General features: G+C 44.4%; 1 protein-coding gene and 3 pseudogenes across 3 annotated transcripts; 2 read left to right on the forward strand and 2 right to left on the reverse strand.

Moving 5' to 3' along the window:
* Positions 1-8,928: 8,928 nt before the first annotated feature.
* Positions 8,929-23,982, forward strand: LOC136154578 (PAX-interacting protein 1-like; annotated as a pseudogene).
* Positions 23,637-41,206, reverse strand: LOC136154033 (uncharacterized). Of its 3 annotated transcripts, XM_065916248.1 has the most exons (3): positions 41,090-41,206; positions 40,017-40,084; positions 23,637-30,544 (listed from the first exon to the last, which is right to left on the reverse strand). In XM_065916248.1, the coding sequence occupies exon 3, from the start codon at positions 27,684-27,686 to the stop codon at positions 26,667-26,669; it is 1,020 nt and encodes a 339-aa protein (XP_065772320.1). In that variant the 5' UTR covers positions 27,687-30,544; positions 40,017-40,084; positions 41,090-41,206; the 3' UTR covers positions 23,637-26,666. The 3 variants fall into 3 exon arrangements, with proteins under 3 accessions (XP_065772320.1, XP_065772321.1, XP_065772322.1); XM_065916249.1 differs by lacking the exon at positions 40,017-40,084 and having other exon boundaries at positions 41,090-41,201; XM_065916250.1 differs by lacking the exons at positions 40,017-40,084; positions 41,090-41,206 and adding an exon at positions 34,327-34,456.
* On the forward strand, positions 29,307-41,224 carry LOC136154579 (PI-PLC X domain-containing protein 1-like; annotated as a pseudogene).
* Positions 41,225-43,388: 2,164 nt separating this feature from the next.
* Positions 43,389-44,483, reverse strand: LOC136153505 (cyclin-dependent kinase 2-associated protein 1 pseudogene; annotated as a pseudogene).
* Positions 44,484-72,089: the final 27,606 nt, after the last annotated feature.

The following is a 72,089-nucleotide window of genomic DNA, read 5'->3' on the forward strand; positions in this document are numbered from 1 at the left end:
TCCATTGAGTTAGTGATGCCATCCAACCATCTCATCCTCTGTTGTCCCCTTCTTCTCCTGCTCTCAATCTTTCCCATGATCAGGGTCTTTACAAAGTAGTCAGCTCTTTGCAACAAGTGGTCAAAGTGTTGGCGTTTCGCCTTCAACATCAGTCCTTCTAATGAACACCCAGGACTGATCTCCCTTAGGATGGACTGGTTGGATCTCCTTGCAGTACAAGGGACTCTCAAGAGTCTTCTCCAACACCACAGTTCAAAAGCATCAATTCTTCAGCACTCAACTTTCTTTATAGTCCAACTCTCCCATCCATACATGACTACTGGAAAAACCATAGCCTTGACTTGATGGACCTTTGTTAACAAAGTAATGTCTCTGCTTTTTAATGTGCTGTCTAGGTTGGTCATAACCTTTCTTCCAAGGAGTAAGCGTCTTTTAATTTCATGTAGTGACCATCTGCAGTGATTTTGGAGTCCCCAAAAAATAAAGTCAGCCACTGTTTCTCCATCTATTTGCCATAAAGTGATGGGACCGGATGCTATGATCTTAGTTTTCTAAATGTTGAGCTTTAAGCCAACTTTTCACTGTCCTTTTTCACTTTCATCAAGAGGCTCTTTAGCTCTTCTTCACTTTCTGCCATAAGGGTGGTGTTATCTGCGTATCTGTGTTTATTGATATTTCTCCTAGCAGTCACGATTCCAGACTGCACTCCTTCTAGCCCAGCGTTTCTCATGATGTACTCTGCATATAAGTAAAACAAGCAGGGTGACAATGTACAGCCTTGATATACTCCTTTCCTGTTTTGCAACCAGTCTGTTGTTCCATGTCCAGTTCTAACGGTTGCTTTTTGAACTTGCATACAAGTTTCTCAAGAGGCAGGTCAGGTGGTCTGGTATTCTCATCTTCTTCAGAATTTTCCACAGTTTATTGTGATCCACATAGTCAAAGGCCTTGACATAGTCAATAAAGCAGAAATAGATGTTTCTCTGGACTCTCTTGCTTTTTTGATGATCCAGTGGGTGTTGGCAATTTGATCTCTGGTTCCTCTGCCTTTTCTAAAACCAGCTTGAACGTCTGGAAGTTCACAGTTCACATATTGGTGAAGCCTGACTTGGAGAATTTTGAGCATTACTTTACTAACATGTGAGATGAGTGTAATTGTGCAGTAGTTTAAGCATTCTTTGGCATTGCCTTTCTTTGGGATTGGAATGAAAACTGACCTTTTCCAGTCCTCTGGTCACTGCTGAGTTTTCTCAATTTGCTGACATATTGAGTGAAGTACTTTCACAGCATCATCTTTTAGGATTTGAAATAGCTCAAGTGGAATTCCATCACCCCCACTAGCTTTGTTCACAGTGATGCTTCCTAAGGCCCGCTTGATTTCAGATTCCAAGATGTCTGGCTCTAGGATAGTGATCACACCATCGTGATTATCTGGGTTGTGTAGAGCTTGATTGTAGATTTCTTCTGTGTATTCTTGCCATCTCTTCTTAATATCTTCTGCTTTTGTTAGGTTCATACCATTTCTGTCCTTTATTGACCCCATTTTGCATGAAATATTCCCTTGGTATCTCTCATTTTCTTGAAGAGATCTCTACTCTTTCCCATTGTATTGTTTTCCTCTGTTTCTTTGCCTTGATCACTGAGGAAGGCTTTCTTATCTCTCCTTGCTATTATTTGGAACTCTACATTCAAATGGGTATATATTTCATTTTCTCCTTTGCTTTTAGCTTCTCTTCTTTTCACAGCTATTTGTAAATCCTCCTGAGGAGCCATTTTGCTTTTTTTGCAGTTCTTTTTCTTGGGGATGGTGTTGCTCCCTGCCTCTTGTACAATGTCAGAAACCTCCATCCATAGTTCATCAGGCACTCTGTCTATCAGATCTAGTCCCTTAAATCTATTTCTCATTTCCACTGTATAATCATAAAGGATTTGATTTAGGTCATACCTGAATGATCTAGTGGTGTTCCCCACTTTCTTCAATTTAAGTCTGAATTTGGCAATAAGGAGTTCCCTAGTGTTCATCACATTATTGACTGTGATCTGAGTCAAAGTCAGCTCTCAGTGATGTTTTTGCTGATTGTATAGAGCTTCTCTATATTTGGCTGCAAAGAACACAATCAGTCTGATTTCAGTGTTGATCATATGATGATGTTTATGTGTAGAGTCTTCTCTTGTGTTGTTGGAAGAGGGTGTTTGCGTGACCAGTGTGTTCTCTTGGGAAAACTCTAATAGCCTTTGCCCTGCTTCTTTCTGTACTCCAAGGCCAAATCTCCCTGTTACTCCAGGTGTTTCTTGACTTCCTACTGTTGCATTCCAGTCTCCTATCATGAAAAGGATATCTGTTTAGGGTGTTTGTTCTCAAAGGTCTTGTAGTTCTTCATAGTACCATTCAAATTCAGCTTCTTCAGTGTTACTTGTCAGGGCATAGGCTTGAATTACTGTGATATTAAATTGTTTGCCTTGAAAACAAAGAAAGATCATTCTGTCGTTTTTGAGATTGCATCCAAGTACTGCATTTCGGGCTCTTTTGTTGACTATGATGGCTACTCCATTTCTTCTAAGGGATTCTTGCCCACAGTAGTAGATTTAATGGTCATCTCATTTAAATTCACCCATTCTGGTCCATCTGTGTTCGCTGATTCCTAGAATGTCGACGTTCACTCTTGCCATCTCCTGTTTGACCACTTCCAAACTGCCTTGATTCATGGACCTAACATTCCAGGTTGCTATGCAATATTTTTCTTTACAGCACCGAACTTTGCTTCTATTACCAGTCGCATCCACACCTGTGTGTTGTTTTTGCTTTAGCTACATCCCTTCATTCTTTCTGGAGTTATTTCTCCACTGATCTCCAGTAGTATATCAGGCACCTACTGACCTGGGGAGTTCATCTTTCAGTGTCGTATATTTTTCCATTTTCATACTGTTTATGAGGTGCTCAACGCAAGAATACTGAAGTGGTTTGCCATTTCCTTTCTGCTTTAAGCAAAGTGATTCAGTTATACACATGCTGCTGCTGCTGCTAGGTCACTTCAGTCATGTCTGACTCTGTTCGATCCCACCCCTGGGATTCTCGAGGCATGTGTATATATACATTGTGTGTGTATGTATGTATATATATATATATGTGTGTGTGTGTGTATATATACATATACATACATTCTTTTATTTCATCTTTACTTTTTTTTTTCCTTTGACTACACTTTTAATCATGTGGGATTAGTTCCCTGACCAGGGATTGAACATGCATGCCCTGCAGTGGAAGTGTGGAGTCGTAACCACTGAACTGCCAGGGATGTCCCATATATATTCTTTTCCATCATGATTTATCATAGGATACTGAATATCTGTTCCTCTGTCCTCGACAGTAGGAACTTGTCAATCCATTCCATATACTCTAGTTTATATCTCTTAACCCCAATCTCATACTCCATTGCTCCCCCAATTCTCTCAGCCTTGGAAACCACAAGTCTGTTCTCTATGTCCACGAGTATGTTTCTGTTTCATACATGTGCTCATTTGTGTTATATCTTAGATTTCACATTTAAGTGATATCATTTGTTGTTTGTCTTTCTCTGTATGCCTCACTTCAGTTAGTATGATCGTCTCTTGGTTCATGCATGTTGACTCAAATGGCCTTATTGTTGTAGCTGTACAGATTCTTGTCCCCTGTAACCATACATAGAGGTATTCATCTGTGGTTATTTTCCTGGATATATTATGAAAACTTGTGTATTACACCACTCTTGGAATAGCACGTCCATTTTGAAGTTGTATTAGTATTTTATATGTTTGTGTCAGTCAGTTCAGTTCAGTTGGTCAGTCGTGTCTGACTCTTTGTGACCCCATGGATTGTAGGACACCAGGCTTCCCTATCCATCACCAACTCCTGGAGCCTGCTCAAACTCATGTCCATCGAGTGGGTGATGCCATCCAAACATCTCATCCTCTGTCTTTCCCCTCACCTCCTGCCTTCAGTCTTTCCTAGCATTAGGGACTTTTCCAGTGAGTCAGTTCTTCCCATCAGTTGGCCAAATTATTGGAATTTCAGCTTGAGCATCAGTCCTTTCAATGAATATTCAGGACTGATTTCCTTTAGGATGGACTTGTTTGATTTCCTTACAGTCAAAGGGACTCTCAAGAGTCTTCTCCAGCACAATTCAAAAGCATCAATTTTTCAGCACTCAGCTTTCTTCACAGTCCAACTGTCACACCCATACATGCCCCTGCAGAAATGATAGCCCTGACTAGACAGACCTTTGCTGGCAAAGTAATGTCTCTGCTTTGTAATATGCTATCTAGGTTGGTCATAACTTTCCTTCCAAGGAGTAAGTGTCTTTTAATTTCATGGCTGCAATCACCATCTGCAGTGATTTTGGAGCACCCCAAAATAAAGTCTGACACTGTTTCCACTGTTTCTGCATCTATTTGCCATGGAGTGATGGGACTGGATGCCATGATCTTAGTTTTCTGAATGTTGAGCTTTAAGCCAACTTTTTCTCTCTCCTCTTTCACTTTCATCAAGAGGCTCTTTAGTTCTTCTTCACTTTCTGCCATAAGGGTGGTGTCATCTGCATATCTGAGGTTATTGATAATTCTCCTGGCAATCTTGATCCCAGCTTGTGCTTTTTCCATCCCAGCGTTTCTCATGATGTACCCTGCATATAAGTTAAAAAAAGCAGGGTGACAATATACAACCTTGACGTACTCCTTTTCCTATTTGGAACCAGCCTGTTGTTCCATGTCCAGTTCTAACTGTTGCTTCCTGATGTGTATACAGGTTTCTCAAGAGGCAGGTCAGGTGGTCTGGTGTTCCCATCTTCTTCAGAATTTTTCACAGTTTATTGTGATCCACACAGTCGAAGGCTTTGGCATAGTCAATAGCAGAAATAGATGTTTTTATGGAACTCTCTTGCTTTTTTGATGATCCAGTGGCTATTGGCAATTTGATCTCTGGTTCCTCTGCCTTTTCTAAAACCAGCTTGAACATCTGGAAGTTCTTGGTTCACATATTGCTGAAGCCTGGCTTGGAGAATTTTGAGCATTACCTTACTAGTGTTTGAGATGAGTGCAATTGTGTGGTAGTTTGAGCATTCTTTGGGATTGCCTTTCTTAGGGACTGGAATGAAAACTGACCTTTTCTAGTCCTGTTGCCACTGCTGAGGTTTCCAAATTTGCTGGCATATTGAGTACAGCACTTTGACAGCTATTTCAGGATTTTAAATAGCTCAACTGGAATTCCATCACACCCACTAGCTTTGTTTATAGTGATGCCTTCTAAGGCCCGCTTGACTTCACATTCCAGGATGTCTGGCTCTAGGTGAGTGATCAGACCATTGTGATTATCTGGGTCGTGAAAATCATTTTTGTATAGTTCTTTTGTGTATTTTTGCCACCTCTTCTTAATATCTTCTGCCTCTGTTAGGTCCATACCATTTCTGTCCTTTATTGAGCCCATTTTTGCATGAAATGTTCCCTTGCTATCTCTGATTTTCTTGAAGAGATCTCTAGTCTTTCCCATTCTGTTGTTTTCCTCTGTTTCTTTGCACTGATAGCTGAGGAAGGCTCTCTTATCTCTCCTGGCTATTCTTTGGAACTCTACATTCAAATGGGAATATCTTTCATTTTTTCCTTTGCTTTTCACTTCTCTTCTTTTCACAGCTGTTTATAAGGCCTCCTCAGACAACCATTTTGCCTTTTTGCATTTCTTTTCCATGGGGACGGTCTTGATCCCTGTCTCCTGTACAATGTCACGAACATCCGTCCATAGTTCATTAGGCTCTCTGTCTATCAGATCTAGTCCCTTAAATCTATTTCTAACTCCCACTGTATAGTCATAAGGGATTTGATTTAGGCCATACCTGAATGATCTAGTGGTTATCCCTACTTTCTTCACTTTATGTCTGAATTTGGCAATAAGGAATTCATGATCTGAGCCATGGTCAGCTCCTGGTTTTGTTTTTGCTGACTGTATAGTGCTTCCCCATTTTTGCCTGCAAAGAATATAATCAATCTGATTTGGGTGTTGACCATCTGGTGATGTCCATGGGTAGAGTCTTCTCTTGTGTTGTCGGAAGAGGGTGTTTGCTATGACCAGTGCGTTCTCTTGGCAGAACTCTATTAGCATTTGCCCTGCTTCATTCTGTACTCCAAGGCCAAATTTGCCTGTTACTCTAGGTGTTTCTTGACTTCCTACTTTTATATTCCAGTCCCCTATAATGAAAAGGACATCTTTTTTGGGTGTTAGTTCTAAACGGTCTTGTAGATCTTCAAAGAACCGTTCAACTTCTGCTTCTTCAGCATTACTGGTTGGGGCATAGGCTTGGATTACAGAGATATTGAATGATTTGCCTTGGAAACGAACAGAGGTCATTCTGTCATTTTTGAGATTGCATCCAAGTACTGCATTTTAGACTCTTTTGTTGACTATGATGGCTACTCCATTTCTTCTAAGGAATTCCTGCCCACAATAGTAGATATAATGGTCATCTGAGTTAAATTCACCCATTCCAGTCCATTTTAGTTCGCTGATTCCTAGAATGTCAACATTCACTCTGGCCATCTCCTGTTTGACCACTTTCAATTTGCCTTGATTCATGAACCTAACATTCCAGGTTCCTATGCAATATTGCTCTTTACAGCATCAGACCTTGCTTCTATCACCAGTCCCATCCACAACTGGGTATTGTTTTTGCTTTGGCTCCATCCCTTCATTCTTTCTGGAGTTATTTCTCCACTGATCTCCAGTAGCATATTGGGCACCTACCGACCTGGGGAGTTCCTCCTTCGGTATCCTATCATTTTGCCTTCTCATACTGATCATGGGGTTCTCAAGGCAAGAATACTGAAGTGGTTTGCCATTTCCTTCTCCAGTGGACCACATTCTGTCAGACCTCTCCACCATGACCCGAACGTCTTGGGCGGCCCCACACGGCATGACTTAGTTTCATTGAGTTAGACATGACTGTGGTCCTGTAATCAGATTGGCTAGTTTTCTGTGACTTTGGTTTTAGTGTGTCTGCCCTCTGATGCCCTCTCACAACACCTACCGTCTTACTTGGGTTTCTCTTACCTTGGACGTGAGGTATCTCTTCACGACTGCTCCAGCAAAGCGCAGCCACTACTCCTTACCTTGGAGGAGGGGTATCTTCACAAGGCTGCCCCTCCTGACCTTGAACGTGCAGTAGCTCCTCTTGGCCCTCCTGTGCCCGCGCAGTAGCTGCTCCTTGGAGGTTGGGTAGCTCCTCTTGGGCGGGGCCCCTGACCTCCGGGGTGGGGTAGTTCCTCTTTGCCGCCGCCCCTGACCTCGGGCATGTGGTATCTCTTCTCGACCCCCACCCCTGACCTCGGGCAAGGGGAAGCTCCTCTCAGCTGCTGCTCCTGCGCTGTCACAGCCTCGTGCTCTCGGCCACTACCCCTGACTTTGGGCGAGGGGTAGCTTCTCACGGCCATGCTTCTGGGTAGTCAGTGCTAACTGCAGGGTTTTAATCTGTTGCACCTGTCACTTCCAGAGCGGTTCCCTCTTTGTTTATTTTGGCTTCCTCTGTTTGCAAGTCTATTCAGTGTCTAATTTCCACCTTGACACAAGGGGGAAAGGTGGTCACTTACTTAGGCTTGCTTATTCAGTTGTATTGTGGGGAGGGAGATCAGTTCAGTTCATTTCAGTCGCTCAGTCATGTCCTACTCTTTGCGACCCCATGGACTGCAGCACACCAAGCACTCCCTATCCATCACCAGCTCCCGGAGTTTACTCAAATTCATGTCCATTGAGTCTGTGATGCCATCCAACCATCTCATTCTCTGTCAGCCCCTACTGCTCCCGCCTTCAGTTTTTCCAGCATCAGGGTCTTTTCAGATGAGTCACTTATTTGTATCAGGTGGCCAAAGTATTGAAGTTTCAGTTTCAACATCAGTCCTTCCAATGAATATTCAGGACTGATTTCCTATAGGATGGACTAGATGGATCTCCTTGCAACCCGAGGGACTCTCAAGAGTCTTCTCCAACACCACAGTGCAAAAGCAACAATTCTTCGATGCTTAGCTTGCTTTATAGTCCAACTCGCCCATCCATACATGACTACCAGAAAAATCATAGCTTTGACTTTACAGATCTTTGTCTGTATAGTCCAACTCGCCCATCCATACATGACTACTGGAAAAATCATAGCTTTGACTTTACAGATCTTTGTCTGTAAAAGAATGTCTCTGCTTTTTAATACACTGTCTATGTTAGTTATAGCTTTTCTTCCAAGGAGTAAGCATATTTTAATTTCATGGCTGCAGTCACCATCTGCAATGATTTTGGAGCCCAAGAAAATAGTCTCTCACTGCTTCTGTTGTCTCCCCATCTATTTGCAATGAAGTGATGGGATCGGATGCCACGATCTCAGTTTTTTGAATGTTGAATTTAAAGTCAACTTTTTCACTCTCCTGTTTCACTTTCATCAAGAGGCTCTTTAGATCTTTGCTTTCTGCCATAAGAGTGGTGTCCATCTGCATATCTAAGGTTATTGATATTTTCCCAGCAATTTTGATTCCACCTTTTGAGTCATCCTGCCCAGCATTTCACATAATGTACTCTGCATATAAGTTAAATAAGCAGTGTGACAATTTATGGCCTTGACATACTCCTTTCCCAATTTTGAGCCAATCCATTGTTCCACGTCCAGTTCTAACTGTTGCTTTTGACCTGCATACAGATTTCTCAGGAGGCAGGTACAGTGGTCTGGTATTCCCATCCCTTTAAGAATTTTCCACAGTTTGTTGTGATCCACGCAGTCAGAATCTTTGGCGTAGTCAGTTAAGTAGATGTTTTTTCTGGAATTCTTTTGCTTTTTCTATGATCCAGTGGATGTTGGCAATTTGATGTCTGCTTCCTCAGCCTTCATCTTGAACATCTGGAAGTTCTTGGTTCGCATACTCTTGACCATGGCCTGCGTGAGCTCCAGCCTGTGGTCTTCTGTCCAGTGTGTGTGCAGGGCCCCACCTCACCCTGAGGACGGGGAATGGACAGCTGTGCACGGGCCTCTGACCTGGGGAAGGCTACCCGCATGCACAGCCCTGGGGCTGGGTCTCTCCTGTCCCTTGTGTGTGTGGCGGAGCAGGGCAGCCGCAGACGGGGATGGCCGGCAGCTGCCGTCCACCATTGCAGAGTCCTGTGCCTTCATGCAGGTGGGGTCTTGGCGTCCTCTGGACCCTTTGTTGGGAAACGGCAGCTGTGGGAGGGACACTTGGGCAGGCTATATGGCCTGGGTGAGGCGGGGCATTGGGCTTACAGCAGGACTGGGGGGATCAGCGGGACAGAACAGCATACATCTCCCGCTCCAGTCCTTCTGCTCTGGAGCGAGTCAGCCACTCCAGGGTGTATATCTGCCCATGTCCATTCAGTAACCTCTTCCATTTTACTTACTTACTCCGTTTCACGTTTTGATGAAGAGGTCTCAAGTATGAGTATGTTCACTTCAGTGAGCTAGCAGTGTGTATGCACATGGGGGGACCGTGGGTGTGTCTGAAACCTCCTGCTGTTGAGAGTTAGCCCACAGCGTGTAGGGTGTGCTGCTCTGCTCTCTGAGGGGCCTGTGAGTTGAGGGCACAGCTATTGACACGACCTTGCCTGATCTCTGCTTCCAGATCCTGCAGTCCCTCTCGGTGCCGATGAAGACCCTGGAGCAGCAGGTGAACCAAAGCCAGCAGGGCCCCTTGAGCATGGTGCTGCTCAGCCAGGTGAAGATGGCCCTGGAGCCAGCCCCAGCCCCACACCCCATCCTGCACCTGCAGCCCCAGCAGCTCCTGAAGTTCCAGCAGTGGCACCTGCTGCAGCAGCCCTACTCTCCACCCCCACTGTACCCATTCCAGCCACCACAGGCCCACCTGTACCAGTTCCCCCAGCAGCCCCAGCTGCCCCTGCAGCAGCAGCTCGCCCACTTGCAGCAGCAGATGCAGTTGACGCTGACGGTACAGCCACCCGGCCAGACGGCCCAGGCCCTGAAGACCCTGCCGCCCAGGCGCAAGCTCAGCCCCCGCTGTTTGGACATGACCCAGCAGTGGAGAGTTAGTAATATGCATCTCTATCTTTCCCTCTCCTGAAACCCTTGTACCTTCTCTGAGAGCGTTTGAGGGCAGGCTAAGGATTCATGTCAGGGTAACACTTAGAAAATAGGAACTATGGTTAGGAATTGTTAGGTTTCTCTGGTGGTTTGGGCCTCCGTCCCTACACTGAAGTGAACACCGGTGTCCTTGGAATGGTGGGCTGTCTCAAGGACCACTCGGAGCACTCAGGACCCAGACATAAACTCTGGTGGTTCCCCGTTTTGAATTACGTAATATTGGTGATTGAGTAGCTCCATTTTTAGCAGTTGTATTTGTAGGACCTTTTGCAGAGGTCCTCAGACTACTGGTGGAGACATCATGGGAAAACATGACTAACTTCATAAATTCACATCCAACTCTGAACTTTTTCATGTTTTGTGCACACATTCACAGAATGGGGGTTCTAATTCATTTTCCTTGTATAATTCTGTTCTAGTCCCAGAAGAAGGCTTCTTCCTGGGATGTGTATTTGCAATCATGGATTATCCAGAGCAGGTGTCTGACAAGCAGCTGCTGGCCACCTGGAAAAGGGTGAGGTCACTGAGATACATGTACCTGCGCACACACATACACGTGTACCTACACCTATAACCACTGGGTTGGCCAAGAAGCTCATTTGTTTTTACTGTAAGATGGCTTTGATAGCACTTAATTGACTTTAACTTCATGCAAAACACTTTTGTTAGATTGTTCTGTGACAGCTGTCTTATCAGTGTGCATTCTTTTAAACAGTTATCAAAATTGGTGAATTTCTGTGTAGCCATTTTAATATTGAAGATGAAAGAAACAAAGGAATATTTCAGGCATATTATGCTTAATTAATTAAAGAAAGGTAAAAACACAACTGAAAAGAAAAAAAAGAGAGCTTTGTCCAGTGTATGGAGAAGGTGCTGTGACTGATCAAACGTGCCAGAAGTGCTTTGCAAAGTTTCCTGCTGGAGGTGTCTTGCTGGATGATGCCCCTCAGCTGGGTAGACCTGTTGAAGTTGATAGTGATCAAATCGAGATGTTAGCTGAGAACAGTCAACATTATACCACATGTGAGATAGCCGACATACTCAGAACATCCAAATCCAGCACTGAGAATGAGTTGTACCAGCTTGGCTGTGTTCATTACTTTGATGTTTGGGTTTCACAAAAGAGAAGCAAAAAAAGCCTTCCTGACTATTTTTCCACATGTAGTTCTCTACTGAAACATAACAAAAAATGTTTTGTTTTTAAAACAAATTGTGACCATCGATGAAAAGATACTGTAAAATGATGAACAGAAGAGATTTGGGACAAGTGAAATGAACTACCACCAACCACACCAAAGAAGGTGGTATTGTGTATATGGAGGGAATGGAAGGAAGTCCTCTGTTGTGAGCTCCTTCTGGAAAACCAAATGATTAATTCCAACAAGTACTCCTCCTGATTAGGCCATCTGAAAGCAGCCCTTGATGAAAAGCATCCGGAATTAACCAACAGAAAACTCACACTCTTCCATCAAGATAACTCAAGACCGCATGTTTTGTTGATGTTTGATTACCAGGCAAAAACTGTTAAAGCTTGTCTGGAAAGTTCTGATTCATCCACCATATTCACCAAACATGGCACCTTTGAATTTCCATTTATTTTGGTCTTTACAAAATTCCCTTACTGGAAAAAAAATTAATTGTCTGGAAGACTGTAAAAGGCACCTGGAACAGTTCTTTGCTCAGAAAGATAAAAAGTTTTGGGAAAATGAAATTATGAAGTTGCCTGAAAAATGGCAGACTGTAGTGGAACAAAACAGTGAATACCTTGTTCAGTAAAGTTCTTGGGGCAGATAAAAAATATGTCTTTTAGTTAAAAAAAATCAAAGGAATTTTTCTGCCAACCCAAGAAGTTCTCACCCTTTTGGTAACGGTGTTCCCCTCAGTGCCACATGACCATGTAACCACTGCATTTGGGATACAGGACAGTATAAAAAAATTCAGAAATTCAGAAACTGAATTTAACTTCATCTTGCTTTGCTTTCTTTTTTCTTTTTAGAATAAAGTTTCTTAAAGACAGTGCTTCTGGCCCCAGGGACCAGTTGGCGATGTCTGACACCTTTCTTGCTGTCCCAGCAGGGGAAGTGCTCATGGCACCTGGGGTGGAGGTCGGGGTTCAGCCGGCCCCCTGAGACATGGGACGCCCCACAGCTCAGATCAGCTGGTTTATCTAAAATGTCCACAGCACCCCATCTTAGAAAGAGAGCATCCCACTCTTCCTCCAGAAGTTCAGATGAAACGGGGCTTAGAGTTCATTTTTGCTGTGTAGTGCTGGGTGGGAAAGTCCATAGATATAACTGATAGTTCGTTCACACTTTGGGAAATACACTGTGTACATACATGGTGGGTCTCGTGAACTACTGTCTGACTGGAGATCACAAGTCCCTCTTCCCCGGGGGTGGGAGCTGACTGACCATGGGTCTCATGTGTGTGCAGATCATTCAGACACATGGAGGAGCTGTGGACCCCACGTTCTCGAGTCGCTGCACCCACTTGCTCTGCGAGAGTCAGGTCAGCGGGCTGTTCACACAGGTGAGGGCTCAGCTCTTCTGGGACTGGGGGGCTCTGAGAGATGCTGGGACGGCCATGCTTGGAAAGGTCTTTCTCCCACCTCTGAAGACAGGAAACCGCTTCTCACTGGTTTCCATCCACCTTTGGCATGTGAACACCTCTGTGGCCCCCGGCTTCTCTGTCTGTGAGGACTGGGGAAGAAAGGTAAGTTCTTAATGAGGGGGAGGTGGACACCGTCCGCCCCGTCAGGGCCACCCGAACATGGAGCGGTGGGAGCAGGGTCGCTCGGAGCTGCTGACCAGCAGCCCCACCCTCAGTGCGGCCTGCCCTCATCCCCTCAGGGCTCATTTCTGTTCTTCTCTGATGGGTTCTTGTTCATAGACTGACTGCTGTTAGTGTGTATGTGGTACATGGCCTCTGAGAAATGCCTGGTGAAGAGCACGTAGGGGTCATCCCGCGGTTAACTTCAGGGGCAATTATGTTTTCATAACTCGCCGTGTTCTCAAGGGGCAATTTGAATTCTGATGATCGGGAGTGCCATCTCTTTCCATGATTAAAGTCATTTCCTGGGCTGTCAGCTCTCCTCCACATGGTTGGCTCTTGTTCCTGTGTTTCAGGTTGTGTTCAAGTTAACCTGTGACACTGTTGTAGTTTATTAATTTAGTAAATTGAGTGCTAAGCTCCTGAAATTCCTATATTTACTGAACTTCCAGTAAAAATGACCTTGTAGTTATACAGCCTTACAGTTCTGTATGTCACCTGCAGTAAAGCCCCCAATGACCAGCCCATATTGTTGTGTTTGCAGGTGATAAAGGAGAGAAAGAGGTGCATCACGGCGCACTGGCTGAACATGGTCCTGAAGAAGAAGCTGGTGCCGCCCCGTTGGGCACTGCACTTTCCACTGGCCTTCCCGCTGGGGGACAAGCCGTGCTCCCAGCATGTAAGGCTCTCCCTGCCTCCCTGAACAGAATCAGCATCTTGTTTCCTTCTCTGTCCCCCTGTCACAGTCACAGCTTCCTGACATTTAACAGGTTCCCCCAAGTCTTTGACACTGTTTAATAAATGCCTACGCCCTGGTGGCTCTTGCCTGCAATGCAGGAGACCTGGGTTCAATCCCTGGGTTGGGAAGATCCACTGGAGAAGGAAATGGCAACCCACTGCAGTATCCTTTTCTGGAAGATCCGATGGACAGAGGAGCCTGGAGGGCTACAGTTCATAGGGTCGCAGAGTCAGACATGACTGAGCGACTTCACTTTCATTTTACAATTAAGCGTCTGACACCAGAAGTGGCCACAGCTGGGCAGACATCATCTCCTGTCGGTTCTCCCTGTCAGATGAGCCCAAACTCGGGATCAGAAAGAAGAACTGACCAATATTCATAGGCTTAGTAAAGTAACTTCATTAACATGATTGGAACAGTGTCATGCTAACACAGGAAGGCATTCTCCATTTGGTATGTTTGCTTTCCATCCCCCTTTGCTGTCTCATGTGCAGCACTGTCAGCAGTGACAGCATTCTCAGAGGTGATGTCGCCAAGTGCCCCTCAATGCCGGAGGAGGAATGGAAACACGTGTGTCTGTAGCGCAACCAACAGGGAGAAGAAAGAGTCATACTAACTGGGTTAAACCATCATTACATCTTGACCTTACTGGACCTTTCCCCCCCAGATTACCTCCGTGACTGGGTTCGTCGACAGCGACAGGGACGACCTGAAGCGAATGGTGTACCTGGTGGGTGCCAAGTACACGGGCTACCTGTGCCGCAGCAACACCATCCTCATCTGCAGAGAGTAAACGCAGCCACCGCCACGTCTGCCCTCAGCCTGCTTGGCACCACTCTGGGTCCCTCAGTCAGCCAGGGTTCCATCTCTGCCCGCACAGGGCCTCTAAGGGTCCCTCAGTCAGTCGGGGTTCTGTCTCAGCCCACATGGGACCTCTCGGGATCCCTCAGTCAGCTAGGGTTCTGTCTCGGCCTGCACAGAGCCTCTGAGGGTCCCTCAGTCAGCCGAGGTTCTGTCTCGGCCTGCACAGGGCCATTCTGGATCTCTCAGTCTGTCAGAGTTCCATGGTGGACGTCAGAGTCTGTTGAAAGAATGGCAGTGATATTTGTCATAATGTTAGCAGAAGAATGAAATCATATGATTAAGGAGGCTGCAGTCAAATTAGGGACAGTGGTGAGGTGAAAGCAGGGTGGGCAATGACCTCATGATCACATGGACACCTCCTTACAGCCCGATCAACTCTGCAGAACCGTCCCTGCCATGTCCAGTGTGAGCAAGTGTGGGCTGGTTTGTGTTAACAGAAGTACAAATTTGAACACCGGTAACTCTAATGAATGTGTTTTCTCTCCCCCCGACACCAACCAAAAAAGACCAACTGGTTTAAAGTACGAGAAAGCCAAAGAGTGACAGATCCTGTGCGCGAATGTCAAGTGGCTGGGGGACATCCTGCTGGGGAACTTCTAGACCCTGCAGCAGACACAGTATGGCTGCTACACCGCCTTTGGCCTGCAGGACCCCTTCGCCCCGACCCCACACCTGGTGGTGAACCTTCTGGGTAAGCAGGCCAACTCCCTGTGGCCGTGGGCTGGGGCTCCAGACACTGCTCTTGGCTTCAGGGTCACATCAGTTTTTATCTCCTCTCCTGTTTCCTCTCCACGCTGTCTCCCACTGCACTGAGCCCAGAAGTTTTGTTGGCTTGTATTTTTGTTTGCTTTTTTTAATGGACTCTCAGAAGTGGAAGGAACACTAGAAAGCCTTTTGATCTTGTCTTTCAAGCCAGCTCTCATTTAACTTGCTCTGTGAGAAACGGCACCCCCCCGCCCCCACTTTCTGCTGCACAGATCCCGAGGAAGGCCCACTGCCCTGACTGTACACCAGATGGTGCTTAACACCATTTACCCACCTGAGCGTCACTCCAGGAAGTGGTCGCTCGAACGCTACTTTAACATGTGCTCCCATGAAGGAGCCTGTCCAGTTCTGGTCCTAAAGGTCTCAGTTGCAAGAAATCCCTTTCTGGTTTTGAGCCACAGCCAGCCTGCTTCCCTGGGACAGATCTGGCTATGACGTCCACTCTGAAGCCATGGTGCAGATGCCAGGCCCTTCCTCGGTGGACATGTGTCCTTGAGGGCCCAGCCGGGCCGCCGCCCCCACGTGCTGTGCTCCTCACAGTTAGTTTCTAGGACGCCAGACCACGGGGGTCCCGGAACTGTCTGGGGTTCAGCACATGCAGGTGGGTGGTGCCTGCACTGGACCACAGGCTGCTGGTTTGCTCTGCTTTGTCTCGTATGGAACACTTGGCCCCCGCCAGGCTTCCCTATAAACTCAGGAATAGTCCTTACGGTCCCCTTGTTGGAGGCCATCACCCGAACCACTCTGTGTCCAGGATGACCCACACCTGGAGAGGCTTCTCATTTCTGCTATTATTGATACACTTCCATTTTAATTTCTTTATTGGGATACGGTTGGTTTATAATGTTGTGCTAGTTTCAGGTGTGCAGCAAACTGAATCAGTCATACTTGTACATATGTCTACTTTTTTTAAAGATTCTTTTCCCACGTAGCTATTACAGAGTACGGAGTAGAGTTCCCTGTGCTATATGGCAGGTCCTTATTGTTAACCTGTTTTATAATAGTGTGTGTGTGTGTGTGTGTGTGTGTGTCCTGAAAGGGCTTTTATATTGATAAGGGCTCCTTTATGTACATAGTGTTTCTGAAAATTAACCTGTTTCTCTATTCAGATACTTGGAGAGTTCCGTTGAAAGTGTCAGCAGAGTTGTTGATGGTATGTCAAGTTAGTCACCTTACTTACTGTGTTACAAAGAAGTAGGGATATGTTTGTATCTGTAACTAATTTTTAGTAATTGGCCGTCATGACCAATGAGGGCTGAATCTTCTCGCCTGTCATAAGCTGTTGAGTGCACCCTGTGTCTTTATCCTCTCCGTTGATGATATTGGGAGTTACTCAGTCACATGACACACGTTAGCCCCATGACTTCTTCAGAGAGCTACGTGAGTGCTTACAGAACCGCAGAGCAGAATACAGGGAGACCATGTGTTTCCATGGTGTTCAGGAGGTGGGAACTGGGGTGCCAGAGTGTCAGCCCTGACCACAGCGTTTCACTGTGGCAGTGGACTTCCAGGCCACTGGCTGGGATCTCTGATGGGCTGCCTTCAGGATGGGCTGTTCTGCACTGGAGTGCCAGGGATTGGTTGGTAGGCAGCTCTGGTAGGGTTGCCTTTCACTTGGGGGGAGGGTCATCTCCACCCTCATCTCAGATGGAGAGGTGGTTGCTCCCCATAGTAGAACATAAATGTGTGTGCTTGTGTAAGAAAGACTGGGTTAGAGGCAAGGAAGGGGTGAGGGGGCAGCAGTCACAGTGCGAGGCTGGCTGTGGGGGCCTCTAGAGGCACTGGCTCCCCAACGGGCTCCACATCTCTGCACATCAGGGCTTCCAGCTGATTTTAGGAGCATGGGCACTCTGCCTGGGACACAGAGTGGCCGTCAGAGGCCTGCCTTCCCCTCCAGTGTCCTGTGACCCGACCGTCCTGCACCCTTATAGGTGAACCTCTGTCTTTCTGGAGGGGTGTAATTGCAATCATTGTGTTTTCCAGATTCCATTGAGACATAAAATATTTGAAGTAAAAAGTGTTTTGAAAAGTTCAAGATTGAGGATTAAATCTATCACAAGTGCTAGGAGAGGGGTGAAGACATCTTAAGAACTGTTGGGTCTGGTGAATAGAGAGGGTGGCCAGCACCAGGGCCTCCCTGGACAGTTGCATGCGCCCGTGGTCTCTGCCAGTTGTTCCTTGGGGAATGTTTCTTGTGTGTGGTGAGATGGGTAGAAAGCACTCAGAAGCTGCTGTGTTACTGGGGTGGTTGACTAAGGTAAATCATCTGTTAATTACAGGGTGTAAGACTACCTCCCAAACCAAAGCAGAATGAAGTAACTAATATCCAGCCTTCTTCCAAAAGTGCCAGGTAGGAAGAATCACCTTGGTTTTTTTTTTTTTTTGTTTGTTTGTTTTTTTAATGGTTGATGATCTTTTACAGTCTGTTCTAGGAAATGGTGGCAGTTGGGGGAAATCCCTAAGATTTTCACTTGGAAGGGTTTTCCAGGTGACACTAGTGGTAAGGAACCCACCTGCTAATTCAGGTGACATGAGACATGGGTTCAGTCCCTGGGTCGGGAAGATCCCCTGGAAGAAGGCATGGCTACTCACTCTAATATTCTCGCCTGGAGAATCCCCATGGACAGAGGAGTCAGGCGGGCTACAGTCCATGGGGTCACAAAGAGTTGGGCATGACTGAGCGACTAAACCACCAGGACTTGGAAGGATGTGCTGCTTGCATTGCAGCTGTATCATGACATGTCTCGTTTCATCACTGGAGATAAACAGGGATTAGCCAGTGTCTTCTCCTTTCTTATTAAAAAAAAGTCCAACCTTCTGTTTTATCTTTTTTCTATCTTGCCAGAACCCCCATTGTGTGAAACGAGCTGCTGTGGTGGGACCGGGGCAGGGGGACTGGAACCTGGCTCCAGGCATCCTCAGTGTGTGCCCGAGAGCCCACGTCCGACCCCTGACCCAGGTCAGGATGGGGGATGGAGCCCCCTCTGTGGGGTTGGGGCGGGGGTGTTTTCAGACTGTTCTGGTCTCACCTGGTGGAGGTAAGCCGGTGGTTTAACTAGAGCCAAGAGACCCTCTGAGCTGCATTTAGTGAGGGTCTTTGTCTCTTCCCTACTCCTCAGTCCCCTCCTTCCAGTCCCCACAGATACCCAATCCGGAGATTGTTGGATTCTTTAGCAAAAGCCTAATTATGTGATTATATACGTCATTAAAACACTACAGATTTTTTTTATTTCATAGACTGTCTCAAATATAAGCTAAAAATAGGGCTTGAACAAATTTAAGCAAAGAAGTTTAATATAGAGTGTGTGCTTGAGTCGACAAGCTTTGCTCTGCGTCAGAGCTTCTGGGGTGAGATGGGGCCTGTGGGATACGGTGGGGGACTGGGGACCACAGAGGGCCCTGGAAGCCCTCCCTTCCACCCTCACAGACCCCCAGGGACAGTGCAGGCTGGGGGGTGAGGGGTGGTGCCTTATCAGCCCTTCCCCTAGGGGTGCCAGGTGAGAGTCCTTTGAGGTGACTTTGTATAAATGGTGGGAAAGAAAGAGCAGGTGAGTCACTGTACTTTCCCTTTAAGAACAGAAAACCACACACAGGTAAAGCTCTCAGAGCTTCTTAATGCTGTTAAAATTAAAATATCTTGTTTGGTAAAGGACATATTAGGGAAGTAATAGCCATTCTTTCCTATGTGTGTTTCATAGAATCGAAGATATTCCACCTCCCTCCAAGAAGTTACCACCGGAACTGACCCCTTTTGTGCTTTTCATTGGATTTGAGTCTGTTGAAGTTCAAGAGTACATAAAGGTGAAATTTCCTTCTATTTTGCATAAAGATTTTAATGAATGTTCCTTTCTGTTTATACTTGCTTTAGGATAGCAGTTTTATTAGGTTAACATGTAATCAGGAATATCATGTTGTAACGTTGTTCATCATGTTTATTTATAAACTGCGTCATCATTACATCATTGCTTTCCCGCCTCATTCTTGCTGCTACTTCCTCCTTAGATGCGTTCTTTCTTGTTAGGATGACTCAGGTGAGGAGACCAAAAGCAGTCTTGTAATCAAACATTAGCAAAGCTGCACAAAAAACATTTTCATAAGGACATTAGCTTACGAGAGTAGCTCTGCCCCTTCAGGTTTCCGGAATGAACCCACCATCTTCTCAAGACTTGTTCTCTCTGGTGGGGCGGGCCCAGGGATCACAGGTGTATTTGTATTTATTTACATAAATGCACTTCTGGAAGTAACACCAGGAGGGATTGTGGGCTTGTGTCTGGGGAGGGGATGCTTAAAGGATAGTTGACCTGTGTCACAGGGATTCAAACATTTCCCTTTATTTTTTTAAGGAAAAGAAATAATTATAAATGCTACTATAAATTATTTTTTATTTTTAAAATTGGGTGTAAAGAGATCATCTTTTACATGTTTATGTCTTAACTCAATTTTTGTGTCATCATTTCTTAAAGACTGTGTCTTAACGTGCCTTATCAATACTCACTTTGGCGTAGACAGCCTGGGAGGTTCACTCCTTATGTAGCGAGCTGCCTTGTTCTCAGAGCTTTCTACTTCTTCAAAGGGGTGTCCTCCTGGTGTCCAGTGGAGGTCCTGCTTTAATCTTAACTTGTGTGGCATGGATTAGGGAAATGTACATTGTCACTTCCAGTTTCCACTTTGCTCGCACGGTGGCGTAGGTCTGGCTTCACGGCTTTCACCATTTTGTGCGGCTGAGAGCCCCATTCACGGTCTAGACAAGTCCCGGGCTGAGGGCGGGCAGGCGACTCCGCAGACCAGATGGTCTCACCTCTGCTCTGTGTTCCCAGCCCCCAGAAGCTCCACATCCTGGGTGGGGAGGTCGCCGAGTCTGCACAGAAATTCACCCACCTCATCGCCAGCAAGGTGAAGCGGACCGTCAAGTTCCTGATGGCCGTTTCCGTGGTGAAGCACATCGTCACCCCAGAGTGGCTGGAGGAGTGCTTCAAGTGCCAGAAGTTCATCGGTAAGTGGCCGAGCCGCACCCTGTGCACTGGATGGCCAGTTAGGAGGGATTTTGCCTTCAAATTTATCTCCATTTTCATCCCAGCACACATCAAGTTCATTTTTTAACTCTGTGAATTTAAATGGATAAATAACAAATTATTTCATGTCCCAGTGAGGCATTTGATATCTGCACGTTTTACTGTGGAATAGGAAGGTTGTGGTACTTTGGGAAGTACTGGGGAAGAGCTCTGTAGCCCTGCCTTGTTTCCCTGATGATACATACAGGATGACACATTCCTGGAGGAGTCCCATGTAGTCAGCCCTGGTCGGCCACCCCTGCCTTCCCACCCCTGCAGCACACCGCCCCCACCTGGGCTCTGACAGCTTTAAGACTGGATGCTTCCTATCAAGGGGGAGAGGTATTTTGACATTCTGTATTTATATCTATATAGTTTGAGACACCAATTGTATAGGTTATTTCTTTCTGGAATACACATGCCCTTTACACTGCTCTGGAAAGTTTGACTCTTGCCACAACTCCGACCAAGTTAATGTAACTCAGCTTCTCCTCTTAGAAACCCAGGGTTGTTGTAGCTACTGTATTCATTTCAGTGTCATCTCTCACCTTAAACACGGACTGCTTCCTGTCCTCCCTCACGGCTCTTCAGCAGGCACAGCAACCTTCATTCTGCTGTAGAAACTAGCAGTTCAGATACATCACTTCATTCAAGTATGTAACTTCATGCATGACAATACTTCTTTGTTCATTTCTTAACTTCATTTTTTAGACATTCTTCTCTTCTTTCACCTAGTGTAGTGCCTTCTTTTTCTGCTGGTGGCTGGTGGACTTGCATTTCTAGCAGTTGTTAAACCTCAGTGTCTCCTGAGTGACCTGATGGAGTCAGCAACTATGCTCTCTGAGCTGAGAATGGTTTTCTCATTTTTAAGGCGTTGTTAAAAAAGAGAAGGGCAGCCCTACAGCCTGTCATCTGACTCAGCCTGACCCTGGACTGTTAGTTTGGTTATGATGATGAAATGCTTTTCTGAATGAGATGTATTCATAAGAAGATGAAAACATTTTGTGATCTTTACTTTTTGAAAAATTGGGTATTATTTAAAAATTCTTAAATCCTCAAAACCTGGGAAAACCATTCTTTATAAAGTGATATTCTTATACTGTATAAAAGGAACTTGCTTTTGGTACAAATGTAAAATGTGGCTAATCGACTCTTAGCTGGAGTACACTGGCTCTGAAGTCACTGGTCCTTGTGAGCACAAGCTGGCCATGAACCTGGTTCCCAGCCTGTCCCTCCACATGGGCACTCTTCACCTGGGTCTGGGCTGGGGTGCTTTGGCCCCCCAACAGTGTGAGCTGAGGGGGAGGTGGGGAGCTGCCCAGGGATGAGAGCAGGGTCCATGGACATCTTTCAGGACATTTGTTCCTAAAAGCTAAGAAACACTGATCCAGGAGGGAGGAAGAGCGTCTTTGGCCCGGCTGGCTGTTTTGGGGAGGAAAGTAAATGAAATATAATCTGGGAGACTTACTCATTCACAGGTTTCACAGGTGGATGCCAGCACATGGCTCACTGGGGCACCTGGAGCCAGTCACATGTGGTGTACCCCAGTGCCAGGCACTTTCTGAGGCTGTACTGTCTTCCTTTTCAGACGAGCAGAACTACCGTCTCCGAGATGCAGAGGCCGAAGTGCTTTTCTCCTTCAGTTTGGAGGAGTCCTTGAGGAGGGCCCACGTTTCTCCGCTTTTCAAGGTACGCCTGGACTGGAGCTCAGATCAGCTGCTGCAGCTGGGCAACCATGATGGAGTGGGCAGCTTGCACCCAGAGAGCTGGGCTCTCCCCACTCTCCCTGTGCAGTCAGGTCTCCTCTAGGGTGTGTTCCATGTCAAAGAGAATCAATATGGAGAGAGATGCATTACAAATAACCCGGGTTCAAAGAGTATGCTATGAATAGTGTGTAGGAGATTTACATTTTTATTTTTGCTTTTACCAACTTACATTAATACTACTCTCATAAAACATATATTCAGCTGGAAAATAGAGACCTTTCTTGAGAAAATATTAACTGAATATGTGTCTAATAATTCTAGACTACAGTGTTTACACGTTTCTAAGATAGAACAGTTTGGAAATTTTTTTTTTTTTTTGTATCAAACAGTGGCTTAGTAGATTAATAGAGGCAGGTTTTTTGTTTGTTTGTTTGTTTTGCTCTTAAGGAGCCAACTTAGGAATCCAAAGAGATTTTCCGTCCTGAGTTAAGAGTACATTACCTAAAATAGTCTGTGTTTTTCTAAACGTTTGAGGAATTTAAAACAAAATGGTGCTTTTGGTACCTTTAAGAGTAAGGGTGTTAGAAAATTTTAACCATCAAAATCATTTTGTGCTCCATTTGAGCTTTAGAAATTGTGAAAAATGTTCTTATTCTTGCTCTTATCACAGAATACTTCATGTCTTACAGGAATTAAAGTTCTAGCCACTTTTGAATAATTATAGTTCACACCTAGCTTATGAGAGTGCTTATTTCTGAAATTCCATGTCTGGGTTCCACCAGGCCCACTTGAGGTTGGGGACTAGGGGGGTCTAGTACCGTCTAGCTCCATGAAATTAGTCATTTTGTCAAAATTCTTGGGTAGAATGAGAAATTATGCACACTGAAGATTCAGTTTGAAACCAGTACACGTATTTTCACTTTTAGGCAAAATACTTTTACATCACTCCTGGGATCTGCCCAAGTCTGTCAACCATGAAAGCGATTGTGGAATGTGCAGGAGGCAAAGTGTTGTCTAAAAAACCATCTATCAGGAAACTCATGGAACATAAACAGGGTAAGGTGCACAGAAGTGAAACACTGTTGAATGCATCAATGTCCATGTATGAGGCTCAGTAACCAAGAATCTGCTTTTCTTTTCCTTAGAGTTTGTCAGAAATAATTTTAATAGCCTGTGAAAATGACCTTCACTTGTGTCAAGAGTATTTTGCCAGAGGAATAGGTATGTTCATTTCTCTGCTGTGTGTTGGCATGCATGGGTGTGGGCAGGTGCGTCTGTTTGACAGGTTTTATCTTTGTTCCTTGCAGATGTTCACAATGCAGAGTTTGTTCTCACTGGAGTGCTCACTCAGACACTGGACTATGAGTCACATCCTTTCAGAAGGCGGTGGGTGGGCCCCTCTCATCTTTAGTGTCAGAGCTGCGTGTGCTCCATGAGCCCACAGGTTAGGGCACTATTGACCAGGGTTAGTGATAGAATCGCTGAGAGGCCCATTTAATTTCGTAGACTGTTCTTCTAGAGTAGGTGCTCTTACATCTTTCCGGGCTCTTTCCCACCCTACATGTTTAGATCTGAATGCCCGTTCTGCACTGCTTTTCCTAGTGGAAGGAAGACTTGGTGTTAAGTTTACCTGAGCCATCTGTGGATGACCTCTTGGGCTTCTCCTCGCATCTGCAGCCTGAGAGCAGCCGTGTCGTCCTGCTGCAGGCAGTGGCCTGGGCTGCAGGGCCTGGCATGTGCTCTGCAGAAGAAGGGAGGGGCTGGTTTTCTGTAGTGGGGCTTCGGGCACCTGGGGCTCTTAATCTGAACTTGGGGACCTTGTTGGGTGTTGACACTGGTTCATACTGTTGTGGGAACTTGTTTTCCTCAACACGCCTACATATAAATTTAACTGATGCACCTGGGCTGGTGCCAGGAGCAGTGTGGGCTTGCCCTAGGCCTTGCTCCCTCAGATGCCCTTGTTTTTCAGCTGCTTTCTTTGAGACAAGCATTTTTATGCAGGAAGACAAATATATTAAATACGTTGCATCTTATTAAAATGTGTAATTTTATTCTGAGGAAACATAAATCATATTTTGTATTATATGACTTTTAAGAGCCCACATTGGTTTTATGATTCATTTGTCAAGTTTTAAATGTTTCCACAACACTGTTAATGGAACTTTAGCTGAAAATAAAAGGATGCAAATAAAGACCTTGCTATCTCTAAATTATGGATGTTGAAGATTTGAAACATTTTGTACATTTATTTTTCTTATACTCTTTTATTTTATATCGAAAATTTTCCCACATTTTAAATTAATGTACTTTTGAACTTTACTTAGAATTGAGTGATCCTTTATAGTGACATATTTCCTGTATAGTTTATAGGGTTTTCATTAAGCTGGATCACATTTTAAGTAATTTCCAGGCAAAATATTTTCTACTAGAATTTTTTCCTGTGGAAGTAATTTCTGGAACGTAGCCATTTTCTACCAAGGTGAGACATAGACTCCTGAGCAGAGCTATGTTCAGAACATTAGCAGTTATTACCACAGGCACAGACCAGCTAGAGTCATTAATATCACAGAAACCCACATCTCTCCTGCTTTTGTTCCAGATATGGTTCTAATACACTTCCTGTTGGGTTGTAGGTACAAAAACATAAGTGGAGACCATCATCTTACCAGTGACTACTGACATACGAATGTGTTTAATAAACTACAGGTATTAGTGTACTCAAGACCAGTGCTGTCACAGAGGTTCAACCCTGCCCGGACGTCACTGCCCATCAGTGTGCTCCTCAGACACTGAATTTGCCTCCACGGCAACTGTTAAGGTGTTTTCCTAAAGGGAGCTGTAATTGGCTCCAGTCTGTTCTCCAGTTGTGTAATCTCTGCAGTTTAATTCCTGAACGCAGTTTAGGTGGAGCACATGCATGAATCACCATAGGACTTCCACGTCACAGGAGTGGTCAGCATTGCCGTAAGGCTCGGGTGTCGCTTAGTTATGTGGGATGTTCTCCCGGCTCTGACCTGGAGCCACGTGGAGTCAGTCCTGCAAATCACCACTCAGTGTCACAGTTGTGAAGTGAGGCTCCACACCTGCGACCTCACCTGTGCTCTAGGCCCTGAACTGTGGTGACTTTCCCGTGACCCGTCTCTTGCCATGTGGGCACCGTTAAGTCTCTCATCACACGTGGATGACACGCTGATGGTCTCCTGGAAACATCAATCTATAAAGCTCTTTAAAACACACCCAGTTGGCACTTGCGTCTTTAACAGACTATCTCACAATGTGTGTCCTTTTCAGTTCCTACTTTTGTACCTAAGCAAACAAACCTACCTATAGAACTGACTGTCTTCTCATGAACCACAATTGGAATGAATACTAATGTGAATAAATTTAGTAACAGTAAGGTCCTGAAAGTAAAGAGGAGTTTCATGTGTTGACATAAAATGTTGATTGCACAGTATTCAGAGTATGGGCCTGCTTCTTATACCCTTGAAGAAAAGTGAACATGATAATGGCATAAAAGCCTCTGGGTAGAGTGTATGCATCTGTTTAGTCTTCAGTGAAGAAAGGGGTTTGTTTAAGCACCATGCAAGTCTGACTGACTTGATTAACCTTTCAGTGAGTGTTTTTTCAAGAGCTGCCAGGAAATACTCCTTACAAACTCCAAGGCCTGCACAGCTGCTGAACAGTGACTTGGAGGATCAGAGGAAATTACATATGAAGATTTAAGAAAAAGATAAAGCAAATCAACTTGTTAGGTCGATTAGGTTACAAAATTATTTCTCATAAGAAAGGAAGTCTTTTTTGTCCTGTTGTTTGGTCTGACTCAAGATTTAGTAGAAGTATAATGTTGACCACATATGTAATTTTAAAGTTTCTAGTAGCTCTTAGATTTTAGTTTCTACACATATCCAAAGTGCTATTTCATTAGTAAGTAATATATTTTAAATTTTAAAAAATATTTCAGATTTCACACCACTTACACTTCAAAAAGTAGATTTACATACCCAAGTTATTTTAAGTATAGGGCTTTTTTTTAACGTTAACATTAACTATGATTGACAGTTGAGCCCATCTTTCACACCAGGCATATTTCCAGTGCACAGTGAGCTGGTGTGGCTGGTCTCCACTGTCTTACTTTGCAAACGGGTTGGAGAAACAGGGATGCCACTGAAGACGGCACACTTGGTATTAGAACAAGAGCAGGATCATATCATTCCTCTGTGTAGACAAGTATGAGACTTTGAATCCAGATGGCAGAAGGACATGGAACTCACCTCCTCCCACAAATACATCTGCACATGGAACAGTTCTCACAATACCTCCTGGTGGGAAATCTCAGGCAACAAAGAGCACTAGAAAGATCTCCATGTAAGAGAGTAGGATGAAAGGGGGGATAAAAAGGGGAGAAGGACGGGCCCGGCAACCTGGGAAGAAGCTCTGAGAGAGGACAGGTTCCGGCCCCATGGATAGGCCCTCTACAAAGGGGACACCAGCTGGGACAGAGAGGGGGTCTTCAGAGAGTCGGAGGAGCATGTAGCAGGCAGAGCAGAGATCCCAGGAGAGCCAACTGGGGTGGCATGGAAAACGCTCAGGCCATTGTAGAAGCAAAGATCTGAAGTTAAGTGGTGTGTGAAGGACAGAGTGGGGCACCCATTAGGGTCTACCTCTCTCATCCAGCACAGCACTGGCTCCACGAGCTCCGGGAGCACTCCAGCACCAGCAGGGCCCTAATCTGCAGAGGAACAGTTGAAATGAGCCTCCTGGGGCTGTGCCATGAGCTGATCTCTACCACTGCCTCTTCTGTCCAAGTGGCACACTTGGAACATGCAAGTGGACAGCGGGGGCTCCGTGGCTGGGACAGGTTGGGCCTAGCAGCTGTGGGATTTCTGGGTGCACATGGGGGTCGGGGCAGGCCTGAGATGCTCCCTGCATCCATGGCAGGTCCACGTGCACAAGTGCTGATTCCACAAGATCTCCACTGGTGGCTGTGTGAACACAGCACCTGAAGGCCACCAGGGACACCCACCTGCATCCCCACAGAGGAACGGGTCCCAGCAGACGTAAACAAAGACCAACAACGTGATGGACTTGAAGGGCCTGGAGGGAGCCTGAGGGCAGGTGGGTGGGGGGCGCTAGGCAGGCACGTGGGGGAGGGGGTTCCAATAACCTGGGTGCTGGCGTTCGGTTTGACCATTTGAAAAGGAAAAACACAAGATGCTAATGCCTGCATGGCAGACAAGCTAAGGACCCTGAGAGATTGCACCTTCACCTTGTCCATCCTCCTGGTTGGTCCTGGGAGGTGCGGGAACTGGGTCCTCCCCAGTCCCGCTGCAAGCTGGTATTGTCCTTTCGGAACAACCCCGTCCTTAAGGAACATAGTGATCATTAAGGAGTACCACTTTGCAATTGCTGGTACGACTTGGCTCCCAGGGTGGTGTGGGTGGCTGGGAGAGGGAGCAGATGTTCCTCCTAACTGAATCTTCTTCCCTGAATCCACGGTCCTCCTCCAGGATACAGGGCATGTATTTCCTCTCGAGTCCACTGGTTCTCTGACAATGGATGGGGAGCTTCCAGCCTCAGGTTGGACACCCGCAGCCTGAACGTTCTCAACTGGTTGTTGGACCACAACTCTGTGGGATGGAAGAGGATTCGGAGGTGGGGTCTCAGACAGTGAGATTGAGGTCGGCATTCTCGGCGGCCCCTGGGAGGGCTTGGGGCCCAGTTTGATCGTGAGGCCTGAAGGCAGATCCGTGGAGAGGCCAGGACCCTATCCTTTCCCCAGTGGGGAAGCTCAAGCTCATGCCGCCTGGATCAGAGCCTGACTTCAGGTCATTTGGGTAGGAGGTGACAGGCCGAGACTGGAGGCTTGGAGGCGTCATGCATCTTAGTCTCATTCAGAGCAGCTCTGCTTACAGCATGCGAGACCCAGGCGATGCTCACAGAGGCAGGGTGATTCAAGCACCTCTGTCAGAATCCTCCGTCCCTGGGTCCTCCTGCTGACGGAGACCCAGGGTTCTCTTCAGAGTGAGCCCGAGCATTCAGGGTGCCAGGGATCTGAGAACTGCCGGCGAGGTGGGGCCCTCGGGAAGACATCATCGAGGAGGTGGAAGTGGTGGCAGCAGAGGAGCAGGAGAAGGTGTCCATGCAGGAGCGGGAGGATGTGCTGGAGGAGCAGGGCCAGGACTGGGGCCTCAAGTGACCAGCCACCAGTGGAGGCGCTGGGGGCGTTGGCGGTGGAGCTGCAGGTGGAGCTGAGCTCTGCCAAAGAGCAGGACCCAAGAGCCACTGTGCGGCTACGGAGGAAGGACCACCAGAAGGGAAAGCGTCCCTTGCATCAGAGAAGCGCCATCATCCAGGGCCTTGCTGACTTCTGGGCCAATCCCGTATCCTGACCACCGCGACTTAGTGGTCAGATGCTCAGGACGAGGAGAAGGATCGGCAGGAAGAGAAGGGGTGGGCATGAGGGCACCAGTACGTTGAGGGGGCCCACACGAATCTGGGGGCAAGGGATTCGGGGCGGGGCGAGTTGTCATCTCCACAGGCATAGTGCCAGCAGATCTGGGGATCTCTCTGCCTGTAGTTGTCTGAGCAAAGGACCACGGGAGGCTCATTCTGGCTCGCATCCCCACTCACCTTGACAGGGAATGTGTGTCATCAGTGACCAGGGAGAGTGTGCTACATGACTCCAGTACATCCATGCCACCGATTGGGAAGACAGGAAACAGGCCCGTAACCCGGGGCTCTCTTGCTAAATGTGCAGACACATGCACTTGCCCCTACAGCAAGCATGCCACAGGGACTGCAGATCCTCAAGTTTTAAGCAAGTAACATGCCAGGACCTGGGACACACATACCAGACGTACATCAGGCACGGTCAGAAACAGAGCCTCCCTTGGGGGATGAAGACCACGGTCTCAGTACACCACAGGGGGCCCAGAGGGATGAGCAGTTCTGAGGGTACGGCAGGGGCTGGGACTGTCATTGTGGTGGCTGGGCAAGTGGGTGTACCCAGAGCCTGGCGGCAGAAGTCTATTCTGCATTCCTTGTAATGTCCGAGCCTAACTCACTCAAGACTCTTGCATGCCCGGCATGTGGCATGACTGGCGCCTTGACCTAAAGCAGATTATGAACCCACGCCATGTGCCCTTCATGAGCAGAGCCCAAGATGAAGACATGCTGAACATGATGGACTTGAAGGGCCGGGAGGGAGCCTGAGGGCAGGTGGCTGGGGGCGCTAGGCAGGCACCTGGGGGTGGGGGGCTCCTAAACCCGGGTGTGTGGGTTCGGTGTGAGCCTTTGGGAAGGAAAAATGCAAGATGCTGATGCCTGCCTGGCAGGCAAGCTGAGGACCCTGAGAGCTTGCACCTTCACCTTGTCCATCCTCCTGGTTGGTCCTGGCAGGTGCGGGAAGTAGGCCCTCTCCAGTCCCGCTGCAAGCTGGTGTTGTCCTTCTGGGACAACCCTGTCCTTCAGGAACACAGTGATCATTAAGGAGTACCACTCTGGCATTGCTGGTTCGACCTGGCTCCCAGGGTGGTGTGGGTGGGTGGGAGAGGGAGCAGATGCTCCTCCTACCTGAATCTTCCCTGTCTCCCCGGTCCTCCTCTAGGATACAGGGCATGTATTTCCTCTCGAGTCCACTGGTTCTCTGACAATGGATGCGGAGCTCCCAGTCTCAGGTTGGACACATGCAGCCTGAACGTTCTCAACTTGTTGTTAGACCACAACTCTGCGGGATGAAAGAGGATTCGGAGGTGGGGTCTCCCTGGGTGACCCCAGACAGTGAGATTGAGGTCGGCATTCTTGGCGGCCCATGGGAGGGCTCGGGGCCCAATTTGCCCCAATGGGAACTCTCTCTTGGGGCCAGCACGTCACTGTCCAGGGTCTGTGTGTCCATCCCCTGCAGCACCTCCCCAGGCACAAAGGTCCTGCCATGAGTGGGAAGTGACGAGGCACAGAGGTTGTGAGGGGATCAGATCGTGAGGCCTGAAGGCAGATCCGTGGAGAGGCCAGGACCCTATCCTTTCCCCAGTGGGGTAGCTCATGCTCATACCGCCTGGATCAGAATCTGGCTTCAGGTCATTCGGTTAGGAGGTGACAGGCCGAGACTGGGGGCGTGGGGACATCATGCGTCCTAGTCTCAATCAGAGGAGCTCTGCTTACAGCATGCGAGACCCAGGCGATTCTTACGCAGGCAGGCAGACTCAAGTATCTTTGTCAGAATCCTCCATCCCAGGGTCCTCCTGCTCATGGAGACCCTGATTCGTCTTTGTGTTTAGCCCGAGCATTCAGCGTGCCGGGGCCCTGACCCCTGCCTGCGCGGTGGGGTGTCGGGGAAGTTGCAGGCAGCAGGTGACCCAGCAGGCGAGGAGCCTGTTTTCTGCAGCGGGAAGGCTGTGGAGGCAGGAGGAGTCTCCCCCTGGAGGAGGGAGAGGTGATGTGGATCGTCGAGTGCTCCAGGGGCTGGTGGAAGTCATCATCGAGGAGGTGGAAGTGGTGGCAGCAGAAGAGCAAGAGAAGGTGTCCGTGCAGGAGCAGGAGGAGGTCCTAGAGGAACAGAGAGTAGGTGACCCACAAACACCTACCCGGGCAATGGGACAGTGTCTTTCTATTACAGGATTGGTGTCCACGGGCATCAGACATTATTCCTCCCATCATATTGAACCCACCACCGTCTCAGGCCAGTCCAAATGAGATGATTAAGCATTTGTTGCACACGGACCCAGATTCTGATGGAACAGAAGTCCAGGTATGTGGAGACAGTAGGGCTCAGGAGTGGGCAGGTGACCTGTGTTGTGGGGAGAGTTGTGGAAACGACACCCAGTGGGCAGGTGACCTGTATTGTGCGGAGGTCTCATCTTTGAAGGGAAGACAGACACACACCCACAGGTGTCTACAGGATGGTGGCACAGACACACCAAAGGAGCCCTATGTGGCGGGGCACACACATCCACAGGTGCTCCCCATTGTGCTGTGCTTGGGGTTCTGACATACTGTTTTGCTGTGTGTTCTATTTGCATCTCGTTGACTATTTGGATTAGAAAAGAGACTTTTATTCTGAAGGGTTATTGTGAAGGGGAAAGGGGACTATTACAGGAGGATGATTTCAGGGAGAGGGTCTGTTACTCTCGAGAGGGGATGATTACATAGAGGTAGGACATAATTTGTACAAGGGGCAATATTACTGTAGAGAGGGGACTAATATGATAGAGGAGTGGGGCTATGGCCATGTGGGGGGGATGTTACTGTGGAGAAAGTGAATGTTGATCAGTCGTGTCTTACTCTATACAGGCCATGGAATTCTCCAGGCCAGAATACTGGAGTCGGTAACCTTTCCCTTCTTCAGGGGATCTTCCCAACCCAGGGACTGAACCCAGGTCTCCTGCAATACAGGCGGATTGTTTACCAGCTGAGCCACCAGGGAAGCCCTACTGTGGAGAGGGGACTCATAATAAAGGAGGACCTTTACAGTAGTGGGGAACTATCACCGTGGAGTGGGAAAGTTATAGTAGGGCGACTCTGATACCATGGGTGCTGATACGGTAGCGGAGGGACTATGACAACACAGAGAACTATCATAATCAAGGGAACTATTACAATAGAGGGGACCATTCTGTAGAGGGGGACTATTACAAAAGAGGCAGAACTATTTATGGAGGGAGGACTCTTATCATTTAGGGGGGCTATTACAATAGAGGAGGACTCTCACTGTTGAGAGAGGATTATTCTAGTATATGTGAGACTATTATAGTAGAGGGTGGCCTATCATTGTAGAGTGGGGACTGTTACTGAAAAGAGGGGACTATGACAAAGAGAGAGGGACTATTATACTAGGAAAGGACGATTACCTTAGAGGGGACTATTATAATGAATGGGGGTCTATAACTGCACACAGGGACTATTACAATAGAAAGGGACTACTGAAACTGAGGAAGACTGTTACTATAGAGGGGGAACTATTATGACAGAGAAGGGACTATTAACATAGAGTAGGAACAACAGAAGGGGACTATTAGTGTAGAGGAGAAACTATGACAATAGAGGGAGGGCTGTTATAGTGAAGGGGGACTTTGACTGTGGAAGGGGAATAGTGACAACAGAGGGAGGTTATTAGATGAGAGACTATTACCACAGAGACAGACTTATTACAACAGGGAGTGGACTATGACAGTAGAAGGGGATGTTTACTGTAGACAGAGATTATAGAAATGGAGGACTTTTACTCTAGAAGGGGGATAGTATAGACAGACTGTTATCATTTAAGTGTACTACTCCAATCAAGGAGGACTATTATTGCAGAGAGGGGACTATAACAGTACTACTGTAGAAGGGGAACTCTGACAATAGAGGAGGAACTATCACTATGTAGTAGGACTATGATATTAATTAGGGGGGTTATTTCAGTAGAGGAGAGGTTTTTACTGCAGAGGGGGGACTATGACAATAGAAAGTGAAGTATGACAATAGAGACAGGACTATGAGTGTATGGGGTGGAGGACTATGACAATAAAGGAGAACTATTACTCTATTAGTTCTCTAATAGAGAACTGTTACCCTATAGGGGAAACTGTTACTATGACAATAGGGAAGAGCTAATATTGTAGAAGTGGTACTATTACTGTGGGGGGGCAATGACAATAGAAGGGGAGTAATACAATAAAGGATGACTATTATTACAGAAGGGGAACTATGCCAGTAGAGGAGCACAGTTACTGTAGAAGTGGAATTTTGAGAATAGAGGGCTATTGGTCTAAACACTATGACATTAGTGTTGGTCGTTCAGTCGTGTCTCACTCTTTGTGACTCCATGGACTGACCGCATGGAGCCCGCCAAGCTCCTCCGTCCATGGGATTCTCCAGGCAAGAATACTGGAGTAGGTTGCCATGCCTTTCTCCAACTATGATATTATAGGGGGCTATTACTATAGAAGGGGAACTATTACTCTGGAGGGGCCAGTATGACAATAGAAGGGGAGTATTACTGTAGAGTGGGGGCCATGGCAACAGAAGGGGACTATTACTGTAGAGGGGGGACTATGACAACAGAAGGGAACTATTACTATAGAGAGGGGACCTTAAGAATAGGGACAAGCCCTGTCCGTGGAGAGCAGTAAACACAAAAATAAAGGCCCAGGCGTGTGGTTGCCATGAACGCAGGCCTGATGGCACTGACTCAGGAGGAGCTGTGAGGGGAGGCTTCTGCCCAGGCAGGGACAGTGGCTGCAGTCAGGGCTGGGTAGGTAGAACCAGTGGGTCACAGGCCCATGTTCTGACTGGTCCTGGCAATGACCGGTTCAGCCCCGACTGATGATCCTGGGGAGGAACTGGTCTGTGTGGTTGGGTCAGGGAAGTGAGGATCTGAGTCTCTATAGGGAGGGGTCTTTGTAGAGGCTGTTTCCAAGACATGGTGGGTGAGGGAGGGGACATCAGATCACCTTCAACACCATGAAGAGGGCTCTGTCCCCTCTCCCACGTGGAAAGACAAGGCACAGAGGCTTGGGAGTGAGATCAGGATCTGGGTGGGTGAACAAAAATCCACAGCTACCACTCAGAAGTCATGGTTCATGTCTCCAGGTGATTGTGTTTTAAATCATCTCCTTGCATGACGGGATGGCCACGCCTGTCCCCACGTGGGTAAAGACTCTATAGTGTTTTTACTCATCTGTCACCGCTCCACCAGGACACCTACCCACAACAGGAGAGAGGGGACACTCAGACCCTGACTGGAGGCAATCCCAGCTTTTTAGCTGCTCAGGTGAGTGCTTCATGCTGGGAGCCTGTCCAGTCACTTTTACTGCAGCAACACCCACCAGATGGAGAGAGCGCCTCTGGGGAGTGAAGGGGCTGTGACCTAGTGCCTGGGCTCCATCTCCCCTAGAAGGGAAGCCCCCAAACCTAGAGACCCCACAGGCTCAACTGGGCCCCTCTCAGCCCCAAGTGGAGGGGGCTGGTGCACAGCATGAGGGTGGGGGACCCTCTGGAGGGACACGCCAGCTCTAGCCTCAGGGAGAAGAGACTTGAGCTGCTGGGGTCTGTCTGTTGGTCCCTGTCTCCTCCCTCCCTTGCTCCACCTCAAACCCTCACTTCACCTCCTGTGTGTCTCTCTCCCTTCGCTCTGCTTCTGTCTGTCTCTCTTCATGTCTCTGTCCATTTCTCTCTGTGTCTTAGTCTCTCTGTCTCTAGAGCTTTTCTCCCCTCTCCACCACCCAATCCTCCTTTCTTTCGGAGAGAAGTCTGCCATTTCATGTTTGTCAGAATCATGCCTCCATGCCGCCAGCACTGGGTCTTCTGCACGTTCTGATTTAACTATGCAAAGCCCCATTTCCTACCCCAGATGTCCCAGGCTCGACCTCTGATGGGCTGGCAGGTGAGCTCTCTCTGCTCCTTCTTGTGCCACCAAGGCGAACGTGGACTGGATGTCAGTGCTGAGTTCTCAGCTTTGCGATGTGCCCCTGCACCACCTCTCCATCCTAGGTGAGGCCCTGCAGGCTCGGCTTGGCGGGAATGCGGCTGCTAGACGGGTCCAAGTGTGGGAAGCCTCAGTGCCAAACATGCACCCATGCAGGCACACACAGGCACACTGAACACACACACACACGTACACACATACACCAAACACACATGCACACACACACATGCATGCACATAGAGCAAACACACACGCACACATACTGCACACACATACATACACACACCAGCACCTTCCCTTCTCTGTCCACTTTATCCCATTCAACCCAGAAGGTATGTGAACCTCCGAGAGCCTACCTTGAGGACACGTGCCAGCCACCCTGGGGAGGGGTTGTGCTTTCTCTGCCACTCTGTCCTACTCTTGGGGACCCCTCACCTTTCCACCCACCTTTTCCATCAGAGCTTGTGCAGCACCTTCTGCACTTGAGCCTGGAGGGCCCAAAGTTTAAGGTGTCCACCTGCCCCCAAAACAACTCGGTAAGTGGTACCGGAAATATCTAATTAAAATGAGGAACTTTTGACTCCAGCCAGTTTGGTTGCAAAAAGTGCTGCAAAGCTCAGCCATGACTGGGCATCTCGACTTGGGGATGCCTGGTGGTGACCAGGCAGGCAGGCACTTCCAGAATGACACTGCTGTGCTCAGGCCATTAGGGGGCGGCCACCAGACACCGTGGCCTGGGAGGGGAGGGTCCCTGCCAGACAGAAGGTTGCTCACCTCCTCAAGGTGCAAACGCAATCCATTCCCCACCAACACTCCTCTGGCTGTGCGGACACCGGGAACTGACCTGACTCTGTGACCATGGGCACTGCCCGCTGGGAGTGCACATGGACAGTTAGACAAACAGGAAGTGCTGTTTTCTATGGAAGTCAGCTTTAGACTCTTTCTCACCCTCTCGACAGTTGCAGGGTTCTATGTCGGCCACCTCACCCCTGGGAGGAGAGGCCCCCACACGGCAATTCTCTTGAGGGTGTGGAGCAGACATGGAAAGTGGACCTGGTCTCTCAACTGTTCCAGATGCTTCCCCCTGGGGAAGGCTGTGGGGACCCCACAAGGAGGAGGCTTCCACGTCTTCAGGCCTCCTCCATCCAGAGAGGGGCCCTTGGATGCTCTCCTTCCTGTACCCCTTACATAATAATTTGTGATGCCTCTCCCCCAAGCCCGGGCACCACTCATCTGCTTCTGTCTTTGTAAATTTGCCTGTTCTGGACATCTCTTATAAATGGGCAAGTAAAATGTGTCCTTCTGTGTCTGCTTCTGTCACTGATCATCATGTGTTCAAGTTCCATCCACAATGTAAGGTGTGTCAGAACTTCACTCCTATTCATGGTGAGTCATACACTACTGTGTGCATGTACCACATACTACTGACCCACCCATCTGTCCATCTACCCACACACCCACCCACCCACTCACCTATCCACCCACCCATCCATAAATCCACCCATCCATCATGCATCCATCCACCCACTGACCAATCCATCATCCACCCATCCACTGATCCAACCCCACTGACCCATCCATTGTCCATCCTTCTATCCATCCATCCACCCACCCACCACCCATTCATCCATCCATCCATCCATTCACTTATCTATTCACCCATCCATCCACTCTTCCATAATATCATCAAATCAAAGTATATTATGAACTTGTGAATCCTCCTTCCCATTCCTTGACCCTAGAGAATAAATATGAAAAAAGAAAAAAGAGAGAGAGAAAGAATAAAGCTAGTCCAAACCTATGTTCAGAAACGGAAAGGAAGGATTTCTGGATTGTCCCCAGGGGACCGCTAAAGTGTGAACCTCTCCACACTGTCTCTGAAACAGATGACACAGATTTAAAAGGAAAAGAATAAATGAAACTACACATGACCCACAACAGTGGCATCATAAAGAGGCTGAAAATACTATGAAAGTACTTGTAACTAGAGAGGGTCTGTCTGTGCTCAGTCGTGCCTGACTCTTTGCAACAACATGGACTGTACCCACCAGGCTCCTCTGTCCATGGGGTTCTCCAGGCAAGAATACTGGAGTGGGTTGCCATGCCCTCCTCCAGGAGATCTTCCCCACCCAGAGAGCCTCCCAGAAAGGTAGGAAAGGACACGGCTTTACTCTGGAACCAGCCTGAAACCAGAAAGGGGACTCATGTACTAAGAGCATCACAGTCTGAAGTCACAGAGGCTGGGGGAACTGGGAGGGGGAGGCTGGGTCCCGCACTTTGTGCAGCTGAGCTGACAGCAGAGCTCCTTCCTGGTCCTAGAGAAGCAACAGTTGTGTTCCCATGTCCTCTGAGGTGGGTTTGTGTTTGCACCCCGGCACCTCCTCCAGGGAGACTTTCTTGGTGGCTCAGACAGTAAAGAATCAGCCTGCAATACAGGGGACCCGGGTTCGATCCCTGGGCCAGGAAGATCCCCTGGAGGAGAAAATGGTACCCCACTGGAGTATTCTCACCTGGGAAATCCCATGGACAGAGGAGCCTGGCAGGCTACAGTCCATGGGGTCACAGAGAGTTGAGACGACTGAGGCACCCACACCCCTCCCCTGTGGTGCTTCTCAAGGGTGGATCGGGCGTTTTATGGGGTGGAGAGAAGTTGGGGTGGGAAGCAGTCATTGTGGAGGATGTAGAGGACTCAATGCTGGGGGCCCTGTCTATGTGGAGGGGGCACCCAACTAACAGTGGTCCTGTCACTGGCACACGTTAGCCAGGGGTTGGATGCTGGACTGGGTAGAGAACCCACCTGGGCCCAGGTGCTTGCAGGAGCAGGGGCCCACCTGGAGGGACAGATGGCCCCTGCCTTCCTGTACCCGTACTTGAGGGGCACTCATATTCCTGGTTTTTCTATCCCAGCCTGGTCCCCACAAGAGGACAAGAGGCTGTCAAGCACAGCTCTTGCCTTGTGTAATTGCTTCCTCCTGGGAGATCCCTGGTTGCTAGAATCTTCCTCAGGGGATCTGACGGGCAGAGAGCCAGGGCTGGAATGTGGGCAAACCTCATTCCTGCTTGCATCAGGTGCCTGCAGCCTGGCCTTAAGAGCTCACACCCATAGGAGGGACCAAGCAGGAGGGGGTCCACCAGAGCCCGGGAGCCCTGCAGGACTGGGGTCCTTCTGCTCTGAGGGCCCCTTGGTGTCAGGGTCCCTCTGTTCTGCATTACTCCAGGGCAGGGTCCCTCCATCCTGGGGGGCCTTGGTGCTGGGGTCTCAAGTGGTATGACTGTCAAGAGAACCGGGGTGAGTGCGGGGTGGGGGGCACGGGCGGTGGTATTTCAAGGGGTGTTGAAGGTCATTCTCTGCAGCAGCACTTAATTTAATCCTTGTAGAGGTGGATGGCAAGTGCCTGTGTGTAGCTGACAATATTCGTATGAGTTTTTCCTTTTTCTTTTAATTTGGATTGGGGGGACACTGTGAGTTCCTTTCCCATTTTTTATCAATATATATATTTTTTTCCCATCATGAGTCTCTGTAGAGGACACAGTACCATTTTCAGCTACTAGTTTATGTTAATATTAGTTTTTGCTTTTTCTTTTATTTTGGATGGAGAGAATCTATTATTTTCTTTCCCACTTTTTATCCTTGCTTTTTTTTCTTTTTCCATTATGACTCCTTGTAGAGGACACAGTACATTTTCTGCTACAAATTTATATTAGGGTTTCCCTGGTGGCTCAGTTGGCAAAGAATCTGCTTGCAATGTGGGTGACATGGGTTTGATTCCGGGGTTGGGAAGATCTCCTGGAGAAGGGAATGGAAACCCACTCCAGTAATCTTGCCTGGATAATTCCATGGACAGAGGGGTCTGGTGGGCTACCGTCCATCAGGTCGAAAAGAGTTGGAAACAACTGAACAACTTTCACTTTTCAATTTATGTTAAAGTTATTTTTTGCTTTTTCCTGTCTTATTTGTGTGGTGGGCAGATGTTTCTTCCTTTCATTCTCCCCCCTTGATTCCTTCTTGCCTTTCCTAGAGCTGTTTGTGGGGTGGGCACAGACCTTTGTGGGTCTTGTGTGTCCTCATGTCCAAGGGTCCAGCTTGGGTGTTTGGAGCCCAGGCTGTTGAACCCACAGGGAGCTTCCACCCAGGGACTGCCTGAGAAGAGAGCAAGGCTGGACTCTGCAGGAACACTCCCCCAAGACCACAATCTGGACCCGGGCTCTGTGCTCCATGTGACCAGTGACCCTGGAGACCCTGTTCCCAGAAGCAGGGCCTCAACCCCAGCAGCACCAACACTGTTGATTTTGCAGTGGACGATATGGCCAAGTCACTTAATGTTTCACTCTGGCCTTGGCCCCAGTGCCCCCACCAGAGAACCTAATGACCCTTGGGGTCTGGAGGTTCCGTCCTGGGCCTCAGTCTGCATGTACCCTGCTGGCCTCGCACAGTCACTTCAGTACAGACTTCACACAATATTTTAAGCACTGCTCTCTGCTGCTGTGCACACACAGACTCTGAACACATGCACATATGCGTGGTCACCTGTACCTACAGGAGTATGTACATATGCACACAAACAAACACATACACACGTACACCAGAGCAATGCCACGGCTCCCCACTGCCACTCAGGAGAGGATGGGTCCCTTGGGACCAAGTGCCATGCTTTATGTCTTTGTGTGTCAGGATCCCCCAACCTGTCTGTAGAGTGGCGGTGCTGGGGGAGGTCCCCACCCATGCCCCTGTCTCTCACTATAAGGCCCCTCTCCTCCACCCCCGCCCAGAACACCCTCACAGAGATCTTGGCGTGGCTGGAGAACCAACCCCTGGAGGTGGTTATCCTGACATACAGGAACTTCCAGGGCATGATGGAGGACCTGCATGAGTACCTGATGGGCTGCATCAAGAACATCTCTGGGGACATGCTGTGTCCCCATGGGGTGAGCAGGGGCCAAAGGCCCCCCATGCTCTTGGCAGTGGGAGCACTAGGATTCACTGTAATCAGACTATCTGCTCACTGTATGAGGCTGATTCAGACACCTGATGACACCATTCACGAGACCCCAGTAATCCACCCACCACTGTCTCCACTGAAACACTCCAGTAACCAGCCCAGCACTGGTCACAGGCACTCCCAATAATCCACCTTGCCTGGTCTCTATTCAGACACTCCCCAAATCGATCAATCATGGCTCGAGATGCCCCAGTAATCCACCCACTGTTTCCTATCAGGAATCCCAATAATCCATCCACACCTGTTTCCACTCAGGCACCCCAATGATTGACCCATCACTGCTCAAGACACCCAAGTAATCTACCCACCACTGTCTCCAGTCAAACACCCCCAAAATCTACCAATCACTGCCCAAGACACCCCAATAACCCACGCATCACCATCTCCACTCAGACACCCCAGTAATCTACCCACTAGTGTCTCTACTCAGACATGCCATTATTCCACCCATGACTGTCTCTTCTCACAGAGAACCCAATAACCATCCCATCACTGCTCATAGATCCCCCAATAATCCACACACCACTGTAGCTTCTGGGACATCCCCAATAACTGACACATCGTGTCACAAGGCACCCCAGTAACCCCTGTGAACACGTCTCATGGGTACCTGGATGATTCAACCCTCAGGAGGTGCCAATTCTGTGCCAGCTGTGGTCCCAGGGCCAGCAGGTCATCCTGTCGTACAAGGACGAGACATCCATGAGTCAGCATGAAGAACTGTGGCCCAGTATCCCCTACTGGTGGGGGAACCAGGTGAAGCCCTGAGACCTCATCCACTACCTGGAGCACATGAAGAGCTGCAGCCACCCAGGTGAGTTCCGCCTTCACACCAGGACAACTGGTCACACGCAAGTCCTAGTGCATGGGGCTGGCTTTGGTTCAAGAAGAGAAATGGAACAGGATGTATTAGGGGACGTTATTCTGTTCACCACATGGGGACCAGGGCGTGGACATTCTTGGGGATGTTACTGTGTCCACCACAGGGGATCAGGATCTAGACAGGATGTGAACATCCATGCGGACATTGTTGTGTCCACCACACGGGGTCAGGATGTGGACATCTCCTGGGTCACTGTCCAGCCTGCCTACCCTCTGTAACAGGAGAAATTCGTGAGTCAAAACCCCCGTGAGCCCCCGCTGTCTGAACTTTGGTCTCTGTCAGACATCTGAATCTCTGACTGCTGTGGAGCCAGAGTCTGGGTAGGTGATGATACAGCTTGGTGACTGTGTGGGCAGGTGACCCCATGGGTTACTGGTCACATGGGCGAAAGACCCTGTGGGTTGGTGACCAGGTGGGTGGGTGACCGTGCGGGTGGGTGATGGTGTGAGTGGGTAATTATGTGGACAGGTGACCTCATGACCTCACATGTTAGTGACCCCATGGGTGGGTGACCACGTTGGTTGGTGGCCACGTGGAGGGATCACTGCATGGGGTAGTGACCCCATGGGGGGTGACCATGTGAGTTGACGACCACATGGTTTGGTTGGCCACATGACTCCATGGGTTAGTGACTGCACACGTGGGCGGCTGACCCCACAGCTGGCACCAAGAACAGCAGCCCCTCTCTTGTCCCAGGCAGGCTGTTCATGACCGGCATCAACCTCACGGAGAAACTGGAGTTTGTCCTCGTCCACCCGGCCTGGTCCCTGGAGAAACTGACCCAGTGGGGGCTCCCCTACCTTTGCGCATGGGTGCGGGACCAGTGACTGGGGTCGGCCACCGGCTGTACCAACACCATCGCAGGCGACTTCATCTGGGCCGACGGGTTTGTTGGCGACGACATCGGGTTGAACTGGAAGCTACTTCGGGGCTGACGGACAGCGCGTGTGTGGAGCTGGGCACTGCGGAGGATGCATCACAGTCACGCCCTGTGATGTTTCCGGCCTGAACCGGAAGCCACCTCGGTGCTGACGGACGGCACACTGATGGGCTGGGCATTGCGGAGGCCGCTCCTCGTTCGCATCCTGTAACGTCACTGGGCTGAGCCGGAAGCTGCTTCGAGGCCTACCGACGGCGCATGAGTGGAGCTGGGTATCGCGGAGGGTGCGTCTCAGTCACGTCCTGTGACATCACCAGCCTAAACTGGAAGCCGCCTAGGGGCTGACGGACGGCTCTTTTAGGAGCTGGGCATTGCGGAGGCTATTCTCAGTCCTGTCCTGTGGGGCTGGTCATCCGTCCGCCCTTCCAATGAATGTTGGTGACTGCAGAGGTGGGTCCAGGTGTCAGGGTCCATGGTCTCTTCGGTCCTCCATGTGTCTCTCGGCTAATGCAGGATGTGAGGTGATGATTAAAGGTGAGTGCATGATTTGTACAATCACATCCTCAAGGAGACACACCTGGTCTGTGGGTTCCTGATGGGAGAGGGTGGGGTTTCCCCCTCCCCCTGGGCACTGAGAGTGGCAGACGGTGACCCCCAGCTCGGGAGGTGGGAGAGGCACTATGATAGTGTCCATAGGAGGGGACTGAGCACTTTGCGATCCCACTGAGAAATCCCTTTTATTAGTCCTTGAAACTGCATTCAGGTGGCTATATCTTTCCGTGTCTGCTTTGCCTTTCTCTTCTCTTCTCATCTATTTGTAAGGCCTCCTCAGACAACCACTTTGCCTTTTTGCAATTCTTTGTTTGTGGATGGTTTTGATCACCACCTCCTGTACAATGTTAGGAACCTCCATCCATAGATCTTCTGGTACTGTGTGCCAGGTCTAACCCTTGAAACTATTTGTCACTTCCAATGTATACTCACAAGGGATTTGAATAAAGCAAAGAAACAGAGGAACACAATAGAATGGGAAAGACTAGAGATCTCTTCAGGAAAATCAGAAATGCCAAGGGAACATTTCATGCAAATACAGACACAGTAAAGGACTGAAACATTATGGGCCTACCTAAAACAGAAGAGATTAAGAAGTAGCAAGAATATGCAGAAGAACTATAAAAAAAAAAAAACACACATCTTATTAACCTGGATAACCATGATGGTGTGATCAATCACCCAGAGCCAGGCATCCTGGAGGGCAAAGTCAAGTGGCCTTAGAATGCAGCAGTACAAACAAAGCTAGTGGAGGTGATTAAATTTCAGCTGAGCTCTTTTAAATCCTAAAAGATGGTGCTGTTAAAGTGGTGCACTCAATAGGCCAGCCAGTTTGGAAAACTTGGCAGTGGCCTCAGGACTGAAAAAGGTCAGTTTTCATTTCAATCCCAAAGAAGGTCAATGCCAAACAATGTTCCAACTACCATAGGACTGCACTCATTTCGCATGCTAGCAAGGTAATGCTCAAAATCCTTCAAGCTAGGCTTCAACAGTATGTGACCCAAGAACTTCACAGACCCCACATTCAAACAGTTGATTCTAAATGCACAGTGATACCACAAAGATGGTCAAAGTAAAGGCATACAATGTGATTTTATTTATGTCTAAGTCAGTGAAACAAAATATTCGCTGCAAGGTACAAACATTTTTAGCTTGAAAAATCTTATATTTGAATAGAAAATATCCTGCTGAAGTTGAAAAATATGTTTTAAAGTGAAATTCGTTCTTAATTGTCAATTATTTTGAGCCTATGGAAAAAGGAGAATAAAATTACATTCATTGGGACTGCTTTAGTTCAGTTCAGTCGCTCAGTCGTGTCCAACTCTTTTCATTGGGGGCTGCTTAAACTTTCACAGACTTTTTTTTTTTCTTAAAAATTCCCTTACAATTTTACAGTCTTTTTTTTTTTTGTTAATGAAAATAAGCTTTATTACATCAAGTAATAAATACAAAGACGCAAACAGTTCCATTTTCTTCCAGATGTTTGGGTCAACCCTCAGAAAAGGCAGAACTGAAACCTACATACAGTCTTAGGAAAAATTTCAGGGGTCCTTGTTAGGTTTGGTTTGGGAGGTTGCTCTTTTCTTCTGTATTTATAACTTGTGCATTTTAGAATGGACTTCAAAGCACTAAGAATTATGCAAATATGCTTAAGCAAAAAAGAAGTTACATTAAGCAGAATCTATACCGAAGGGCAAACGAGGGGACTGGCTACTAGGTTAAGTGTGCTGTCAAGTCCATACTACTGAAAAAAAAACTTCAAGTTGTATCAGCTTGTGAAAAGGAACACAGAACAATCTGGGTTAACATAAATGTATCCAAAAGAAAACCAGACACTGGTATCTCAGAGTCAAAACTAGTTTGCTGTAAGACAGGTAACTTCTACGTGCATCTTTTGAATCAATGCTTTTAAAAAAAGAAAACAAAACCACAAACACCTGGGAAGTTCCTAACTATTTCCAATGTAACTCCTAATCAATTGCAAAATCTTTCCTCAATCTTAAAGAGACTGTAGATTCAGAGCCTAAGTGAACCACGGGAGGGGCGGGGGGACGAGAAACTGAACTGGTTAACCATCTTGAAAACAAAAGTTTCATCTCAACAAGGGAGGTGAACCATAACTTCTCCTCTGGGAAGAAGTTGGAAAACCTTCCAGGCTCACAAGGCAGCTAGGACCTGGCGTTCCGTTCCGTTTCAGCCAGGCACTCCCGCACCAATCCTCGGGCATGGATGATGCCTCGTTTTAGTCTCTCCATCGCACTCTTGCTGCCCGCATAGGTGGGTCTGATCTCCTTCCCCAGCTCTTCGATGATGGCCAGCAGCTCGGCATATTTGCTCTGGGGCACCTGGCTGTTCCCAGTGCCCTGGGTGTAGCCTAGAGATGGCGGCCCGTAGTCACTCAGCAGCTGGCGGTACTGTGAAGACGTGGCCATGCTGGTGGAGGGTGGGTGGATGCTCCCAGCGGCGTTGAGGGAGGCGGCGGGCATGTGCGCGGTCAAGTTCGGTTTGTAAGACATCCCCCCGAGCGGCTGGGCGCGCCGGGGCGCAGCGGGGCCCGGCCCGCGAGGGCGGCGGCGGCGGCGAGACCCGGCGGCGGCGGCGGCGAGGCGGTCCCGGCGTCCGTGCGCCCGTCCGTGCGCCCGCCGAGCTCCCGCGCACTTTTTGTTGTTGACGGCTCGGGCCGCACCGGCAAATATGGCCGTCCCTCACCCTGACACCCGCTGCAGTATATCACCCATACATCGGGCGGGCGCGCGGGCGCAGGGGCGGCCGCAAACTTTGAGCGGAGCCAGCGGGGTCCAATTTTACAGTCTTAATTAGATATAAAATGATCAGTAGATTTTTTTTTTTTTTTTAATATTATTTTATTAGTTGGAGGCCATGATCAGTAGATTTTATACTATGTTTGTTTTCTGGACATTTTCATTGCCTTTAATTTATGAATGTAAATAGAATGTTTTTCTATTGAGTGAGTATTAAAAATTACTCCTCTCTCTTGTGTGGAACACGCTGTTTAAACTACTGTTGGGAGACAGTTTAGTGCCTAAAACTTTTTATAGTTCAGCTCTACAATCTAGGTTTTTTGTTTGTTTGTTTTGCATTGTTTAGGCTGAGAATTTTCCCATCTATTTTTAGTATCTTCAGAGTTTCTGTTAGGAATATGTGTCTGCTGTTCTTTACTTGCACGTTCGTGTCCAACTCTTTGCCATCCCATGGACTGTAAGCCCACCAGTCTCTTCCGTTCATAGGGATTCTCCAGGCAAGAATGCTGGAGTGGGTTGCCATGCTCTCCTGCAGGGGATCTTCCTGACCCAGAGATGGAATTGACATCTGCTACAGCTCCTGCATTGCAGGTGGATTCTTTACCACTGAGTGAAACTAGATCTTGTATACATGAAACCCACTTTAATTATGAAGATTCATGATCAGTGAAAAACAAAGATGAAGAAGCCCAAAGAAGCATTTATCTTTAGCCAATTAATAATAAGAAAAAAACCCCTTCATTTCAATTTGCCTTCATTTTTTTCAATTAATTTTTCACTGAAGGATAATTGCTTTCCAGAATTTTGTTGTTTTCTGTCAAAATTCAACATAACCGTCTTTCTTAACTCATAATTTCTCTTCAGTATCATCTTACTCTGTTTAAATAACTTCTTTTAATATTTCTTACAGACGAGGTATCTGCTGAGAATGAATTCCCCAATTTTTTGTTCATATGAGAATATCTCCTTCTCTTTTGTTTTTGAAGGATAGTATTCCTGGATGTAGAAGTTAATTTCAGTAGTTTAAAAAAATTGATTTATTGACATGTTGTACCTGTACCATGAACTTACTAGTTAAGCCATATAATTCATTGATTTGTAACTTACTCATAGGTTGAATAACCATAACCACAGCCTCATTCTAGAATATTTTCATCACTCCAATGGGAAACACTCTCCAGTTGGCAAACATTTTCCACTTCCGCCTTCATCTGGGCCCTTGCACTCACTCCTCTTTTTTAGGTCTTTAGAGAATTACCTTATCTGAGACATACGCATTCACAAGAACAGAATACTGCAATAGAAAGCCTTCTGTTCCTGGCTTTATTAATTAGTGTAATCATTTCTGAGTTCTACCATGTTATAGCTTATATAAGAACTTCATTCATTTGATGGCCAAATAATTTTGCATTGCATGTTTTATTTATTTGATCACCAGTTGATGGACATTTGAGTTATTTCAACGTTTTTTTTTCCTTTTTTAGTTTCTTTTTAAACTTTAGTTTTAACTTAATAATTTAAAAATTTTAAATCTATGTTCACCATCTATGTTCATCAGTGATATTGGCCTGTAGTTTTCTTATTTGATCTTGTCTTTGTTTGGTTTTGGTATCAGGGTGATGGTAGCCTCGTAGAATGAGTTTGGAAGTGTTCCTTCCTCTGCAATTTTTTTTTTTTAATTTATTTTTTTTAATTTTTCAGTGGGTTTTGTCATATATTGATATGAATCAGCCATAGAGTTACACAAATTCCCCATCCCGGTCTCCCATCCCACCTCCCTCTCCACCAGATTCCTCTGGGTCTTCCTAGCCCACCAGGCCCGAACACTTGACTCATGCTTCCCACCTGGGCTGGTGATCTGTTTCACCACAGATAATATACATGCTGTTCTTTCTAAACATCCCACCCTCACCTTCTCCCACAGAGTTCAAAAGTCTGTTCTGTACTTCTGCATCTCTTCTTCTGCCCTGCATATAGGGCCATCGTTACCATCTTTCTAAATTCCGTATATATGTGTTAGTATACTGTAATGTTCTTTATCTTTCTGGCTTACTTCACTCTGTATAATGGGCTCCAGTTTCATCCATCTCATTAGAACTGATTCAAATGAATTCTTTTTAATGGCTGCATAATATTCCATGGTGTATATGTACCACAGCTTCTTTATCCATTCATCTGCTGATGGGCATCTAGGTTGCTTCCATGTCCTGGCTATTACAAACAGTGCTGCGATGAACATTGGGGTGCATGTGTCTCTTTCAGATCTGGATTCCTCAGTGTGTATGCCCAGAAGTGGTATTGCTGGGTCATATGGTAGTTCTATTTCCAGTTTTTTAAGAAATCTCCACACTGTTTTCCATAGTGGCTGTACTAGTTTGCATTCCCACCAACAGTGTAAGAGGGTTCCCTTTTCTCCACACCCTCTCCAGCATTTATTGCTTGTAGACTTTTGGATAGCAGCCATCCTGACTGGCGTGTAATGGTACCTCATTGTGGTTTTGATTTGCATTTCTCTGATAATGAATGATGTGGAGCATCTTTTCATGTGTTTGTTAGCCGTCTGTATGTCTTCTTTGGAGAAATGTCTGTTTAGTTCTTTGGCCCATTTTTTGATTGGGTCATTTATTTTTCTGGAATTGAGCTGCAGGGGTTGCTTGTATATTTTTGAGATTAATCCTTTGTCTGTTTCCTCATTTGCTATTATTTTCTCCCAATCTGAGGGCTGTCTTTTCACCTTACTTATAGTTTCCTTTGTTGTGCAAAAGCTTTTAATTTTCATTAGGTCCCATTTGTTTATTTTTGCTTTTATTTCCAATATTCTGGGAGGTGGGTCATAGAAGATCTTGCTGTGATTTATGTCAGAGAGTGTTTTGCCTATGTTCTCCTCTAGGAGTGCAATTTATTTGAAAGAGTTTTAGAAGGATATGCATTTGCTCATCTCTGAATGTTTGATATAATTCAACTCTGAAGCAATCTGGTCCTGAGCTTTTGTCTTTTGGGAATTTTTTGATCAAAGCTTCGATTTGGAGCTTGTAATTGGGTGGTTCATAATTTCTGTTTCTTCCTGGTTCAGTCTTGGAAGATTGAGCTTTTCTAAGCCTCTGTGCATTTCTTCCAGATTATCCATTTTATTGCCAGAGAATTGTTCATAATAGTCTCTTATAATTCTTTGTATGTCTGCATTTTCTGTTCTAATCTCTCCTTTTTCATTTCTAAGTTTGTTGATTTGATTCTTCTCTCTATTTTTCTTGATGAGTCTGGTTAAAGGTTTGTCAACTTTGTTTATCTTCTCAAAGAACCAGCTTTTAGTTTATTAATCTTTGCTATTGTTTCTTTCATTTATTTTTCATTTATTTCTGCTCAGATCTTTATGATTTCTTTCCATGTACTAGTTTTGGCTTTTTTTTGTTCCTCTTTACCAGGTGTTTTAGGAGACAATTGAGGTGGTCTATTCGATGCTTTTCTTGTTTCTTAAGTTAGGATTCTCTTGCTACAAACTTCCCTCTTAGAACTTCTTTTCCTGTATCCCATAGATTTTCAGTTGTCGTGTTTTCATTGTCATTTTAGTCTAGAAAAATTTCGATTTCCGTTTTGATTTCTTCAGTAACCTGTTGGTTATTTAGAAATGTGATGTTTAATCTCCATGTGTTTGTGTTTCTTACAGTTTTCTTTTTTCTTCTAATTAATATTTAGTCTCATAGTGTTGTGGTCAGAGAAGATGCCTGATACAATTTCAATTTTGTTCATTTTACTGAGGTTTGATTTGGGATGCAAGATGTGGTCTATCCTGGAGACTGTTCCCTGTGCACTTGAGAAGAAGGTGTATTATTCTTCATTTGGATGGCATCTCCTGAAGATATCACTTAGATTCATCTCATCTCATGTATCATTTAAGACATGTGTTTCTGCATTAGTTTTCTGTTTTGATGTTCTGTCCATTGGTGTGAGTTGGGTGTTAATGTTGACTATTGTTCTTTTACTTCAATTTCTCTTTTAATGTCTCTTAGTGTTTGTCTTATGTATTGAGGTGCTCCTATGTTGGGGGCAAACATGTTTACAATTGCTATGTCTTCATCTTGTATTGATCCCTTCATCACTATGTAGTGTCCTTCCTTATCTATTGTAAGCTTCTTTAGTTTAAGGTATGATAAGAAGATTGCTGTTCCATCTTTCTTTTGATTCCCATTTGCATGGCATTTATTTTTCCAGCCTGTCACTTTCAATCCATATGTGTCTTTAGGTCTGAAGTTGGTTTCTTGTAGATGGCAGGTACATGGGTCTTTTTCTTTTAAAATAATATATTCATTTAATTGGAGTCTACTTACTTTGCAGTATTGTGGTGGTTTTTGCTCTATGTTGAGCTGAATCAGCCATGGGTGTACATGTCTTACCCATCCTGAAACCCCTACCGCTTCTCTCCTCATCCCATCCCTCAGAGTTTTCCCAGTGCAGCGGCTTTGAGTGCCCTATGTCATGCATCAAAGTTGGACAGGTGATCTATTTCACACATCATAATATACATGTTTCAATGCTAGTCTCTCAAATCATCTCACCCTGGCCTTCTCCTACAGAGTCTAAAAGTCTCTTCTTTATATTTGTGTCTCTTTTGCTGCCTCACATATGTGGTCATCATTACTATCTTTCTAATTTCCATATATATGTGTTAATATACTCTATGGGTGTTTTTCCTTCTGACATACTTCCCTCTGTATAATAGGCTCCAGTTTCATCCACCTCATTAGAAGTGATTCAAATATGTTCTTTTTAATAGCTGAGTCATATGTATCACAGTTTTTTTTTATTTTCCGTGTGTATGCTGAAGGAAATCTAGGTTGCTTCCATATCTTAGCTATTGGAAACAGTGCTGTGATGAGCATTGGGGTACACATGTCTTTTTCAGCTCTGGTTTCCTCAGTGTGTATGCCCAGCAGTGGGATTTCTGGGTTGTTTGGCAATTCTATTTCCAGATTTTTAAGGAATCCCCACACTGTTCTCCATAGTGGCCGTTCTAGTTTGCATTCCCACCAACAGTTTAGGAGAGTTCCCTTACTCTACAGCCTCTGCAGCATTTATTGTTTGTAGACTTTTTGATAGCAGCCATTCTGACCAGCAGGAGATGATCCCTCATTGTGGTTATGATTTGCATTTCTCTGATAATGAGTGATGTTGGGCATCTTTTCATGTGCTTGTTAGCCATTTGTATGTCTTCTTTGGAGAAAAGTCTCTTCAGTTCTTTGTCCCATTTTTTGATCAGGTCATTTTTTTTTTTTTTTTTGATGTGGAGTTGCTTGTATATTTTTAAGGTTAATTCTTTGTCAGTTGCTTCATTTGCTATTATTTTCTCCCATTCTGAAGGCCGTCTTTTCACCTTGCTCATAGTTTCCTTTGTTGTGTAGAAGCTTTTAAGTTTAATTAGGTCTAAACAATTAGATTGTTTAATTTTGATTGTATTTCCATTACTCTGGGAGGTGTGTCATAGAGGATCCTGAAGTGATTTATATAAGGGAGTATTTTGAATATGTTCTCCTCTAGGAATTTTATAGTTTCTAGTCCTGCACTTGAATCTTTCATCCACTTTGAGTTTCTTTTTGTGTACGGTGTTAGAAAGTGTTCTAGTTTCCTTCTTTTACATTTGGTAGACCCGTTTTCCCATCACCACTTGTTAAAGAGATTGTCTTTTCTCCATTGTATATTTTTGCATCCTTTGTTAAACATACATTGTCCATGGGTGCGTGGATTTATCTCTGAGCTTTCTGTTTTGTTCCATTGATCTATATTTCTCTTTGTGCCAGTACCATACTGTCTTGATGACAGTAGCTTTGTAGTATAGTCTGAAGGCAGGTGGATTGATTCCTCCTCTTCCATTCTTCTTTCTCAAGATTGCTTTGGCTGTTTGAGGTTTTCTGTATTTCAGTACACATTGTCAAATTATTTGTTCTCGTTCTGTGAAAAATACCATTGATAGCTTGATAGGGATTGCATTCAATCTACAACTGCTTGGGGTAGTATACTCATTATCACTATGTTGACTCTTCAGATCAATAAACAAGGTATATTTCTCCATCTATTTGTGCATCTTTGATTTCTTTCCTCAGTGTTTTAACGTTTTCTATATATAGGCCTTTTGTTTCTTTAGGTAGTATTATTCCTAAGTATTTCATTATTTTCATCCCAGTGCTGTAAGGGATTTTTTCTTAATTTCACTTTCTGTTTTCTCATTGTTAGTGTATCAAAATGCAAGGGATTTCTGTGTATTAATGTTATATCTGGCAAATTTTCTGTATTCATTGATTAGCTCTTGTAATTTTCTGGTGGTGTATTTAGGGCTTTCTGTGTAGAGGATCATGTTATCTGCAAACAGCAAGAATATTATTTCTTCTTTTCCAATTTGGGTACCCTTTCATTTTTTTTCTTCTCTAATTGCTATGGCTAAAGCTTCCAAAACTATGTTGAATAGTAGTGGTGAGAGTGGGCACTCTTATCTTTTTCCTGATTTTAGGGGAAATGCTTTATATTTTTCGCCTTTGAGGATAAAGTTTGCTATGGTTTTATCATATATGACTTTTATTATGTTGAATTGTGTTCCTTCTATGCCTGCAATTTGGAGCATTTTACTATAAATGCATGTTGAACTTTGTCATAGGCTTTCTCTGCATCTATGGAGATAGGCATATGGTTTTTATCTTTTAGTTTGTTAATGCAATTTATCACATTGATTGATTTGCAAATATTGAAGAATCCTTGCATCCCTGGAATAAACCCACTTGGTCATGATGTTTGACCTTTTGAATATGTTGTTGGATTCTGCTTGCTAGAATTTGTTGAAGATTTTTCATGTATGTTTATCAGTGATGTTGGCCTATAGTTTTCTTTGTGGCATCTTTCTCTGGTTTGGGGATTAAGGTGATGGGGGCCTCATAAAATGAGTTTGTGAGTTTGCCTTCTGCAATTATTTGGAAGACTTTGAGTAGGATAGGTGTTAGCTCTTTAATTGTTTGGTGGAATTCACCTGTGAAGGCAACTGATCCTGGGCTTTTGTTTGTTTGAAGATTTTTTATTACAGTTTCAATTTCCGTGCTTTTGATGAGTCTGGTAAGATTTTCTGTTTCTTCCTGGTTCAGTTTTGGAAGGTTATACTTTTCTAAGAATTCATCCATTTCTTCCAAGTTGTCCATTTTATTTTCATATAGCTGCTGATAGTATTCTCTTGTGATCCTTTGTATTTCTGTGTTGTCTGTTGTGATTTCTTCATTTCCATTTCTAATTTTGTTGATTTGATTCTTCTCCGTTTTTTTCCTGATGTGTCTGCCTAATGGTTTGTCTATCTTATTTATCTTCTCAAAGAACCAGCTTTTAGTTTTGTTGATTTTTGCTATCGTTTGCTTTTTTCCCCCACTTCTTTCTGCCCTAATTTTTATGATTTCTTTCCTTCTACCAACCCTGGGGTTCTTCATTTCTTCTTTTTCCAGTTGCTTTAGGTGTAAAGTTATGTCATTTATTTCATGTTTCTTTTGTTTCTAGAGGTAACCTCTTATTGCTATCAACTAAGGAAATGGCAACCCATTCCAAGATCCTTGCCTGGAAAATCCCATGGACTGAGGAGCCTGGTAGGCTACAGTCCATGTGGTTGCAGAGTTGGAGAGTCGGACACGACTGAGCAACTTCACTTCACTCACTTTCCCCTTAGCAGTGCATTACTGAATGGCATAGGATTTGGTTTCTCATGTTTTAATTTTCATTTGTTTCTATGCATATTTTGATTTCTTCTTTATTTCTTCTGTAATTTGTTGGCTATTCAGAAGCATGTTGCTTTGCCTCCATATGTTTTTATTTTTAATAGTTTTTTTTCCTGAAGTTGATTAGAGTCTTAACTCATTGTGATCAGAAAAGATGCTTGAAATGATTTCGATTTTTTTTTACTTTACCAAGGCTAGATTCATGGCCCAGAATGTGATCTATTCTGGAGAATGTTCCGTGTGCACTTGAGAAAAAGGTGAATTTCATTGTTTTGGGGTGAAATGTCCTATAGATATCAACTAGTTCTAACTGGTCCATTGTATCATTTAAACTTTGTGTTTCCTTGCTAATTTTCTGGTTGGTTGATCTATCCATAGGCGTGAGTGGCATATTAAAGTCTTCTATTCTTATTGTGTTACTGTTAATTTCCCCTTTCCTACTTGTTAGCATTTGCATTACGTATATTGAGCTTCTCCTATGTTGGGTGCATATATATTTATAATTGTTATATCTTCTTTTTGGTTTGATCCTTTGATCCTTATGTAGTGTCCTTCTTTGTCTCTTTTCACAGCCTTTCTTTCAAAGTCTATTTCATCTGATATGAGTATTGATACTCCTGCTTTCTTTTGGTCTGCATTTGCATGAAATACCTTTTTCCAAAACTTTATGTTCACTTTGTACATGTCCCTTGGTATGAGATGGGTATCTTATAGACAGCATATGTAAGGGTCTGCTTTTGTAACAATTGTACAATACTTCTTTTGTCATGTATCTATCCATTTGCCAATGCCTCTGTCCAGTCATCAATTGACCTTTTTCCTTGTGCATTTTCTGGTAAATTGCAGACATCAGTATGTCTCTCTGTAAGTATTTCAGCAAGCCTGCCATTTAGTAGTGAGCCATGTTTGTTTACAGCAATTTTCTTTGGATATAAACTTTACATACAATGAAATGTACAATGGAATAGGCACTCTATCAGATCTAGTCCCTTAAATCTGTTTCTCATTTCCACTGTGTAATCATAAGGAATTTGATTTAGGTCATACCTGAATGGTCTAGTGGTTTTCCCCACTTTCTTCAATTTAAGTCTGAATTTGGCAGTAAGGAGTTCATTATTGTTCATCATATTATTGACTGTGATCTGAGTCACAGTCAGCTCCCGATCATGTTTTTGCTGATTGTATAGAGTTTCTCCATCTTTGACTGCAAACAACACAGTCAGTCTGATTTCAGTGTTGATCATATGGTGAAATCCATGAGTAGAATCTTCTCTTGTGTTATTGGAAGAGGGTGTTTGTATGACCAGTGAGTTCTCTTGGCAAAAGTCTATTGGTGTGCCCTGCTTCATTCTGTACTCCGAGGCCAAATTTGCCTGTCACTCCAGGTGTTTCTTGGCTTCCTACTATTGCATTCCAGTCCCCTATCATGAAAAGGATATCTATTTGGAGTGTTAGTTCTAAAAGGTCTTGTAGGTCTTCATAGTACTATTCAACTTCAGCTTCTTCAGTGTTACTTGTCAGGGCATAGACTTGGATTACTGTGATATTGAATGGTTTGCCTTGAAAATGAAGAGAGATCATTCTGTCATTTTTGAGATTGCATCCAAGTGCTGCATTTCAGACTCTTTTGTTGACTATGATGGCTACTCCATTTCTTCTAAGGGTAGTAGATATAATGGTCATCTGAGTTAAATTCACCCATTCTGGTCCATCTGTGTTCACTGATTCCTAGAATGTTGATGTTCACTCTTGCCATCTCCTGTTTGACCACTTCCAATTTGCCTTGATTCATGGACCTAACATTCCAGGTTCCTATACAATATTTCTCTTTACAACATCAAACCTTGCTTCTGTCTTCAGTCACATCCACACCTGTGTGTTGTTTTTGCTTTGGCTACATCTGTTCATTCATTCTGGAGTTAGTTCTCCACTGGTCTCCAGTAGGGAGATACTCCAGTATCCAGATACTCCAGTATATTGGGCATCTACCGACCTGGGGAGTTCATCTTTCAGTGTCCTATATTTTTGCCTTTTCATACTGTTTATGGGGTTCTCAATGCAAGAATACTGAGGTGGTTTACCATTTCCTTTCTGCTTTATAGCAAAGTGATTCAATTATACACATATATTGTATATATACAAGGTGTGTGTGTGTATATACATATATACATATATATGTATATACACACACATTCTTTTATTTCATCTTTACTATTTTTGTTCTTTTGGCTACACTTCTAACCATGTGGAGTTAGTTCCCTGACCAGGGATTGAACATGCATGCCCTGCAGTGGAAGTGTGGAGTCGTAACCACTGAACTGCCAGGGATGTCCCATATATATTCTTTTCCATCATGATTTATCATAGGATACTGAATATAGTTCTCTGTCCTTGACAGTAGGAACTTGTCAATCCATTCCATATACTCTAGTATATATCTCTTAACCCCAATCTCATACTCCATTGCTCCCCCAATTCTCTCAGCCTTGGAAACCACAAGTCTGTTCTCTATGTCCACGAGTGTGTTTCTGTCTCATACATGTGTTCATTTGTGTTATATCTTAGATTCCACATTTATGTGATATCATTTGTTGTCCTTCTCTGTATGCCTCATTTCAGTTAGTATGATCGTCTCTCGATCCATGCATGTTGACTCAAATGGCCTTATTGTTGTAGCTGTACAGATTCTTGTCCCCTATAACCATACATAGAGGTATTCATCTGTGGTTATTTTCCCAGATATATTATGAAAACTTGTGTAGTACACCACTCTTGGAATAGCACGTCCATTTTGAAGCTGTATTAGTATTTTATATGTTTATGTCAGTCAGTTCAGTTCAGTCTGTCAGTCGTGTCTGACCCTTTCCGACCACATGCACTGTAGGACACCAGGCTTCCCTATCCATCACCTCTCCTGGAGCTTACCGAAACTCATGTCCATTAAGTCGGTGATGACATCCAACCATCTCATTCTCTGTCATCCACTTCACCTCCTGCCTTCAATCTTTCCCAACATCAGGGACTTTTCCAATGAGTCAGTTCTTCACATCAAGTGGCCAAAGTATGTGGGTGTGAATAAATATTTACTGTACCTTTGCTGCCCTGTCGTGGAGAAATAGAAGAATGGTTATGAATGCAATTCATAACATCCGGATGTTCTCACATATGTATATGTGGGTATGAATAAATATTTGCTGTGCATATGATGCCCTTTCGAGGATAAACAAGAATGCTAATGAATGTAATTTACAAAATCCAAGGTATCACTCATATGTATATGTGTGTATGAGTGCATATTTACTGTGCTTATGTTGACGTCTCATGGAGTAATAGAAGAATGCTTTTGAATGTAATGTATAAAATCCAGATGTATTCTCTCATAAGTACATGTGGGTATGAATAAATATATACTGTGATTATTCTGCCCTCTCGTGGAGAAATAGAAGAGTGCTTATGAATGCAATTTATAAAAACCAGATGTTTTCTTTACATGTTGAAAATGATACTGTATAACTTTTTAAAAAATTAATGCATGCTTATAACTGAAAATGTGAAGTTGCTAGAAAAACACAAACACACAAAAAAATCACCCATGATTTCATATACCATTGGCTCAGAATTCTGAGTTCCTAGGAAGGGGAGATAAAAAGATGAGGATGCACTAGTTCTTTTAGTATAAAATCATCTTTTCTGCTATTTGAATGCTAACATAGAACGTGGTTCTGATACGTGATTCTTGCTTTGTTTACTTATCTTCAGGCTTCTATTTTTACAAATGCCTAGTAATTTGACCCCCTGTTTAGAGACTCTTTGCTTCAATTTTTTTTTTTTTTTTTTGCATTGTTGCTATGATTTTAAAATGTTGCAAGTCGTGGCTATGGAAAATAGTGCTGCGATGAACATTGGGGTGCATGTACCTTTTGGAAATAAGGTTTTCTCCAGGAATATGTAAAAGAGAGGGGTTGCTAGGTTATATGATAATTCCGTTTTACTTTTAAAGGAGCTGCCATACTGTTCACCATATTGGCTGTACCAATTTACATGCCCACTGACAGTGCAAGAGGGTTCTCTTTTCTCCACACTCTCCCCATGAATTATTTTTTGTAGAATTTTTGATGATAGCTATTCAGACTGGTGTGAAGTAATACCTCATTGTAGTTTTGATTTGCATTTCTCTAATAATTAGTGATGTTGAGCCTCATTTCATGTGTTTTATCTTCATCTGTATGTCTTTGGAGAAATATCTATTTAGATCTGCCTGTTTTTTGATTGAGGTTTTTTTTTTTTTTTTTTTTTTTTGATACTTGTGTACATGAGCTGTTTGTATGTTTTGGAGAATAGTGCCTTGATGACTAATAGGAACTACCTGTGTAGCACAGGTAACTGTCCTCAATGCTCTGTGGTGACGTAAATGCAAAGGAAATTTAAAAAATAGGGTATATATACACACACAAACACACAGCTGATTTAGTTTTCTGTACAGAAGAAAGTAACACAACATTGTAAAGCAACTACATGTGAACATACTGTAGGCTCCATTTATAGGAAGTTCGAGATGAAGCAAAAGTAATCTATACTAATGGAACTAAGAAAGAGGGGTTTCATGGGGGAAGCGCAGTGTGGGTAAGGGTACCAAAGAGATTTCCTAGGATGCTGAGAAAAAATTGCACTGAGCATCATATAATCTTGGTGAAATTGCATAAATATTTCTGCAATGTAAATTCCAAACAGGGTCTTGCTAAGTGGCTCCATGTATTTACAAATTTACTAGATAAAGTCAAATTATCCTTCAGAAAGTTGCATCACTCTATGCTTTCACAACACTGCATGAGCAGTCATTTTCCAATCCCTCATCCTCAATTTGGAGGAAACATTTGGTGTCTTTCAAATTTCTCATTGAATTATGACAAATTGCATGGTGAGAAATCCTATTGCATTATTGCTTTGGCTTGAATTTCTTTTATTTCCAATTAGTTTCAACATTTCCTCCTGTTTTTTGGTAATTTTTCTTTTTTTTCCCTCTTTTGAGTAATTTGTATTAGTTTATACTGTATGTTTACTTCCTGGTTGTCTTCTATTGAGTTTTTCATCTTCTTTTCTTGTTTTGACTTTTTAACTCTGCTTAAATTAGGTAAATGAGCCCTCTGTCAGCTATCTTCCAAATATTTCTCAATTCTCTTTTTATAATTCCTTGTTTATTATTTATTTACAAGAATTTTACCACACAGTGTAAATTTTCCCTTTTTAGCTTCTGGACAAAGATCACTTAAATTAAGAAATTTAAATAACTGAGAAAACTCCAGGGTGCTGGAAGTTGTACACTAAAAGAATTACAGGGTGGTGGGCAACTCACTCTGTGTTCACCTGTGTGCCTTTCCACATGTACTTTTCAATAAACTATTTACTTTGCACTGAAATATACATATATATATAGAGAGAAAAACATAAGTGAAGGCGGGTAGTGCCATGATGGGCCAAGATGAAGCCAGGACGGGTGGAGCTGCACCTGGGACTCCAAACAGATGAGTCAGCCATAGGCTTGGTCTGCCCTGTGAGGCCAACAGGGACACGTCTCTCGAGTTGTGATTGGAGGACTCAGGGAGCCCCAGCACGTGCTCAGAGCCAAGGTCATGAGGAGGGAAGCACAAGCAGGGCGATGATGCTGCCCAGTAAGCCTGTCTCCCTTGGGCCAGAGGGAAGGTGATGCTACTTTTATTATGGAAAATGTAGTCTGGGGATATTGGGAAAAGAACTTGGTCAGTGCACAGAGTGTGAAAAAGTAAACAAAAACCATGATTACTTTCACCACAGTGCACATTCTACCCCATTTCCTCCCCATCATGGTTCAGCCCATATTTCTACAGTTGGAATTATACTTCATGTGCATTTTTGGTTTTTATTGTTCTTTGCTCTGTACTTTCCCGAATATTTTATTATAAAAATTTCCAGACATTCCACAAAGTTGAAAATTTTTTCTAACTAATACACAGGCTTCCCACCTTGATTCTACTGTAACCATTTTATGGTACTTCCTTTGTCATGTAATTATCCATGTGTCCATCCCTCTATCCATCCTTGAATCCGTCTTATTCCCTGGTGCATTTTGTGACAAATTGCAGACAATTGCAAATTGCAATTGCAGACAAATTGCAGTATGCATCTCTGTATTTTAGTAAGCCTACCATTCAGTAGTGAGCAATGTTTGTTTACAGTAGTATTCTTTGAAATATAAACTTTATGTACAATGAAATACTACCATCTTTTTTTCCCAGTCTAGTTATTTTTTATTTGAAGTATAATTCATTTACAGTGTTGTGTGAATTATTGCTTTACAACAAAGTGATTCATTTATACACATATATATCTTACATACATTGTGTGTATATATACATAGATAGATAGATATGTATTCATTTATTTAATCTTTTTTATGGCTACAATGTGCAGTATGTGGGATTAGTTCCCTGACCAGGAATTGAACCTGCATCCCCTGCAGTGGAAGTGTGGGGTCTTAGCCACTAGACCACCAGGGATGTCCTATATATATTCTTTTTCTTTACGATTTATCATCAGATACTGAATATAGTTATCTATTCTCTAAAGTAGGAACCAATCTGTCCATTCCATATACTCTAGTTTATATCTATAATCCCCAATCTCTTACTCCATCCCTCCACCAATTCTCTATACCTTGGAAGCCACAAGTCTGTTCTCTATGTCCATGAGTGTTTTCTTTTTCTGTTTCATACATATGTTCATTTATATCACATCTTAGATTCCATATTTAAGTGATATCATTTGGTATTTGTCTTTCTCTGTGTGCCTCACTTCACTTCATATGATCATCATTCGGCCCATGCATATTGACTCAAATGGCCTTATTGTAATTGTACACATTCATGTATCCTTTTAACCATATATAGAGGTGTTCATCTGAGGTTATTTTCACGAATATATTATAAGTTAAATAAGCAAGGTGACAATATACAGCCTTGATGTACTCCCTTCCCAGTTTGGAAACAGTCTGTTGTTCCATGTCCGGTTCTGATTGTTGCTTTTTGACCAGCATACAGATTTCTCAGGAGGCAGGTCAGGTGGTCTGGTATTCTGATCTCTTTAAGCACTTTCCACAGTTTGTTGTGATCCACACAGTCAAAGGCTTTGGTGTTGTCAGTAAAGAAAAAGTGGATGTTTTCCTGGAACTCTCTTGCTTTTTTGATGATACAGCAGTTGTTGGAAATTTGATCTCTGGTTCCTCTGCCTTTTCTATATCAAGGTTGAACATCTGGAAGTTCATAGTTCACGTCCTATTGAAGCGTGTCTTGGAGAATTTTGAGCATAATTTTATTAGTGTGTGAGATGAGTGCAATTGTGTGGTAGTTTGAACAGTTTTTGGCTTTGCCTTTATTTGGGATTGGAATGAAAGCTGAACTTTTCCACTCCTGTGGGCACTGCTGAATTTCCGAGATTTGCTGGCATATTGAGGGCAACATTTTCACAGCATCACCTTTTAGGATTTGAAAGAGCTCAACTGGAATTCCATCACCTCCACTAACTTTGTTCTTGTGATGCATCCTAAGGCCCACTTGACTTCGCATTCCAGGATATCTGACTCTAGGAGAGTGATCACACCATCGTGTTTAGCTGGGTCATGAAGATCTTTCTTGTATAGTTTTTCTGTGTATTCTTGCCACCTCTTCTTAATATCTTTTGCTTCTGTTAGTCCATCCCTTTTCTGTCCTTTATTGTGCTCATCTTTGCATGAAATATTCCCTTTGTATCTCAAATTTTCTTGAAGAGATCTCTAGTCTTTCCCATTCTATTGTTTTCCTCTATTTCTTTGCATTGATTGCTGAGGAAGGGTTTCTTATCTCTCCCTGCTATTCTTTGGAATTCTGCATTCAAATGGGTATACCTTTCCTTTTCTCCTTTGACTTTAGCTTCTCCTCTTTTCTCAGCTATTTGTAAGGCCTCCCCAGAGAACCATTTTGCCTTTTTGCATTTGTTTTTCTTGGTATGGTCTTGATCACTGCCTGCTGTGTAATGTAACAAACCTCATTAGTTGTCAATGCATTATTCTCCAAAATATACAAAGAGCTTATGTAGGCCTATATTAAAAAAAAAAAAAAAAAAAAACCTCTGTCAAAAATGGGCAGATCTAAATAGACATTTTTCCAACGACAGCATACAACTGGCCAAAAAACACATGAAAAAATGCTCGACATGGCTAATTATTAGAGAAATGCGCATCAAAGAGGGAGGAGAAGGGGATGACAGAGGATGAGATGGGTGGATGGTATCACAGACTCAGTGGACATGAGTTGCTAGATCACAGAAAGGCTGTGAGTAGGTATGATGTTATTATGTTACTCAAGATAATGAGAGAAAGTCTCCCTGAAAGATGGCAATTAAGCAGAGATCTGGAGGAAGTGAGGGAGCAGGCCGTAGTGTTACCTAAGGGAAGAGCATTCCCCGCAGGAGGAACAATAAATGCCACAGTCCTGGCAGGGAAATCTACCTGAAATGCTTCTGAATGTCAAGGAGTCCTGTGATACTCTGGGTTTGGCATGTTTCAATGGGTTTAGCACTCATTGAAAGGGGTCTGGTGCTGCTGTCTCTGTTTCTCCCACAATTTGTGGTCATCCAAGTTTCACAGATGAAGGACTCAAGGCTCCAACATGTGCTGTGTACAGTCTCTCCTAGTTATACCTGAAATTAGGAGTGAAACCTTCTGGTATGATGAGAGACAGACAGCCCGAGTATACCAGCTGCAGGGATGATAGCCTCCATGCTGAATGTCAGTCAGCCAGTGGATATCAGTTATAATGTGGGAATCGTGCCTCATAATCATGCTACTCTTGATGGTGGGCAGGACTTAAGAAGGAGAAAGCAACTGGGGCAAAGGAGGGAGGCAGGACGGGGAAGCTGGAGGACAATGAGAAAATAAAACCCAATGGCTTCATCACATTGGTTGGATTTGGCTCAATTTACCTTGAGTAACTGATTGTATTAGAATATATTCACCTTTTCTCTGTCCCTACCCACTTTTTCCCTCCCTTTCGCTTTTGTGCCAGGGATACCACATGGGCCTGGAGATTTCTGTAAATTTTTCAAATGCAAGCTCGGTTTTTAAATAGATTATCAATTTCTTTTTTGCTTAACTTTGTTAGTTAGTTCCTTTCACCAAAGTTGCCAGATGTAGGTATGTAGAATCAGTCATAGAATCCTTTTAAACTCTGTGGGATCTGAAACCTATTTACTGCCAATATTGGTAAGTGTTGTCTTTAGTTACCTTGCTTTTTTTGGTCTATATGAGTAGAAGTTTATGAATTTGTATTGATCTTTTGAAAGGCCCAGCTTTGGGTTTTGTTGATAATCTCTATTTTTTCCCCTAATATCTGTTCTGATCACTATTTCCCTTATTTTGCTGACAGTCTCAGTACTAAAGGGGTTTAATAAAGTCCCTGAGAGTTTCCCAAGCAGAGTGAAAACTCACAGATTCTAGGGCACTATTGTAGCTGCACTAAGTGCGATTCACTGAGTGCAGATCATGAAATCTGCATTTTTTTCTTTTTCTTTTAGAATTCCTCAGTTCTGATTGACATGGACAACTTGTCTAAGCACTACCAGAGCAGAGGAATGGTCTTATGTTGCCTACTGCCGTGCTCTGTCTCCAATGAGAGCTTGTGTAGGTGACAGGGGTTTACTGCCTTCTCTGACACACAGACCCAAGACCTCCAGTCTAGCAGACTCACTGACATTCTGTCTGCTGTTCTCAGGAGGCTCTCAGACCATTGTTTCTACAAAACATCCTGATTCCAGTCTTGCCAAGCCTGTATCTGAAAGATTTCTGAAGAAATCAGATTTCTATTTAGTGTGCATTTCCATAATGTTAAACTTGCTTTTGTTATGTGGTAGCTGTTATTCTACATATTTTGCCATAGCCGTTGGATCTGACCCTTGACTGAATAAATACAAACACACAATGTTACACAACGCGTCCAGAACAGTGGCTCCCTTACAGCTGGGTGACACTGAGCAAGTTACTTAGAGTCTCTGTGCCTCATTCCTCCATTAGCCCCATGGAAACTCTAGCTTGGAATAAAGTTAACTACTTCATGGGGCAGTATAGAACACTGACCATGTTAAGACATGGGAAATTGTCAGAACAATATTTGCCATATGGTACGTTCCCGTCAATTCTAGCTGCTGTCATTACTGTTGTTAATGTTATTGCTGTTCCACATTTCCCTGCATAGTGTTCCAGGGACACAGTGTCAACACCACCTTTGACTCACAGCATGGGCCTTGCACTATCAATTCAGCCCTTCAGGACCTCAAGAACAGAGTGTATGAGGCATCGGGGAATGGGGGAAGTCCTTTTTTTCTTTTAGCATAATGAGTATTTGCCTCTTCTTATGGGGAAATTGCAAAACCTAAATGCAACACTGAGGTTTCATTGTGTGCACGTATGGAAACGTTTAGTGCATAATCTCTATGAAGTTACAGGTTTAATGACCCTTCGTATGATGTGTATAGTGACAGGAAATAAGTGGTGGCTGGACAGTTATAGAAGATGAGTATATATAGCTTTAAAAATCTTATAGAGGGACACTTATAGGCCAAGAAACCTCATAACATGGCTTTTTTTTTGCCATTATTTCTATCAAGTCTAATTCTTCTGTATCAAATTCTGAAAATCTGAATCTGATGAAGATATGAAAATGTCAATAGTCAAACTTTCATCAATAATGCTTTGTTTCTTGTGTAGTTTTCACACAGCCAGTTTTAGAGTGTTTCTGATTTCTTCTGCTAATATTCATGATTTTTTAATCCAGGGGTGATGATATGGATATTTTATGAGGTAAATCATGAGATTTTCAGCCATGTTTTTGGATGGAGAGTCTGAGGATGGGGCACAGGTGAGAGAGAGTGGAGTTTGGCTTGGAGGGGGAAAGGGTGGGGTCAGGGACAAGGGAATGTGAGTACAAGCAGAAACGGAAGTGAAGAGAGGCAAGAAGAGAAGCTCACCCTTCTGAACAGTGGTTAGCTCTCCATGTGTACACATATAATACATTCTTTGAGTACTCATAGCAACACTATGAGGTTAAGCATTTTTACTGCTACCATCCTTTTCAGCAGCTGGGGTAGCAGAAACACATAGTGGTTAACGGGTGAATGAATTTGCCCAAAGTCACCTTCCTGGCAAGAGCTGAATCAGATTGGTGCCCAGGCCACAGAGAAACAGAGACGTGTTGTATCTGACCCCAAATCTGGAATACGGTGCAGTGTCTAGTGTCATCTGAATCAGAAGGCAGATCTACATGTCCATCTGCAGGAAACTTTACTGTATAAGAATCTGTGTGTGGATTGAACACAGTGTCTCCTATGTGCATGAAAGACCGTGGGGTGTCATGTCAACATGCACACATTACAGAGAACAGTTCCTGGTCCAAATGAAGATCTCAACATGTGTTTCCTGTGACCAACATTAGTGGAGCACCCTTATTATTATGAAAAGTGGCATAACCATAGTATAATGATAAACAGAACAGCAGATACAGTATCATGAAGACATTAACTCCCCTATCTCATACTTTTTAAAAATGAAGAGAACAGAACCTGGAAGGCAATAGACCACATACTAAGTTTTTTTCTCTCAACTGTGACATTCTAGATAATTTCCAAATAACCATTTTTTTGCTTTTTAAAAAATATATTTTCACTGATTGATTATTATTTACAGTATTGGTTTGATTTCTGTCATACATCAACATGAATTAACCATAGGTGTAGGTGTACATATATCCCCTCCCTCTTGAATCCCTGCCACTTCCCACTCATTCTCACCCCTCTAGGTTATTACAGAGACCCCATTTGAGTTCCCTGAGGCATACAGCAAATTCCGCTTGGCTCTCTATCTACATATATTAGTGTATATGCATCCATGCTACTTTCTTTCCATTGATCTCACCCACTCCCTCTTCTCCCCCACCCTTGTGCATAAGTCTGTTCTCTATGTCTGCATCTCCAATGTTCCTCTGCAAACAGGTTTATCAGTACCATCCTTCTAAATTCCAGGTATGTGTGTTAATATATGATATTTGTTTTTCTCATTCTAACGTACTTCACTCTGTATAATAGGTTCTGGGTTCATCCACCTTCTTAGAACTGACTCAAATGCATTCCTTTTTTTTCTATGGCTGAGTAGTATTCCCTTGTATATACACACTAAAGCTTCTTTAACCATTCCTCTGTCAATGGACATCTAGCTTACTTCCATGTCTTGGCGGTTGTAAATAGTGCTGCAGTGAACACTGGGATGTTTGTGTGTCTTTTAGCTTTGGATTTTGAAGGATGTATGCCTAATAGTGGGATTGATGGGTCATATGGTGGTTATATTCCTAGTTTTTTTTAGGAATTTCCATACTGTCATCCATAATGGCTGTATCAATTTACATTCCCACCAGCAGTGTACGGGGGTTCCCTTTTCTCCACACCCTCTCCAGCACTTGTTGTTTGGATTTTTTTTTTTTATTATGCCCATTCTGTCTGGTGTGAGGTGATATCACATTGTAGTTTTGCTTTGCATTTCTCTAATAATGAGCTTCCCTGATGCCTTAGGGGGTGGAGAGTCTGCCTGCAGTGTGGGAGACCTGGGTTCAGACCCTGGGTCGGGAAGATCCCCTGGAGAAGGAAATGGCAACCCACTCCAGTATTCTTGCCTGGAAAATTCCTTGGACAGAAGAACCTGACAGGCTACAGCCGTGGGGTTGCAAAGAGTCGGACACAACTGAGCGACTAACACTTTCTAATAATGAGTGATGTCAAGCATCTGTTCATGTGTTTATTAGCTATCCATATGTCTTCTTTGGAGAAATATCTGTTTAGGACTTTTGCCCACTTTTTGACTGGGTTGTTTGTTTCTCTGGTATTGACTTGTATGAGCTGCTTGTATGTTTTGGATATTAATACTTTGTCAGTTGTTTCATTTGCTATTGTTTTCTCCCATTCTGAGGGTGGTCTTTTCACCTTGTTTATGGTATCCTTCACTATGCAGTCTTTTAAATTTAATTAGCTCCCACTTATTTATTTTTGCTTTTATTTCCTTTATTCTAGGAGGTTAGTCATAAAAGATCTTGCTATGATTTACATCCTTCAGTGTTCTGCCTATGTTTTCTTCCAAGTGTTTTATAGTTTCTGGTCTTACATTTAGGTCTTTAGTCCATTTTGAATTTACCTTTGTGTATGGTTTAGGAAGTTTTCTAATTTCATTCTTTTGCACTTAGTTGTTCATTTCTTCCAGCACGAATTACTGACGATGCTGTCTTGTTCCCATTACATATTCTTACCTCCTTTGTCAAAGATAAGGTGCCCATATGTGTGTGGGATTTTCTCTGGGCTTTCTCTCTTGTTCCATCGGCTTATACTTCTGTTTTTGTGTCAGTGACATACTGTCTTGATGACTGTAGTTTTGTAGTATAGTCTGAGATCTGGTGAGTTGATTCCTCCAGTTCCATTCTTCTTTCTCTAGATTACTTTACCTATTCAGAGTCTTGTGTTTCCATATGAACTGTGAAATTTTTTGATCTAGTTCCCTGAAAAAATGCCATTGGTAATTTGATAGGGATTTCATTGAATCTGTAGACTGCAGTTGGTAATACAGCCATTTTCACGATATTGATTCTTGCAACCCAGGAGCATGGAATATCCTTCTATCTGTTTATATCATCTTTGATATCTTTCATCAGTGTCTTATAGTTTTCTGTATACAGTTTTATTGCCTCCTTTGATAGGTTATCCCTAGATATTTTATTCTTTTTGCAATGGTAAATGGGATTGATTCCTTAATTTCTCTTTCTTTTTTTTCATTGTTAATATATATGAATTCATGTGATTTGTGTGTATTGATTTTGTATCCTGCAACTACTAAATTCACTGATTAGTTCTAGTAATTTTCTGATGGTATCTTTAGGGTTTTCTATGTACAGTATTATGTCATCTGCAAATAGTGCGAGTTTTCCCTCTTCCTTTCCAATCTGGATTCCTTTTATTTCTTTCTTTTTTCTGATTGTCATACTAGGACTTCCAAAAGTACGTTGAATAATAGTGGCAAGCATGGGCACCCTTCTCTTGTTCCTGATCTCAGAGGGAATGCTTTCAGTTTCTCACTATTTAGAATAATGTTTGCTGTGGGTTTATCATATATGACTTTTACTATGTTGAGTCAGGTTACATCTATACTCATTTTTGAAGAGTTTTTATATGAAAAGATGCTCAATATTACTAATCAATAGGGAAATACAAATTTAAACCACACCATAAATTATCTCATGCCTTCTGTGATGGCCAATGTGAACAAAAAGACAATAGCAAGGTTGGTAAGGATATGGAGAAATTGGAACCCTTATACAATTTTGTTGGAAATGTAAAATGCTTCAACCTTTACAGAAAACAGTATGGAGTTTCCTCAGAAAATTGGAACTGCTGTATGATCTAGCAATCCAACTCTAGAGTATATTTCCATAAATTTGAAAGCGAGATCTTGAATAAATAGTGTGCACATCTATGGTCATTGCAGCATTATTCCCAACTGGCAAGATGTGAAAGCAGTCTAAATGTTCATTGGTGGATAAACAGATAAAGATTATATATACCTTATATATATTGTATACACATGCACACAATGGAATGTTTTGAAGCCCTAAAAAGAATATTGTCATATGCTACATCAAGGATGGGCCTTGATGATATTATGCTAAGTGAAATGAACCCATCAAAATGACAAATATTGCATGACTCCACTTTTATGAGGTATCTACAGTAATCAAATCCATGGAAACAGAAAATATAATTCTGGTTGCCAAGGTCTGTGAGGAGGAAGAATTGGAGAATTGTTGCTCAATGGGTATAGGGCTTCAATCATGCAAGATGAAAATTTTTTACTGATTTGTTGTAGAGCAATGTGTACATAGTTAGCAATAGTGTACCCTACACTCAGAAATTGTTAAGAAGGTCAATGAAGTTCTGTAGAGGTATGGTGAACCAGGGGGTATGTATTCCCTATGAAGTATCTCTCTTCATGTCAAAACCTATGGTTTTGATGTCTCTTACACTAGTTTTAATAACCTAAGGGAACAGATGGATTTCCCTGGTGGCACAGTGAATGAGAATCTGCCTGCTGATGCAGAGGACACAGGTTCGATCGCTGGCCCAGGAAGATTCCACTTTTTGTGGGACAACTAAGCCTGTGTGTCACAAACTACTGAGCCCGCATGTGCTCTGCAATGAGAAGCCAGTCACTGCAACCAGAGAAACCCCGTGCACAGCAACGAAGACCCAATGCATCCAAAATTAAATAAATATTTTTTTAAAAATCTGGGAGAACAGAAATCCATACATGGAGAATCATAGAACGATCCAAATTGTTTTCATCAGTCTAGGCAGATTACCTCTTCTAAACTCTTTGAGCAGCAGAAGAGAAAGAGAGCTGCTCACTTCTATTTTATAATGAGTGTACTTCATTTTTATTTACCTGATGCTGTCTCTTGTCAGTGAAATGTGGGAAAGATCAGGGAGAATAAATAGTTCTCTCAAGTCCTTTCCCAGAATCAAAACAAAGAATTAGTTTCACCTTAGGGTAAGGAGATCATGTGGTGTCATTTTATATACATACATAAATAATGTATCTTATCATCATATGTTAATAATTTCCTCTTCTAAGAGATTTAATGTAATAATTGAATTATTATGAGATTAGTATTATGAATCTCTTTGGTGAATTTATAGTCTAAGATTTCTTTAATTGCCTTTCATTAACAATGTTTAGCAAAAATAATTCTTTTTAAAAAGAATGATAAATTTTAAACATAAAACTTTTGAGAATTACACTGGAAATCCTATACTTTCACCTTCATTCAGGCTGATGTCAATATTCGGCCACAACTACTTCAGAATGCTGGAAATTATGTTTTCTTTGCTAATGTCTGAGATGTAGTTGAGACCTAAGCCCAGGCTGGTTTCAGGAAGACACTTCTAAATCATCCTGGCCCCTCACCTTGCTGCCTTGGTGTCCATTCTTCATCAGATTCCTCAGTGTCATTTACCTGGGGTTTGATGACCTGCCTACGGTGATGCATGAAAGCTGGTTGAGGGGCTCAGAGACCTGGAAAGAAGCAAAATACTTGTACTAAGAAGGAGGCACAGAACACAGAAGCAATGGGAAGTGTCACAAAGACAGGGAAATCGGTAGATGGGCTGGGAGAATGTAGGACAAAGCAAGAGGTTTGCTCTGCATTGCAGGGTCAACCTCCCTTTGGTACAGAACTATAAACATTTCCTCCAGGTTAGTCTCCACACAAAAGGGAACTGTGAGCAGATGAAGCCACCTAAGAGCGGGCCAAGTGAACACTGAGGGTGAAGACCTGTTTCATGTTTCCCAGGCTCACAGGCACCCAGCACTTCCTGTTACCTATAGCAATCAGCACTTCATAGTTCCTTTTCACATTCCTATATCAGATTTTTCCCCATCCTGCCATCTCTGCCCATTCTTCCTTGGAGAAGTATATGGAAATGTCTTTGAAAGCGTCTTTGGCCTAAGGAAAAGAATAGATTTCATCAGTTGTTTACTGATATAAGTCAGACCTTAGAGCTGGGCCTTCTGCTCCACCTTTTGTGCAGGGAGTAGCCTGAACCTAATGGATGGTCTCTGTGAGACAGGGATGAAGACTTCTCTTCCTGACTGTGTCCTGCTTAACTGAGCAAACACTGAGCATTTTCCTAACTCTCCCTGGACACAGAGCGGTTGGCAATGCTAGTATCCTGGTTTGTCCCACTCCACCCCACCATCTCAGATAGGACCAGGCATTCCCATCCTGTGTACGTTCACAGAGAAGTTCACTCAACTGTCCAAGCAAGCAGTCTGTGGCCCTTCAGGGACCAGCTCCATATCCTTCCTGTAGAGCTGGTGTAGAGGTGGACTTTGCTGCCTCTGCCTCTCACTGTGGGCTTCCACTCTGTTCTCCCAGCATCTCCCCCAGTACTCTCCTCTGGAGACCTGCTCACGGTCATGGGACTGCATCAAGGTCAAGGTGCCTGTGGAAGAAGATGCTGAGAAAGCCCAGACCACTGTCCAGAGCCTGGTCTGTCTTCCTTGGGTGGAGTGTCCAAGGCAGGAAGGTGAGGGGAAAGTCAGGGTGAGGGTATTGGTGGGAAGGACGGATCCTGACCAGCTATGACAGACCAGCCTAATGTGAATTAGATTTGGTTTCTTTTGTTCTCCAGCGGTTTGGCCGCTCTGAGGAAAGGCACTGGGAGTGATGTGTCTGTGGGTGACGGAGGGAGTCTTGAGGAGACCTGGAAGGCTGTAACTTCTAGACTTGGGTCAGGCTGAAAACAGGGCTCTGTTCCAGTGTAGGGGAGGGAATATTTCTCCAAGAAGGGTTTTGAGGATCTCTGTCTGGGGACTCAGAAAAATCTGGGCATAACGTGGGATTTATGTCTAAGGGATAAGTCACTTGACTTGAGGAGATCTGAGTCACAAGGGCTGAAGGAACTGGGGTCCTCAGATGGTAAAGATTGGGGATCTTTCATCTGAGCTATTTCAAATCCTAAAAGATGTTGCTGTGAAAGTGCTGCTCTCAATATGCCAGCAAATTTGGAAAACTCAGCAGTGGCCACAGGACTGGCAAAGTTCAGTTTTCATTCCAATTCCTAAGAAAGGCAATGTCAAGAAATGCTCAAACTACTGCACAATTGTACGCATCTCACACATTAGTAAAACAGTGCTCAAAATTCTCCAAGCCAGGCTTCAACAGTATGTGAACCATGAACTTCCAGATGTTCAGTCTGGATTTAGAAAAGGCAGAGGAACCAGAGATCAAATTGGAACATCTGATCATCAAAAAGCAAGAGAGTGCCAGAAAAACATCTAATTCTGCTTTATTGACTGTGCCAAAGACTTTGAGTGGATCACAACAAACTTTGGGAAATTCTTCAAGAGATGGGAATACCAGACCACTTGACCTTTCTCTTGAGAAATCTATATGCAGGTCAGGAAGCAACAGTTAAAACTGGACATGGAACAGACTTGTTCCAAATAGGGAAAGGAGTACGTCGAGGCTGTATATTGTCACCCTGCTTATTTAACTCATATGCAGAGTACCTCATGAGAAACGCTGGATTGAATGAAGCACAAGCTGGAAGCAAGATTGCTGGGAGAAATATCAATAATCTCAGATATGCAGATGACATCACCCTTATGCAGAAAGTGAAGAACTAAAGAGCCTCTTGATGAAAGTGAAAGAGGAGCGTGAAAATGTTGGCTTAAGACTCAACATTCAGAAAACTAAGATCATGGCATCTCGTCCCATCACTTCATGGCAAATAGATGGGTAAACAGTGGAAACAGTGACAGATTTTATTTTTAGGGCTCCAAAATCACTGCAGATGGTGACTAAATCCATGAAATGAAACGATGATTACTCCTTGGAAGAAATGTCATGAGCAACATAGACAGCAAATTAAAAAGCAGAGACATCACTTTGCCAACAAAGATCCGTGTAGTCAAAGCTATGGTCTTTCCAGTAGTCATGTATGGATGTATGAGTTGGACTACAAAGAAAGCTGAGTGCTGAAGAACTGATGCCTTTGAACTGTGGTATTGGAGAAGACTTGAGAATCCCTTGGACTGCAAGGAGATCCAACCAGTCCATCCTAAAGGAAATCATTTCTGAATATTCATTGGAAGGACTGATGGTGAAGCTGAAATTCCAATATTTTAGCCACCTGATGTGAAGAATTGACTCATTCGAAAAGAGTCTGATGCTGGGAAAGATTGAAAGCAGGGGGAGAAGGGGACAACAGAGACTGAGATGGTTGGATGGCATCACCAACTTGAACACGAGTTTGAGTAAACTCCAGGAGTTGGTGATGGACAGAGAGGCCAAGTGCACTGCAGTCCACGGGGTTGCAAAGAGTCGGACAAGACTGACCGACTGAACTGACTGACTGACTGAAGGAGAGCTGAGCTAACGATAGCTTTCCTAAGGAGGGCTGTGCTAAGGAGAGTTGAACTATGGAGAACTGAGGTAAGGAGAGCTAAGCTAATGAGAGGAGAGTTGTGTTAAGGAAATCTAACCTAAGGAGAGTCGAGCTAATCATAGCTATACCAAGGAGGGCTGAGCTAAGGAGAGCTGAGCTAAGGAAAGTTATGGAGAGCAGAGCTAATGATAGCTATCCTAAGGAGGGCTCCACTAAGGACAGCTAGGAGGGGTGAGCTTAGGAGAGCTAAACTAAGGAGAGCTAAATTAAGGAGAGCTATGGACAGCTGAGTTAAGGAGAGCTGAGCTAAGCTAAGGGGAGTTAAGCTAAGGTGGGCTGAGCTAAGGAGAGTGAGGAGATACCAGGTTTGGTGGCTTCTCTGGCTAATTCTACTCTAATATACAACCAAGCATGACAAAAACACTAAGACAACAGTAGCCATCCTAAAAGAGGAGGGAATAAAAGAAAATCCTTGCAGCATGGAGGCTTTTCTCTGTAATTGCAGCCTTCAAACTATTGCTGATGTCCATCTGATATTCACAAGGCCGCTGGACTCAACATGACATCTACCGTTCAACATGTCAGGGGTCACACATCAAACACAATAATAATAATATTAGAAACAAACAAAAACCAAAACAGAACCGGGACACACTCTGGAAGTAAACATAACCAGGAAAATACAACTCAAAGTGCTTTCAAAAACCAAAACCCCTATGAACAGTGTAAAAAGCCCATGAATAGTACTAAACAGTGTTTCTTATCAGAGATACAAAATCTAAACTGCCACGAGACGTCAACTCAGCACTGGAAAAGGCCACCATGGAAA

Source organism: Muntiacus reevesi, chromosome X, assembly GCF_963930625.1.
Source record: "Muntiacus reevesi chromosome X, mMunRee1.1, whole genome shotgun sequence".
Taxonomy (NCBI): Eukaryota; Metazoa; Chordata; class Mammalia; order Artiodactyla; family Cervidae; genus Muntiacus; species Muntiacus reevesi.

Bases quoted from the DNA above. Each gene is read 5' to 3' on its own strand.
- LOC136154033 (XM_065916248.1), bottom strand. From the start codon at position 27,686: ATGCCGACCTCAATCTCACTGTCTGAGACCCCACCTCCGAATCCTCTT.